Source organism: Nuphar pumila, chromosome 6 (genome assembly GCF_984573655.1).
Source record: "Nuphar pumila chromosome 6, dmNupPumi1.hap1.1, whole genome shotgun sequence".
Lineage (NCBI taxonomy): Eukaryota > Viridiplantae > Streptophyta > Magnoliopsida > Nymphaeales > Nymphaeaceae > Nuphar > Nuphar pumila.
In genome coordinates, this window is record NC_143254.1 from 95,351,453 (window position 1) to 95,423,541 (window position 72,089).

The 72,089-nt window shown below is 36.5% G+C and overlaps 1 protein-coding gene and 1 pseudogene across 1 annotated transcript; one reads left to right on the plus strand and one right to left on the minus strand.

Moving 5' to 3' along the window:
• Nucleotides 1-18,141: 18,141 nt before the first annotated feature.
• LOC149835262 (uncharacterized) lies at nucleotides 18,142-23,444 on the plus strand (annotated as a pseudogene).
• Nucleotides 23,445-35,979: 12,535 nt separating this feature from the next.
• Nucleotides 35,980-40,315, minus strand: LOC149835263 (ADP-ribosylation factor-like protein 8b). Its single transcript, XM_090010472.1, has 6 exons — nucleotides 40,178-40,315; nucleotides 39,454-39,535; nucleotides 39,205-39,237; nucleotides 38,893-39,014; nucleotides 37,362-37,523; nucleotides 35,980-36,393 (listed from the first exon to the last, which is right to left on the minus strand). The coding sequence occupies exons 1-6, from the start codon at nucleotides 40,213-40,215 to the stop codon at nucleotides 36,276-36,278; spliced, it is 555 nt and encodes a 184-aa protein (XP_089866598.1). The 5' UTR covers nucleotides 40,216-40,315; the 3' UTR covers nucleotides 35,980-36,275.
• Nucleotides 40,316-72,089: the final 31,774 nt, after the last annotated feature.

Below are 72,089 nucleotides of genomic sequence, written 5' to 3' on the forward strand. Positions count from 1 at the left end.
GTTTTTAAAATTGAGGCATTACATTGAGTTTTGTAGTTTCTTTTAGATATCGAAAAATCATTTTCACTACTTTTCAATGAGGGAGCCTAAGATTACTTTGTTATGTACTCATTGGGCTTACAACAAAGCTTAAATCAGGTCTAGTTCAAAACACTACATACACTAAACTACCAATTACCTGAGTATAGTGAACATTCAACTTTATTTGTTCATCTTTTGGACAATCATTCTTACTTAGTTTTAGGCCTTTTACTACAAAAGTACCCTTTGCCATAACACTTTCATTCTAAATCTCTTTAAAATGTGGTCGAAATATTTCACTTGACTTAAACATAGAAATCTTGTTTTTTTATTTCTTTGTATTTTAATTTCAAGAATATATGAGGCTTCACCTATATCCTTTATTTTAAATCAAAAACTTAAACATGACTTAGTCTCATTTATCATGCCCATATCATTTTCTACAATTAATATGCCATCAATATAAATGAATAATATAGTAAACTTAATCTCACTATTCTTGGCATATACATAGTGGCTCAGATTATTTGCCTCATAACTCAACTTTGTTACAACATTATGAAATGTCAAGTATCATTGTCTTGACGATTACTTAAGTTTATACAAGGATTTATTCAACTTGTATACTTTATCCTCTTGACTTTCAATTTCAAAACTTTCTGATTGCTGCATGAAAATAATTTTATTTAATTCATCATTCAAGAAGGTTATTTTCACATTCATTTGATATAGGTTAATATCAAAATAAGCTACAAATGCCAAAATAATATGAATAAAGGCCAATTTGGCCACATGAGTTTTCTTATAATCGATCACTTTTCATTGAGAATAGCCTTTTGCAACTAATCTTGCTTTGAACTTATCAATAGTTCTATCTACCTTGAGTTTTTTCTTGAGAACTCACTTACTATCAATTGCCCTACATCTGTTAGGCAAAGTGGTTAGTTCTCAAATTCTATTTTTATTTTTTTTATGAAATCTAACACATCTTTCATTGCTTACAACCAATGTTCAAATTCATTAGAAGCAACTACATCATCAAAACTCGAGTTATCAAGAGTTTTATTCAAGTCCATAAAATAACATAATTCTTCACTCAAGAACGTATAACAATCATTTAAATAAGAAGTTTTTGTTCTTTTCTGTCTGGTTACTAATTATGAAGTTTGTCTATCATTCATAATTGGATCATTATGCTCTAACTCTTGAATATGTACCCTAGAATTATTTATGATATCGAGAAGGATGCCATCTTCATGATCAAAATTACTTTCTTTGGTTTTTAAGAATTTCACTTCCCTGGTTTCTATAAATTCTTTCTCAAAATTATATAGTCTATATCCCTTTGATCCTTTTAGATACCCCATAAAGATGCACTTAATAGTTTTTCTATTCAACTTGTCCCTCATCTGATTAGGAATCAACACATGAATAAGTAACCCCTACTTTCGCATATAACTCAAGTCCAACTTTTTGTCAGTCTACAACTCATGAGGTATAAGCTTTACAACTTTAGAATGAACCTTATTTAAAATATATATGACAATGCTTATTGCTTCAACCTAGAGTTTTTTAAGAAGAATTACATGTGCCATCATAGATCTTATCATATCCATTAAGGTTTTATTCTTTTTTTTGTTATACCATTTCGTTGATGTTTATATGATATAGTTGTATGAGGAGTTATATTATTATCACTGCAAAAGGTCTCAAACTCATCGAAGTTATATTCATCTTTTCTATCATATCTAATAACTTGATTTTTTCTTCCTAATAATCCTTCAAGTTCATATTTATATGCTTTAAAATTTTCTAAAGCTTCAGATTTTTTAGAAATTAGGTAGATGTATCGATACCTGGAATATTCATCCATGATTGTGATGTGATATGATTTTTTTTGTGTTTCTATTATTAAGGGTCTACATATATTTGTATGTACTAGAATTAGTAAGTTGTATGCCTGCTACCCTTAGAAAATGATTGTTTAGTCATTTTTTCTGATATGCATGATTTATATTTTTTAAAATTTATATTTTTAAGTAAATATAACAATCTCATGCAAATTATTCTTTTCATTTTGTTAACATTCACATGTCCTAACCTTAAGTGCCATAAATTTGCATACACATTAAATATACAATCAATATAACCAGAAACATTCATTATATTGTTTATAGAATTAGTTATATTCAAATGAAAGAGACCATGGTCAGGATCATAACGACCCCTGAGCTTGACTTTTTCATCTTTTTCAATAGTAACCTTGTCACCTCAAAAATAGATTTCGAAGCTTTTCTTAGCAAAGTCTACTACTGCTAAAAGATTTGATCTCATAAAAGGTATATAAAGTACAATTGTTTGCAGTAAGTGATCCCTTCTATTTGGAGCTTGTATGTTCCTGTTCCGACCACATTACTGTAGGTTTTATTTCTCATATATACTTTGTGATCTCCTAGCTTCAACTCCTTCATTTTCATAAGTCATTCATTTGTCTTGACCATATATCATGTCACCCTTGAGTCAATCTACTAACTTGGGAGATCTTCATCTGTGATAAGTGACTCAGTAACTATGCAAACTACCTAATGCTCTTCAAATACTTGTTTCTCTAAATTATCTTTCTTGAATCTATATCCTTCTTGAAATGCATAACTTTTGTATAAGAAAAAACATGCACCCTTGGTTGCAGTCTTAGGGTTCTTAGTTTGCACTAGAAGCCTTTTGTGGTACTTATTCTTCTTAAATCTCTTAAATAATGGGATTTTAGGCTTGAGCCTAGGAGAGGTTGCTAGGAAGGACTCTTGAGTGTTTATAATTTCTCTCTTCTTGTCTTTGTTCATATGTTATTGTTCAAGATCTAGTTGTAGAGGGAGCTTTGTTAGGTTATAAAACTTTTCTAGTTCAGTTTCATGGGAACTAACATCATTTTTTAAGATGAAAGAAGGCTGTTTAGTATGATGAAGATTTGCATTTGCTCAAGAATATCATTTTCAACTATGGCTAAGTCCTTAGCCATTACCAACATATGATTCACATGGTCGACTACGTTGTCTCACTCCTTTATCTTGCATGAATTGTACTATTCGAGGAGAAGCTGAATATGAGTTTCTAAAGTCATATCATACTTCTTTTTAATTGCTTCCATCATCTTCTTGATGGTGTCATAGTCTTCGAATACCCATATGAGATCATCTTGCATGAATGTGAGGAAAGTAGCTCAAGCAAGTTGATCATCCTCTACAAACTTATTACATGTTTTCTTTTATTCTTTACTAGATTTATCAGTTAGTGAAGGTTTTCCTTTGATTAACACATGCATGGACTTATCATACATTCTAAAATTTGTTTTGACAAGTAGAGACATTCTTTCTGAAAAACCAATGTCTAAAAGAAAATAACATGAAATATGGGAATCTCATTATAATAATTAAAATATTAAAACTTTAAAGAATAAAACCTAATGAAGAGAGAGAAGGTTCTCAACCCTTCTCTCCCAAACCTTAACTCTATTAACCTCTACTCGCTTCTTCTTTTCTCTATGATTCGACTGCCCCACCGTCTCCAGTGATGGAGTTCTACCACCGATAGTCGGTGGATCCAATGAAGAAAATGATTCGAGGACCTTATTGTTCCCTCCATCTTCTCCATCGATCAATTATGTCGTTCCCTAATTCTTTTCCTCCAATCGACTGCCTCACCGCCTCTAGTGGTAGGGCTTCACAGTCAATGGTTGGGGATTTAAGGATTCATGGGCTCAATGGTGCCACTGCAAGGGCATTCACTTCTTCGAACAACCCAGAACAAACTAGGTGTTCAGAGGGGGTTCAGGCGAGCAGGGGGTTTATTGTGTGCAGAGTGGGGTAGGCAAATGCCGATCCCACTGGGTTTGTTGGGTGTGGATCCTATTTTCTGGTAGAGGTAGTCAAAGGGTTTGACCACCTTCAACTTGTTGGAGATGACAATGATACTGTCGTTGAAAACTGCTTGACACCGGTTCCTACCACCAATAACCCCTTGAGCGGGGTTGCTTTCTGACAACTTTTCTAATGTCAGTTTACAACAATTCTAGAGTCTATACTGAGTTCGCTTCCTCCAATTTCTTTGTAATTTTGTTGTTGTTTTTTATTTACAGAAAATTGGGCTTGATGAATTCTGTTAGAACGATTACACTCCTTTTTCGAGAACTATCTCAAGTCAACAGAGAAAACAAACACGGGTACATAAAAAATTTTATGTACCCAAAATTTGGGTTTTCTGCAATCTATATTTTGTTTCACCGATTGCCCTATGTATGAACAAAAAACACTGTACTAACCTTAAATGCTATTTTCTTGGTCTTATTTTTTTTCTTTCGGCGATGCAGGAGATATTGACTCGTGCACACGATCACCGACAAGGGTGGATCTTCTGTGCTTTGATACCAATGTTGGAACTTGTTTATGCGAAAGTGCGGATTTAGAGGGTTGAAGCATGCACAATTATGCTCAGAATCACTAAGGTTGGTCAAGCTTTCCCAGCCCTTTTACATTGTGCAGTAATTTCATGTAAACCCAAACAATTCAATATCTTTGCACTATATTGTTTTATGTATGATTATCTCATACAATCTTGGTTCTAGGGAGCTTTTTTTGTAAACATGTAATGTGGTGATTTTTGGACACATTCATAGGAGAAATTCCTTTAGCCCAAGAGATACATCTATTGATATTGATACATGTAATTGTACCTTATGTGAATTAATTATCTAATTAATTTAATTTAACTACATTTATCATTAACTGTTATATATACAAATAGTTACAACCTTACGGGAGAGAGAGAGTGACCATTGAGGTGGCCTCTCAACGGTCCTTTTATAGCCACTACCTTACATGAGTGCTATCGGGGTTTGGGTTTTTCTTGTATAATAAATTGATAAAAAAAAACATCCATTTGAAATCTGTCAAAGATATGGATATCTACTAACTCCCCATAAATAATGTAAGAATGGTGGAGTAGTTATACATGACGTTTCATCGTTTATCCATAAAGAGAATATGTGGAGCACCTTGTTTAAAAGAAAGGAAACCATGAGGCATATAGTACAAAGAAAGGAGACAAAGGCTTGGTTGGTTTCCTTTTCAATAACTCTCACATATATTATTTGTGACAAAGAAGACCCACATCTTATTGTGGTTGGCTGGCAACAAAACTTAAGAAAACAATGGGAAAAATGCATCCCCAGCTTACCAACACATTTTTGAGTGACTTTAATTTCTAAGCAACACAATATAAATTTAAAAGCCAAAAGAATGAAAAAAAAGTAGAGGGAGAGAAAAGGCAGAAGGAAGTGTATAGGTGCAAACAAGGCTTTCGAACCAGTATCATCTCCAAGCCCTTAGATTGCTTGTACTTTTTAGTCTTTTTCTCTCTAGAGTTGTGGTAATTTACATATAGGTGCTTAGCGAATGAAAGATTTACGTTTAGTCACTCGAAGTATTAAATATTTAAGATAAATACTTAAGTTTTTTAAGAAACTTGCCTCAGTAGTAATTTATCAGAGTTGCTGCCAGGAACTCTACCTGTATATGGGAAACACATTCCTCGTGCAGCCAGTTTTAAAATGTGAAATACCATGATTTTCTAAATTTGTGAGATTAGTTATTATGTGAAACCTATTTACTTCACATGGGAAACTGATATCTTTTATTTGAGTTCATGTTTCACATGCATTTTCTGTTTTCTTTACACTTTTTTGTTGTTGTTTATAAAACAAAAATTGAGCTAAATATGCTAGTTAAACTTTTTAGTTGCTTATTTTTGGTAACATTTTTGTGCTTTTTTACTTTTAAGTTTTAACCCATGTGGAATATAAAATGTGATATTTTGAATCTATTAAATCTAAATCCTAAAGCCCTGCAAACTTTATTATGATATTTATTCTTCTAGTAAAAGTAGCACAATTGTACACTGGTCCACATGAAGTATTCACAACTTATGCATTGTTTGACAGTTGTAACCAACCTATTTATTATCTTATAAAAAAAATTAAACATGTAAATTTTTACTATTTATCACGATGTTGGTAATTTAAGTAAGGATGAATAAATAATTTTATAAAATAAAAGTAAAACATGCATGTTTCTGAACAATTCCTGAAAAAGCAAACCCCTTTCTCTAAATAGTTAAAATTTCACAAGATTAAAGGTCAAACTCAACATAGAACCCTAAAATTATTACCCTTCTTCTAGAAGCATGCAAGAGGGTTGCATTGTAATACTCGATATTTTTTCAAAAATTCTGACCAATTATAAATGTGTATGGAAATTTTTATGACCTATGTTGTGATTTTTTAATACATAGTTATGACTACATTGAAATTTTGAAAACAACGAAAGTGATTTCATCAAAATCCGAGTTTGTACGAGTTTAAGGCATGCCCAATAACACTAAGGGTAAAATCATAATTTTGAAGATCTATTTTATGAGTTTTTAACCCATGATGACATTTGTATCAAAATTCTAAAAAGAACAATATTGATTTCATCAAAACAAGAGTTGAAATTCATTTGAAACATGCTCGGCAAATTCCATGAGCAAAATGGTAATTTTAAGTAGATTTCAGGATTTGTAGCAACCTTAGGGTCATATTCATCCATACCTTTGTTGACCAAGCTCAATCAACTGTATATAAACAATTATATTAAATCATATTTTTTTAAAGTATTATTTTTAAGTTTTGGTGTTTAAAGAAATTAAGGAAAAAATATAAGAATCTAAATAGTAAAAGTTAGAACACAACCAAACTAAAATTCAACTAAAAACCAACCATATTAGAACTGATTAGATCATATAGGCTAGATCTGGATCTTGCCCAAGATCCAAATCCATCTTTTCCTCTTCCAGAAGTCGTACATGGATTGATTCTCATTGTTTTGCATGAAACTTTAACAAATGTTAAAATTCATGCCTCTATGCATATAACCATGTATAGCAATACATGGCGCCCTTCCCTCCTCTATATAAAGGGAGACCTCTCTTTTGAAATGCGTACAAGCTCGATCTTTTTCACTTCTTCTCTCTCTCTCTCTCCTCTCTTCCATTAGCCCCTCTAACACCACCATTTTTGGTGGTGCTCTCTAATTAGCTCAGCTGATTCTCCCCTTTTGACCTGGTTCTGCCCCCTATAGTGACTCAATTTGGTCCACTATAGTGAATCAATTCTTCCCTTTATTTTGAGACCCGGTTCTCCGGTTCTATCCTTCACTTGGATCACCTCGAAACCCATTTCTGAGCTAACCCACATTGTCCCCTCGCACCAACTCGGTTTTCATAAGCCGACTCCCCCCATCACGGTTCGATTCAATTCGACTACGCTCGTCAGAGATAGGTTTTGGAGGAAAATTCTTTCAAGATATTTTGGGCATTTTCAGTCTCTTGTATACGCTCTACAGAGTCAGTTCCTATACCCAATTGCCGTTCGATGTTAAAATTCATATTCTTGTTACACTTGCGTATAATTTGTTTATATTTCGATAACCTCATGTGTGTTTGATATGCTATATAAAATAATATATATTTCTGCATATAAAATACATGAATATATATGAATATATATATATATATATATATATATATATATATATATATATATATATATATATATATATATATATATATATATATATATGGATTTTATTAGAAAATACCTCGTATGTTTGTATTTCTCAAGAAAATATGTTATCATTCGCTTCTGGAGAAATATATTGGACGTGTATTTGTGTTTTTTCGCTAAACATAAAATAATAAGTTTATTTGCGTGCCTTGGTTTACTAACACATATTACGAGCTTCTGACTTGTATTATAGGCTTGTAAACTCTATTACAAGCCTTCAAATTGTATTACAGGCTTTTAACCTATATGACCAACTTTCAAACAATATTATAGGCTTTCAAACTGTATTATGTGCTTTCAACTTGTATTATAGGCTTTCAACCTATATTATGAAATTTTAATCAGTATTATGAACTTTTAACCTTTATTATGAGCTTTCAATCTGCATTATAAGCTTTGAACCTGTATTACGGGCTTTTAACCTTTATTATGAGCTTTCAGGTTGTATTATAAGCTTTTAACTAATATTATGAATTTTTAACATATATTATGAGATTTTAAACTGTATTACAAACTTTTAACCTGTATTATGAGATTTCAACCCATATTATGAGCTTTTAACCAATACTACAAGCTTTTAACTTGTATTACAAGCTTTCAACCTATATTACGAGCTTTCAACTTGTATTATAGGATTTTAACTTGTATTATAGGCTTTTAAACTACGATACAGGCTTTTTAACCTGTATTATGGGCTTCCAACATGTATTAAAAGATTTCAACCTGCATTATAAACTTTTAATATATATTATGAGCTTTCAACATATATTACGAGCTCTTGACATGTATTACAAACTTTCAATATATATTATGAGTTTTTGACATGTATTATGAGCTTTTAGTCGTGTATACAAGTTTTTACGTATGCTTATGAGTTTTCTGACAAAAACATATATAAATTACTCCAAATGCATAGGAATTATGAAATCTCAAGATTTATATGCTTTATATTTTAGAACATGTACATTTTGAATTATGTGATAATTTTAGCTTTTTGTTAAAATGCTGCATCATATAACTGATACATGCAATGAATAATTTTGCTTAATAAAGTGATGGGTCACGACACCCTATTGACTGTGTTAGCATGTTGAAATGTCATAACATGCATGCATAAATTGATATGACTCATGTAAGAGCCTTGGGGTTCAAAGAACCTTGATGGTGCCATTGGGCCCATTTGTGTGTTTGACATTTGAATGAATGATATTGTACTGTAAGACATCGATACATGCTGGTACAATGAGTGGGGGTTCGATGGAAACCCATGAGGTGCAAACACACATCACGTTATGAAAAACACATACATAATAAATGAGTGGTTATTCACCTTCGCTGGCAAGTCGCTCAAATAAGCTAAAGACACCTAAGCAATACCGAATGGGTTGCGTACATATGAGTGAAACAAAATTTAGTGGTTATCCTGAATGAGCACTGGTGTGAGTTTTATGAAAACAAATTTTAAAACAATATTTTTAATGAAACAAGTGTAAAAGTCAAACACCAAATAATAAAAACCGGCTCGCACGTATGGTGGAGTTCGGGTCGATCTCAGGGAACGAGAAATACTTATATTCAAACACACAAGCTAAACTACTCTTTATTGCCAAAATAAAATGAATTTATTCAATAATTAACTAACTAAGGGAGTACGACCCTACACAGAGGGCTTAAACAAACTAAATAAATGTTTTTATTATAGACCCAATTAATAAATAAAAGAAATCCTAATCTAAAAAGAAAAGAAACGACTTCAGTGCTTCGAGTCTTAGTAGTCCCCTTGTATTGCTTTGCTTCCCTTTAACCTTTCCTCTGTATACCCTTTAGGTATTTAGGTTGAACACTTTTGTATAGTTTACTAAAAGGCTCCTTGAGGGCACTTTTGAGAGTTTGAGGGGATCATAGAGGGTACTTTGAGGGCACAAAAAGGACTCTACCGCATGTTCCAACGCTTCCTGCAAAAATAAAAAACACAAAACAAAGCAGTACAAATAGAACTAAACTAAATCTAAGACTGAATTCAAGAAAAAATCAGCAAAAAAAAATAATTATAATAAAAACTAAACAACTAACTAAAACAATAAAGACAAAATAGTAAAACTAACTATGTAACAATTTCAGAACTATCTAACAACTAGATTAACAATCTGACTAATGAAACAAGGAATTAGACTAAACACAAATCACGATCTTAACTAACTATTTGACTATCAAACAAATACTAATTCCGGAAATCTAATTAACTAAACAAAAGATGCTCTGATTGACTAAACCAAAGCATTCATGAATTAGAAACTATGGCTAACGTAACTACTAACTAATGGGCTGGAACTAACAGAAATCATGAACGTTAACCAGTTAATTACTAAGAAATTGTAGCACCAACGATTCTAAATAACTAACTAATAAAGTTAATTAACAATTTAACACTGAACTATGAATGAATCTATGAACACCCTAACCTGCTACACATCAATAACAGAATACCGCATTTAACTAATGCATCTTAATGATCTAATTAACTTTGACTAATAAAGAAATAAACTAAACCAATGCCAGTTAAAAGAGCACGGTAATTTGTAACTAATTCAACCTACTGTTACTATTTTATACTAACTCTGTATTTTCTAACTTATCATGAACAAACTAAACAAAATGATTAATTAAAAATCAAAGGCAACAAACACATCACTTATTAAAATAACTTAACTAATATATGCTGCAAAGTGATGATGGACGATACCTTATTAAACTTTGAAACAATGCATAAACTAACAAATTGCTGAATTAGGCTAAAGAGTATAACGTCAATATGTTGAGCTATTAATTTACTAAGTAATGAATGAATAATAATCTATTGTATACTCTATTATAGTTAACCTAGCAGAATGTAAGACCAAAAAAAGTAAGCAACCTAATCTATGATAACCAAGACATTTAACTAATGTTGCTACTATATACGCAACCTAAGGTTTAGGTACACAGGTTGTGAACAACCAGAGTCAATCAATGCGTTATTGACGATGGTTGTTAAACACAATATCAGATCTGCAGTTCACGCACAGCAGAACAACACCGAGAAATGACTTCTAGGACTGATTTTTTGACAGAATCGAACATAAAATGATAAAGAAATTCTGTCATTCACTGTCTAATCATCCGATCATGCCAGATCCTTGGGCGTTTACGAATTCACACAACCCTGCGTGAATACACCACTCACGCAGGTTTGTTTACAGATCATTTGATAGAAATATGTTGCCTTCTCTACAAAACAAAAACAGATTATGCTAAATGAATTAATGAAGCAAGAAAACAAAGAAAATATTAATCTACGATGCATGCGATGATCTTACCAGCTACAAAGATGGGGGAGAAGAGGCTCACCTATGGCTTACCTCCGATGGACTGGTTGAGAAAAGAAAGTGGTTGATTCCAGCTGTATACACATGCCTTCCCAACAAAAAAGAAGAAGTTGCCGATGATGAAAGGGTTCGAAGCTTGAAGAAAAAGAGGAAGAAAAAGAAGAAGAGGAGAACAATGAGAGAAAAAAATCGATAAAAAAGAGAGGAAAAGAAGGGAGAGAGAGAAGAGGGAGGCAAGAAAGAGGGGAAGCAAGAGGGATGCCGAAAAAAACATGGAGGTGTGTTAGAAAAGTTTTATTTATAGACAAAAATTAGGTTAAAATACGGTTTCTATGGAAGTCTGAAATATTTTCAAAAAATCCAAAGAGGGCCTTCTTCAAAAATGTGTTTTCTAAAAGGGGGTTTTCCTAAAACTAATTAAAAATAATTAATTAAATCCTAATTTAACTATACTATAATTAAGATAATTCTAAAATTAATAAAAACACTAAAAATGCAGGATCAACTTTTAAGATTGTGATTTTTTCTAAAAATTCGATTTCAAAGTAAATTATCGAAAATAACGATAAAGATGAGTTTATAATGCGATTTTATCATGGATCATGCATAAATAAAGATGAATAACATGTGAAATGTATGCATGATCAAGCACTTGGGTTACTGAACCTTGATATCTGCCTATTGTTTTGAGACACAAGAAATGATGAATCTCGTTAAAAAGACAACCCTATATACCCAATTAGAGTGGGCCTACCTTAAAGAGGTAGGTGGTACAAACCTCGAGTGATTTTGATATATTTTTTAGAGTAAGGCATCTCAATAGTCTCCATTCACTTATAGGTTATGAAAGCTGAGGCTATCAACATATCCTATGTCATATATCCCCAACTGCTGCAGTAGTTTCAGATGCATGTATATTGAGTGGGAGTAGCTTTTGAAGAATTCTCTCTCGGTTACAAATTGTTTCTCTTAGAATCCGTTCAACTAGTTATTCAAGATAATTGAAAATACATGGCATGATAAAGCCCTGAATGGTCTCGGCTGATACGACAATGAGTGGCTCTGCGAGCACCCATATTAAGAATAAATTTTGAAACAAAAACCTTTGAATCACCCATTTTGAGATAAAAATATGTTTGATAATGCAATCAATTAAATATGCACTTTTCTATATTTATCACAGTGATTATTGTAAAGCATGCACTTTCTTGTGAAATAAATCTATGCAAAAACTATTAATCAACTATGACATCTGAGTTATACAGATAGATATAAATTGTGGGACTTGAATATGCTTTTAATATCTTGAGTTACTTGAAATTGGTATATACCTACTAGACTGTCACAAATCTAACACTTTTTATGGGTAGATTATTAAAGGTAAAGGCTATGATGCAAAGCAGATGCAGGATGCTACGACATTGTCGACTGAGTCAATCATTTTTCTTTTTCGAGCAGTAAATTCATACACCTAACATTGTATTGGTTTTGTAATATTTTAAATGATACATCATTCTTTTGAATAAAAGTATTTTATTTGTATCGTGTTATCATCTTTTGAATTTAGTATAATCATTTTTGTGTGCAACGTATTCCATTGAGGTTTTGAACACCTATTCAAAAATGTTTATGTTGACGATTTTAATAAAGAAAGAAAAAGTTTTAAATTTTCATGATTTTTTAAGGGTTGAAAATCTTGAGGGCGTTACAGGTGGTATCAAAGCAGGATGAAAATATTGACTTAAGACATGTCCAACAACCATTATCGCTTTATATGTATTTTTCTGCATAAATTAGTATTGATGGAATATCTATAACAACATAAGATTCAGGTAAACTTAGTATAACCTAAAAGAATTTAGTATCAATATGATTCGTTGATAATAAAGGATGACTTGTCACACAAGAAGGAATTTGGACACACCTCACGAGTAGGATGATCAGAGAAGGATTTTCATGCGGCCCTCAATAATCTGGATACTGTAATTAGAGACCAGACATAGGCCAAGCAAGTGCCAACAATTTCTGCAAAGGTGGGTTGTAACCCTTGAGGGACCACATATGGGAATTTTTTAAAGCTAGATTTCCAACTTTCAGGAGAAAGACAGATCTCGAGGCTGGTGAAACCTGGATTTAGAAAATGAAAAAGATCTTTTGCGTACTGGTCATCCCCGAGGGTAGAAAGGTAGATTTTGGGGCCTATCATTTGCATGACGATGCCAAATGTTAGTGGGCAACCACCTTAGAGGTCAAGTTTCATAGCAGACCAATATTGTGGGACCAATTCATCACAATATTTTATGCAGTTTACTTTCCAAAGCACGAGAAGAGTCATAAGATGTGGGAGTTCCTCTAGTTGCAACAATGAGGACTAATCCTGTCAAAATACATAACAAGGTTTAGAAACCTTGAGAAGTATTGCCCCCATGTTTTTACTACCAAAGAGGATAAGGCAATAAAATTTGCCCGAGGTTTGAAACCAATCCTCAAAACCAAAGTTCTCACCCATGAGTCAGAAACACTAGACAAGGCCGTTGAAGTAGCCACTATACTTCAAGATGATTGGAAAGAATCACAGAAACACCAGTTGAACAAATCAGTACCACCATCTAGGGCTCACAAGAGTTGACCTAAGAGAAAGAGATTTGAAGAAGAGAAGCGACTCGCAAGCCAAGTAGGCAAAGCAACCGAAAGAAACCCAGCCCCAACAACCAAGCACGAGATGCTCAAAGTGCAACTAATATCATCCAGGACAACCATGCCCTCAAGACACTAGAGGATGCCTTTATTGAGCCAAGATGGGCCATTATGCCCAGAATTGTCCCAAAAAAGTGGTAGACTGGCAGATGCAGAATGCTAGAGGATCTCAACAACAACAATAGCTCAAGGAGGAGGCAGACCATGTTAATGCCACCACAGCAGAACCAACATATGATAGCGAGTAGGTATAGAATACCTAGCTAGTCATAGGTTAAGCCTTCTGGAACACAGTGTAACCTGATCGCATAGAATTGTGATATTTTTTGTTTGACCAAAAATAAATCAATGGAATCACATATAAGATTTTGCCTAACATCTAGGACTTATTGTGAGTTATCCTGATCATTATTTAGAGTTCACACATATAGATTGATACTTGTTGGGTAAGCACTTCCTTGTTGACCCCGAGTAGCTCATAACTCAATTTATTCAAACAACTCTTAAGAATGATCAAATTTTGAGGATGATTTTTTTCTTTAGAGAGATAAGATGTAATACCTGATATTTTTTTGAAAATTTTGACCAATTATAAATATCTCAAGTGATGGATGCGATTTTCGAATGCATAGTTACGACCACATCAAAATTTTGAAAACAACGAAAGTGATTTCATTAAAATTCGAGTTCGTATGAGCTCAAGGTATGCCCAATAATATTAAGGGAAAAATCATAATTTTGAATGTCTATTTTATGAGTTTTAAACTCATGACAATATCAAAATTACAAGAAGAACGATATTGATTTCATCAAAATCAGAGTTTAAATTCAATCAAAACATGCTTGACAAGTGCTATGGGTATAATGGTAATTTTAAGTAGATTTTGGGGTTTGTAGCGACCTTAGGGTTATATTCATCCATACCCACATTGACCAAGCTCAGTCAACTGTATATAAACAATTATATCAAATCATATTTTTTTAAAGTATTATTTTTAGGTTTTGGTGTTTAAAAGAATTAAGAAAAAAACATAGAAATCTAAATAGTAAAAGTTAGAACATAACCAAACTAAAACCCAACTAGATTAGATATGATTGGATCATATGGGTTGGATCTGGTCAAATCCATCTTTTTCTTTCTAAAAAACAATACATGGTTTGATTCCTATGGTTTTGCATAAACTTTAACAAATGTTAAAATTCACGCCTCCGTGTGTAAACCATGTATGGCAATACAAGGCTCCCTCCCCTCCCCTGTATAAAAGGAGATCTCCCCTTTGAAATGCATACAAGCTCCCACCTTCTCACTTCTTATCTCTCCCTCTCTCTAATTAGCTCAGTCGGTTCTCCCCTTTTGACTTGGTTCTACCCCCTATAGTGACTCGATTTGGTCCCTTATAGTGAACTGGTTCTCACGTTTAGTGAACCACTTTCTCTCCTTATTTTGAAATCCGATCTTGTCCTTCGTCCGGATCACCTCAAAACCTATTTTTGAGCTAATCCGCATTGTCCCCTCACATAGACTTGGTTCACATAAGCCAACTCCCCTCCTCCATCGTGGTTCGCTTCAATTCGACACACTCATCCGAGTTCGGTTTTGGAGAAAAATTTTCCTAAGATATTTTGAGGATTTTTCGTCTCTTGTCGATACACTCTACAGAGTAGGTTCATATACCAAATATTTATAGTTCGATATTAAAATTCATATTCTTGTTACACTTGTACTTGCATATATTTTTTTTTATGTTTCGATAATCACACATGTGTTTGATATGCTATATAAAATAATATATATTTATATATATAAAATACATGAATATATATTTATGAGAATATATATCAAGCATATATATGGATTTCATTAAAAAATATCTCATATGTTTGTTTTTCTCAATAAAATATGCTATCATTCATTTTCAGAGAAATATATTGGACGTGTGTTGGCGTTCTTTCGCTATGCATAAAATAATAAGTTTATTCATATTCCATGGTTTACACCATATTAAAAGCTATTGACCTATATTATAGGCTTTCAAATTGTATTACGAGCTTTCAAACTGTATTATAGGCTTTCAACATGTATTATGAGCTTTTAATTGGTACTATAAACTTTTAACCTGTATTATGGACTTTCAACCTGTATTATGAGCTTTCAACCTATATTATGAGCTTCTAACCTGTATTACAAACTTTTAACCTATATTACGAGCTTCTAACCTCTATTACAAACTTTCAACCCTTATTAAGAGTTTTTAATCAGTATTATAAAGTTTAAACCTATAATACGAGTTTTCTAACTGTATTATGGGCTTTCAATCTGTATTATGAGCTTTCAAATTATATTAGAGACTTTCAACCTGTATTATGAGTTTTTCAACTTATATTATGAGCTTTTAACCCATATTATAAGATTTTAACCAGTATTACAAACTTTTAACTTATATTATGAGCTTTCAACCTGTATTATGAATTTTTAACATGTATTTCGGGCTTTAACCTATATTATAGGCTTTCAAACTGTAATATTGCCTTTTTAACATGTATTATGGGCTTCCAACATGTATTAAAAGCTTTCAACCTGTATTTCAAGCTTTCAATATGTATTATGAGCTTTTAACATATATTACGAGATTTCAATATATATTATCAGTTTTTGATATGTATTATGAGCTTTTACTCATGTATGCTTACGAGCTTTCTGACAATACATATATAAATTACTCTAAATGCATAGGAATCAAGATTTAGATGCTTCACATTTTGGAATATGTATGTTTTGAGTTATGTGATAATTCTACTTTTCTGCTAAAATATTATACACAACACCCTACGTGTTAGAATGTTAAAATGTCATAACATGCATGCATGAATTGGTATGACTTGTAGGAGCCTTGGGGTTCAAAGAACTTCGATGGTGTTATTGGGACCATTTATGTGTATGACATTTGAATGACTGATATTGTACTGAAAGGCATTGAGATATGTTGGTATAATGAGTGAGGGTTCGATGGGAACTCATGAGGTGCGAACACACACTAGGCTATGAAAAACACGTACATAATAAATAAGTGGTATTCGCCTTCATAGGCAAGTTGCTCGAATAGGTTAAAGACACCAGAGCAATACCAAATGGGTTAGATACATATGAGTGAAACAAAATTGAGTGGTTATCCTGAACTGACACTTGGGTTACTGAACCCTGATCTCTGCCTATTGTTTTGAGATACAAGAAATGATGAACTCGTTAAAAGGACAACCCTTATACTCATTCAGAGTAGGTCTACCTTGTAGATGGTAGGTGGTACACGACTCGAGTGATTTTGATATATTTTTTAGAGCAAGGCATCCCAGTAGTCTCCATTCACTCATAGGTTATGGATGTTGAAGTTATCAACGTAACTTACGTGATAGATCCCCAACTACTGCAGTAGTTTGAAATACATGCATATTGAGTAGAAGCGACTTTTAAGAAATTCTCTTTCGGTTACAAACTGTTCTTCTTAAGACCCGTTCAACTAGTCATTCAAAAAAATTGAAATACATGACATAATAAACTCTCGAATGGTCTCGGTTGATACGACGATGAGTCGTTATGCGAGTATATGCAAAAAGAATAAATATCGAAACAAAATCCTTTTGAATCACACATTTTATATCTCAGTTGATCAACTGCGACATTTGAGTTGCACATATAGATATAAATTATGGTACTTGATTATGCTTTTAATATCTTGAGTTAATTGGTATATACCTACTAAACTACACAAGTTTGATCATTTTTATGGACAAATTATTAGATTACGACGTAGAATAGAAGCAGAAAGCTACGACACTGTCGTCTGAGTCGATCATTTTCTTTTTTAGAGCACTGAATTGAGACACTTATTGGTTTTGTAATATTTTAAATGATATATCATTTGTTTGAATAAAAAGTATTTTATTTATGTCTTTTGAATTTAGTATAAACCCTTATTCTAAAATGTTTATGATTTTAATAAAGAAAAAAATTTTAAATTAGCGATTTTTCCATGATCGAGAATATCGAGCGTTGCACGCATAGTCTTCCCATTTATGTGTAAAAAAAAACTTAAATGGCCTTTTTTTCATCATCTTACTTTTTTCTGTTAAAATAGAAAAGAAAGCAAGCACCCTATGAAACCATCTGATGAGAGATGGTTTGATCGTGCAGCATAAAAAATGCAAGAAGTTGATTGATTAAAATTTTTATACCAAATGCCATTTTTGATACACCCACAGAGAGGGAAGATATTCTACATGAAGCGTCGCCTACCAACTTCCTTCCTCCGCTTCCTCTCTTCGTTGTCAACGATAACAATCGTATGAGCAGAACCGATCATCTATATTTATAAACATCTCTCTCTCTCTCTCTAAGGAGGGGGGAATATGGTGGGTTCTTTGAAAACCCAATGTGTGTTGGTGCTTCGCTTCCTGTTGTTGCTCGTCGTCCCCGCGCTCTCCTTCAATGTCAAGAAATTCTCTTTACCAGGTAGGCCCTTCACCCATATCACCAAAACGTGGGTAGCGCCTTTTGTTTCTTCTTCTTTCCATTTTTCTGCAGAGAAGGATTTTGTGCGTTTCAGAGGACGCGAGTGAGAGCTTCGATCTTCCACACAGAAGGGTTGTGGCTGAGATTGCGCCTTCCCCGGCGGGGGCCGTGAAGGAGAACAGTTCCTTCGTCCTAGCGGCGAGCCTGACCTACAGGAAGAACCCTTTGAACGGCATCCAACGGTACACTGGCGGATGGAACATCACCAACGTCGACTATTGGGCCGTCGGTTCTCTCTCTCTCTCTCTCTGTAATTCGGCATCCCCATTTGGTTATTTGATTCAGATATGCCTGAAAATCCTTGCAGTCGGTTGGTTTCACGGCGGCACCGCTCTTCGCAATCGCCGGAATATGGTTTCTGCTCTTCGGCCTGACGCTCTTCCTCCTCTGTTGCTGCTATTGCTGCTTCCCGCACCGGAGGGGCGGGTACCCTTATTCCATGGTGGCCTATGCTCTCTCCCTCATCTTCCTCATCCTTTTCACCATTGCTGCCATGTATTGAATTGTCTCTTACTCCCCAATTTTTTCCCTTTTGATTTCGTGGTAGCTTTGAATTGATCTTCTTGTTGGCTATCATTGTTAATTTTCTTGTTGGTAAGTGTGGGTTGTGTGGTGTTGTACAACGGCCAAGGGAAATTCCATGACAGCACTACCAGTACTTTGCATTATGTCGTGGGTCAGGCCGATCTTACAGTCAGCAACCTGAAAAACTTTTCCAATTACTTGGCTGCTGCCAAGAGCATCGGAGTCGACCAGATCTTTCTTCCTGCGGATGACCGGGCGAAGATTGATACTATGCAGACGAAGCTTAGTGTCACGGCTGATAATCTTGGCAGCCAGACAGCGAAGAATTCTGATGATATGCAGAAACTGCTCGACTCTGTGTAATTATGAAAATTTCATCTTTCAAGATACTGTTCCTCTGTTTCCTTGAATTATATGTATGTCAACTGGTTTGGTTATTGTGATTCTGTCATTTGTTTTGCAATGTAGGCGGCTCGATTTAATCATTGTTGCTGCCGTGATGCTCTTTTTGGCGTTTCTAGGATTTAGTAATGATTTTTCTCATCATTATAATTTAAAATGTTGTGCTTCTTGTATATACCGATTTGCTAACGCATTGTTTTTTTTCTTCTTCTTTTGATTGCAGTATTGTCTATATTCGGGTTGCAAGTGCTCGTCTATATGTGAGTGGTCGTTTTTGATTGAATTCTTTTGTTTTTTTTTTTCGAATGTCTATTGTTGTGACTCCTTGAGTTCTTGAATCGTGGTCACTGGCACATTTATCCTATGTGGTATATTTCTTCTTCTCAACAAGTAAGGTTTTACATGCCAATTTTGCATAACCTGTTGTTTGTTTCAGAGGTTAAATTGATTGACTATGGCTAAACATATAGCTCTCTGTTCTTACATGATATAAATTTGAATTTTTTCATAAGCCTTATGATGATGATGATGATGATGATGTCAAAGGAGGCCTTCTAATAGTTATGAATGCTAAGCTCTGCTATTTGAAAAATTATTTATGTTTTGATGATAAGCCTGCTTCGCATTGAATGAAATTAGCTCTTTATGTTCATACACTTGCTTAATATACTATTTAGTGCACTAAGGAAATCAAGTTTTCTGCATTAATTAAGCATTGATAACACACATTTTATATGACAAGAAAACCTTGCACTGAGGTATTCCATTTCCATGACTAATGAATTATGATATGACATTGAGAAAAAACTAATGCTCTGTTCGAGTACAAGGCATCAAACGTTGTTGTGGAGTTGGAGAATTGAATATATCCAATCCTTGGAATTGGTAAATACCCCATTCGACAAGAGTTATTTGCCATTTCGTTTTACAAAGGTTTAAAAAGTTGAACTACCTCTCAGCTCACCAGTTTTTTCATCAACTACTTTCTTCCAAACTGCTATTTGCAGGAGCAGTTTGACCTAACTTCATCCCAAACCCTCAACTCCTACCACAAATATGGGCTCCGTAACAAAATAACTATCCTCAGTTGGAATTCATATATGCGTTGTTTGAACTTTGGTTCATAATTGGTTACTGATTTTCTTCGGCCTCTTGTTTGCTGTCACTGGGAAAGATGACATTGATCCACTATTTTGGTCTATCTAGATAGAAACCATGAAGTTTCAGTCATGAAAGCCGTTACATGTATCTTGACAGAAACCCACTGTTCTAGTTGCTAGGACCACCAATTTCTTGTGGTTTGGTTGATTAAAAATGATTAATGGAATAGATTTTTTATGCAAATAATACATAATTTCCCAGTGATTACTATTGAAGCAAAATAAGCATTGAAAAATTAGTGGTATTTACCCAAAAAAAAAGTCGTCAGACCAAACTTAGAAAGCATAAGTACATAATATGATATCTAAAAATTAGATATTGCATATTTCATGTATCTTAAATTCCTAGAAAATCAGCTGATGAATCTTTAATAACTTGACTCGACAACCTGTGTTTGTAGCTCAAATGACTAATATACGAAATGTGGAACTTTTATACAACACTGGGTGCTCTATCTTGAACCCATTGATATGGATGGGCTGCCTATTTAGTTGTATTATCTGGATTTGGTGTGATAAATGTCCTGTGGATGGTTGCGATGTTATTCCTAGAAAACTGTGATCAGATAAATTGTGAGGAAGTTGTCCATTATGAACTACAATCTTTTGAAAGCATGATAAAGAAACTGGATAGCTTCGAGAGTTGATGATTCTATGAAATTCAACAGCAGCGGTTTCTAAACTTAACCAAAGTTAATGTAATGGTGCACATATCCTAGTAGAGATTAATATCATTGCCACTGTTTTTTAGAATGAAAGCAGAAGCTTTTCATCAGAGTTTTGTCAAAGCCATGGCCTTAGAGGTTCAGGAAGTTGAGGCCCAAGTAGGAAAGCTTCATTCAGTTAAGGAACCAAGGGTTTCACCACTGATCAATGAGCTAAATTTTTGGGAAGCAAGTAATGATTACAGATAGTTACTGTGATGAACTATTATCTATTTAGTGAGTGAAGGTGTAGAGGGAACTCGAGGATTTTTGAAATTTCATGCTTTGGCAAGTATGTTTAGGTAATTTGCATGAAACTCTGGTTTACAGAACAAGAAATGCTGAACATTAGTACTTAAGGTCTCAGGTTATTTCATGTTACATGAATTCCTGCAGCATGCCAACAATAACTTGACAGAATCATGTTTCTTACAACATAGGAGAGGATACACAGTTATTTGAAACGTAGTAATTCTAAGCTGCTTGCAAATTTACATATGGAAGCTGTTAATGTTTCATTCTTTTGACTTCAGATCATGCATGTGCAATTTAATGAACCATAAATGATAGAGACCAATTCCCCCTTCTCAGTGGTTTCTACCTTCTTTTCATATAGTTCTGATATCAATTTTTTATAGTTTTCATTTAATTTATTTCTGTTTCTTTTTAGCAGAAAATGTGCCATGGTGTAATGATATTGTTTTGATTGATGAGTCTAGATCTGGGGTTAATGCTAAGTTAGAATTATGAAGACAGACATTGGAAGCAAGAGGTTTTAAATTGAGTAAGAGTAAGACAGAATACATGGAATGTCGATTTAGTAAGCAACGAAGTAGTGATGGGAGTGTAGTGAAGCTTGGTGAGCAAGAAATACCGGTGGATGATTCTTTCAAATATTTGGGATCTATCATTCAAAAGTATGGAGAAATTGATGGAGATGTAAATCATAGAATAAAGGTTGGGTGAATGAAATGGAAGAGTACAACTGGAGTGTTGTGCGATCGTATAATGCCATTGCGGTTGAAGGGAAAGTTTTATAGGAAGACTATTAGGCCCACTTTACTATATAGTACGGAATGTTGGGCTGCCAAGAGACATCATATTCAAAAAATGAGTGTAGCTGAGATGGATGTGTGGAAATACAATAAAAAATAAGATTCGGAACGAGGAGATACGTAAGAAGGTAGGCGTTGCACCCATTGAAAATAAGATGAGAGAGAATCGTTTACGGTGGTTTGGACATATTCGACGAAGGCCTAATGATGCTCCAGTTAGAAGGGTGGAGAAATGTGAAAATATATTAGTTAAAAGAGGTCGGGGTAGGCCTAGGAAGACATGGATGAAGGTGATAGGAAAGGATATGAATGCTTTGAACCTCACCGAGGACATGGCATTGGATAGAAATGAATGGAGGAGAAGGATTCATGTGGAAGACCCAGAATGATTTTCTTTGTTGGTTCATATCGCCGACCCCAATTGTTTTGGGATGAAGGCGTAGTTGTTGTTGTTGTTGTATAGGATGTACAAATCCTATATTTTTTTCAACATTATGATGAGATCTTATTGGAAGCTTTCTGTCAATTATGCTAGTGTTGTCTGAGATACTTGTGTTGCAATGGATGAGTGGGTCCAACACCCCACTGCAAAGACCGCACTGGATCACGTACTTCCCTGTGTGGATGTTGCAACTGCTAACGAATCATTATATCAAGGCAAGAAAATCACCTATCAAATTGTTAATGTTGTAAATCAGGTCATTTTGAACATTAGCAATCAGATTTTTCCACCTGCTCTTGCACCATTATATTACAACCAATCTGGACCGTTGATGCCCCCTCTCTGCAATCCTTTTGCTTCCGACCTGTCCCACCGACAATGTCAAGCTGGTGAGGTGAACTTCAACAATGCAACACAGGGAAATTGACCTTTATAATAGCTGCTCTAAGAAATGACACTAGATCATACCCCACTGTGGTTTCATCCATTTCTGGAGGCATTTCATTCACTACTGGCAGCATTGTCTAGGTTTGGCGAGGTTACATGTGTGAGGTTTCATCGTCAGGAATATGCGCTACAGTTGGTCGGGTTACGCCATCGAGTTACAACCAGATGACAGCAGCAGTCAACGTGAGCTTGGGTCTGTACCTCTATGTTCCATTCCTGGTGCAGCTAGAGGATTGTTCGTTTGTGCGAGATACATTTTCTATGATTAGCAACACCGAGTGCCCTGGCCTGTGCAGATACAGCAAATGGGTATATATTGGTTTGGTCATGGTCTCAGCAGCTGTTATGCCCGAGAAAGGCGGCATCAGAAGTACAGTAAAATGCATTACTAAATGGCACTACTGACTGGCACAGAACAAAGCTCCATAGAGGGAACTTGAAAAACTTTGCAGTTGAAACAGATCCTTGGATTGGAGATGAGGTTGACGGGATGAGATGTACATACACGCTTCAATGTGCTTCCCACGAGGTTGATGTAAACAGAAGCTCTGTATTTTATTAGTCAGATTTTCGTTTGTATTTTATTAGTCAGATTTTTGTTTGTGCTGTTGTATACTTTGATAGCTTTGTGGGAACAGCCATGTTGATTTATTTCAAACATTCAGATTCAGTTTTGTCTTTCTGTTGCAAACTATGTCACTCGGTTACTCCATTTTGGCTCGAGTTTCGTATTCCCTTACATAATAGTCATATTGGAAACTTTGTAAAAATAATGGTCTCTAGACCCAGCATAGGTTGCAAAATATAGAGGAAACAGCATATGATGCAAATCCTAAGATAATAAAATGATTGAAAGAAGCTTATTCAAATCAAAACTCTGGCCCTGTTTAGAAACCATCGGTCCAAGGCAGCCGGAATGGAAATCGAGAATACCCAGTGCCAAAGTCGTTGAGATGGATGCAGTTGTAGGAAACAATGGAAGTGGAGTGAGTGATATTTGACAGCTCCAGTTCTGCGTTTAACTTTTCGCCTGGACGACGTAGTAGTTACCAAGTACTACTACACTTTTCACACCGGTGAACATTCAGATTGCTCCGACAACCTTCACGACACTTTTAGTTTTAATTTCAGTTTTTCAACCGCATTCCAAACAGCAGCACAAGTTGAAGTAGTAAATCCTCAGTTGAACCGTTCCAGTTATCCTGAAAAAACATGTGGATTTGTTAAAACCACAAATTTTGGGGATTCTGTACTTGCACCCCTATCTGCCACCGACGGGCAGTTTCCAAACAGGGTATGTCAGTTTGCTAACCTATCAAATTAATGTCTGCCAAACTTCCTTGGACAACTGTATGAAAGAATTTTTTTTAGTGCATATGCAACTGCAACTGTGGCCCTTGAAAGGCTCTTTATGGGTTCAAAACAAACTCTTAACAGGGTCGTCAACAGGTTGGATCTGAAGTTTATGTGTGTCTAAACTTTGTTGGCTTACTAGTAGTTTGACCCTTTCAACTTTTATTGGTATCAGATTCAGGACATTAGGGCTTGTTCCTAATTACAAAATTTCCTCCAACAAGCTGTCAATAAGCCACTTTTCAGAAAGACGACAGATTTCTGATAGGTAGATAGTATGCAGTGCATTTTAGGTGCTGCTAATTAACTTTTTGTTTTTCTAACATTACCCCAAAAAGGAAAGGAAGCAAAACTCACTCTCTCTCTCTCTCTTGGTTTTCAATTGAAATTTGCTTTCCAACTAATGGATATCCCAAATCCATGATTTAGGAAGCCTTGATTTCTAGGTAAGCGGTACCCTACTTGGCTATGGGGATCATGGTTTTTAAAGGGAAGGAGCATGATTTCCCAGCACTCCTATCCTGTTGGGAAACACATCATCTTCTGTGTTCTAGTACTCATAGGAGTGCACTTTTATGGGGACGAATCTTTTACAACTTTGAATGTGCCTCATTATTCTGATTGTGCCTTTTGAGAATATGCTTTTCTAAGTTAACAATAAAAAAATGGAAGGATACTTCAACATAAGTGTGGAAAATTACTAGAGAAAAGCTTATCACATAAGAATCAAGATCCTATATTCCTTTAATAATTAAAAAACCGATTCAGTCACAAATTACAATAATTAGACTGATTTATTGAAGTTTAGTGTTGAATAGGTCCTTGATTAGTTTTTTTTCTCAAGTTTTGTTTCTGCCTAGTATGAGTAGTTGTGATACTTACTTTGTTAATGATATTTAAGTTATTATAGGAGTCTAGTTTTAGTACCCTTTTAAAAAACTTGCCATGTAGGATTCTTATTAAGCCATATAAGTCTCTCCTCATTGGAGAAGGACATGTCAATTGTTTTCTATAGTGTAAGAAGTTTTAACTATAAATAGGAGTCATATGTAAAGTATTCAGATGTGTTTATGCAATATGTGTGTTTGCGGTATCCCTCTTTATGAATTAATGAAAGTTGGAAGTTTTCTCTTAAGGTGGCCTCCTCTTTCCCTTATCTCTTATATTTTCTCTCATATCCCTTTTACTTTGCATAATTACATGAGTAGTTTGAAGGCTTGAGAAAACATCAACATGGTATCAAAGTGTTATTATTAGAGCCAAGTAATTAAGACATCAAGATTAAGTTGAAAGAGTGCTTCATTGTTTTGAGGTGTGTGCTTTATTGGTTCACGTTTCTATTGTTCAAAAGCTACAATCGTGTTATGATTTTACGGATGTTGGTGGTTTGAGTAGAGGCTAGTGGCGCCCTCCATGAAATGGTGACAATCGGTGTTAGAATTTTCATGGTATTGATTCAAGATTTTGAATCGTATCAAAAACTCAAATTATTTTGTATTAGTAATATGGGGAATATTAAATAGCATGATTCTTGAAATTGAAAAGTTTAATAGAAAAAAATACTCGTATTGAAAATCTTGTCAACACTAAACTTCAATACTCCCCTTTAGTATTGACTCTAGGCTCACCACACGATTTTTCAAACTGACACATTGTCAACGACTTCATCAAAATATTAGAGCTTGATTAGCTAAGGCAGTCAACACTAAGCTTAGGCACTTTAGCACTTTTCACACAATCCATCATCTGATATCAATATGATCATTTTTCTGGCATCTTCTACCTCTTAGGCTCCCTCACTACGTTCCAACAATGAGTCATGATCCATTCTCTTGCACATCGTGCGCTGAACACAATCTAGGGATGGTGAACTTTTCATCACACCCCCGCAAACTGAGAAGATCTTTCATACTCGCAATCAACACAACATATAAGGCATGCCATGACTGTCACATGCCACTATATGAACCAACCTCAAAGTATCTTCATCAGCATTCCTCGCTGCATTAAGCCCCACCTCTCCTGAGTGCCATCCATTGGGCTCAAACAATGAGACAAGGGCATCCCTTGTTCCAACACGAGTATAATGTCCTTTCTCAGCAAACATAGCATACTAGGAAACCTTTATGCCCATTTTCACACGAGCAAAAACATCATTCACCTGTCAATCTTTCTACTTGAAATCATTTTTGTTATGCTCATTTTACCTAAACGGATCTTAGATACACACACAAAGGTACTTTGGTCGATAATTATTCTTAAAATTCAAAAATTAATCATAAACTGTATCTAGATCAATTTTTTATCTAGATTAATTTTTTATCTAGATTCAAAACTGCCCTGACTCATTTCTGATCTAGATCCAGAACTGGTTCATCTAGTTATGAGTTGGATCCCGATCCAGCTCTGATATAAATTCAGAACTGTCAGACTGGATCCAGCTAGTTCTGATTTGGATCTAGTATTGATCTGAATCAGATCCAGTTCTATTATAGATCCAGATCAGTCAAATAAGATTCAAATCCAGTTCTATCTAGATTCAGTTCTATTTGGATCGGTTCAGACTGACTAAATTCAGATTTAATCTGATCCAAATTAAACTGAATCCAAACTAAGAACCGAAACTCAATCAAACCCGACTCAGTCTGGTTCAAACTTAGATCAGTTTGGTTTGATTGAGTCAATCACCCGGTCTGCCCCTTCCATCTTCTCAAATGCAGAGGGCCTGGCCCTGAGCCGGCCCTCTCTCTTTCTCTCTATGATAGAGGGGCCGACCACCGGCACCGGGCAACCGACCCTCTCTCTCTCTCTCACGGTTTCCCCTTCCTTTTTTTTTCTACCCATGTAACCCGCCGGCTGCCAGCCTTTTGTTTGATCGAAAAAAGAAAGAAGGGAAAGAACCTTACCTTGCTGCGCCGACCGAATTTCTGGTAAGCTCCTCTTCCTGCACATTTTCTTTTTTTATTTTCCTCTTACTCGATCAGTGGTGAGGGAGGCACACCGTGAGGGTTTTTATAGCCCTCCAAAACCTCACCCCCATAGATCATGGGCCACTTTCTTTTGAATTAACCCCCCCCCCCCCCCCCCCCCCCCCCGGTCGGGGGTAGTTTTACACTTGACCATCTCCATCTTTTGTTATCTGGGTTGTTCCCAAGGACCAAAAAAAGCAACAATGACAAGGAAAAAATTTCTAAAGTCAATACCAACAACACCAATCATTAGAAAAGAGAAAAATAAACACAAAACAAGAAAACCAAGGTGGGTGGCCAAAAATATTGCTAAGCAAAAATGGGTAAGTCACCTTACCTTCAAGTTGGGGAGGTAGTGGTGTTGGTGTGGAGACATTCTGAACAGAAGTTGATATTTGGGCAAGCAGGAAGAGATGCTTTGATGCTGGGTCTTTGATCTTTTGATTGAGATGTGAGGCAGAGTGGCGCCGAATCAGTTTGGTGAGTGAAGCCATCGCCTAAGCATGGAGTGAGATTGTGAGTAGTCTGGCTGGTCTAATCGGATCTCAATTGGAATCTGGCAAACAGAACTAGTTAGTTTGAGTCAGAACTTTGAGTCGTTTATATTTTACTGATGAAAATCAAGATATCCACACAAACACACACACACACACACACACACACACACATACACACACACACACACACATATATATATATATATATAACCTGTTTCCAATAGATCCGATAACCACAAGCCAAGTCATAATTGGATCTAAAATTTTAATGTGGGTTTTGAGTTGGATCTAGATCCAGAATAGGACTACTCTTCAAACTTCAGATTTGTTTTCAGGTCAAGCTCAACATTGCCCATATTTGACCAGTTTTCAACCTTGGTGTGTGTGAGAGAGAGAGAGAACCGAAAACAAGCATCAACATTAAAGATAAAGGGTCAACATAGTTGAGCCCAGGAACACAGAAGAACAGGCCCGAAAGCCAAAGAAACAAAACCAAACCAAAGATGCAAAGCAAAAAGCACTGGCTGATCAACCCGGTTCAGGAGGCAACCGAGTCGTCAGAAAACGCTGAAGGTCAGGAATCGAGTGCTTTCCACCCAGACAAATCCCGAATAACAGAAAAAATCTCAGATTCAGCGAAAGAGGCCTGAAGGGATCTGAAAATAGTGCCACTCATGGATCGAACCAAGGGACTGCCGATAGAACCACCTGCGGATGGGTTATGGGAATAGAGATCCTTGAAGTAGCTAGTAATAGCAGGAAGGACATGCTCGGCTGAGTAGGAAACCCCTTCAATGGAGATGGAAGGGATGACGTGCCTCCGATGGCGATGCGAGGCGAAAGAGTGAAAGAAACGGGTATTCTCGTCACCCGCTTGAAGCCAAAGCACCCTGGACCTTTGCTTCTACCGGATCTCATCTTTAAGCCTCCAAGAATGCAATAGAAGAGACAACTCAATCGATCTTGCTTTCAAGCCCTCAATACTGGAATCCGAGGGAGCTTCATTAAGAGACAACGTTTGGTGGATAGCCGACAACTCTGTTTCCCATTCACCCAGATGCTTGAATTTGTTAATCCTATTTAAAGAAAGCCACTTACGGATGTCGCGAGATAGGCAAGATAGCTTCACCATGCAACGCGTCGCAGCCCTAGTCGTGGAGCACAGTTTTGACCAAGATTAAAGGACAACCGAAGAAAAATCTGGTTCCTTAAGCCACCATTACTCAAAACAGAAATTTTGAGAAACGAATGAACCGTTTTCCCAGCAAGTAACTGCTTGGCTATAGTCAGAGATGGATTGAGGAAGCAGCCGGCAGGAGATGTCCATAATAGAAGCCAGAAGATCAGTTGATACCAGCATGCGGTCGAGAAGCTGATAGCACATACGGGATCTGCGGTTGGACTAGGAGAAGACCTCCCCCACTGGCGGAACCGGGTAAAGTTGGTGCAGTTGGTTGAATGCTTGAAAATCGTGCATAGAGGCAAGATTGGAGTCTGACATGGTGAAGTCGTTGATGGACAACAAGCAGTTGAAGCCCCCCATAAAAATGTGCATGTTCCCAAAAGAATGATAAACCCTAGACAGGTCAGACCAAAAGGTCGCCCTTAGGTGTTGATGGTTCAGGCCGTAGACGATGGTAACCACAGCCGCAACCGAGGTATACCTGACATGAAAAGGCAAAGAGATCGAGATGGAGAAAAGGCCGATGTCAACTTGAGAGATGCCGATAGAGGACTTGCCAATAATCAGGATACCTCCGACAAAATGAATAGCTGGCTTAAAAACGAAGTCAGCACCTCTCCAAATCTCAGAAACAACAGAGCGCGACATCTCGGCCATCTTGGTTTCGCAAATGGCGACGATGTCCAGCTTTTCTTTACGGATCCAGTTCGCCAGGAAGAGGCGCTTAGAGGGGCAGTTAAGACCCCTAATATTCCAGCAAAGGAGCTTTATAACTGAAACCCAGGAAAACACCTCATGGTTCGTGAACGCGCTGACTGTCTCAAAGAGAAATCGGCTGCGGGCACCGTTAGTTGATACCGACGACGACGGCTCCCTCGACAGGAACCACTCAATGCAGTATAGGAAGCTGACCTCGCGAAGCTTGATCTTGCTCTGAAGAAACTGACGAAGCCACTAGGTCAGCGCAAGAGCTGATGGAATCTAGCATGGCATCTTTGGTGAATTGAAGCTGCTCTTGAGAAATAGTGACGCTAAGAATCTGAGTTGTTTCACCGACACTGATACTCATTGACGAGGAAATGAGACTAAGCGGCATCAAAAGTGGATGGTGGGATATGATAGTTGAAGTCTGTTTCAACACTCGGATCCTGGTAGGCAGCTGAACCAGATGGTGGATAAGATGACCAAGAAATTACAGGATATGGAGGTGGCGAGCCTAGCATGGGAGAGACGATGCAGATCGCAGAATAATTGCAATGAACGAGGATAGCCATTACCGTAGATGAACATCCAAAATGGCTAGTGCATGGGGAAAGAAGAACCTTCGAGACCCCACTACTCAAGGAATTAAAGTCTCATGCAAAGGAGGAGTAAGCTGGAAAGCCAAGCGATGTGGTAGAGCCTGTCCTCAATGATGAGCCAAAATTTTGAAAATAGGGTAGAAGACAGACATGAGTCTTTGAATAGGCGCTTGGAGCCAATAGATAGAGTTGGGAAACTGAGCCATTGTAGAGATATCCCAGGACCTCGGTCGAGCGCCCCGCCAATGAGGATTGCGGCGAGGGGACACGAGAAACGAGAAGCCGCCTCTGAGACAATGAAGTCCCACCTGCATGAAAGGAATGCCAAACGAAGGCGTGCCGCTGCCTGGGCCGAATGTCATTAAATGAGGCGCAGATACCCGATGCCGAAACTTGGAGAATTGAAGCACGGTTCGATGATTCAACTTTTGCAAGAGAGCACTCCACAACAGAAGGCGGCGGCAAGCACATGGGAGATACGAGGGGCCACCTTGGCCAACATAAGGGCAAAATTCGAGGCAAGCACTCGATCAAACTGCAGTCATCAACCAACACGCCTTGGGAAGGAGTGCTAGAGGTAGAAATCTGATATGGCGGTGGATTACTTGAGGCAGAAAGCAACCCTCGTGCAGAGGCGGCCACGGAAAGGGGAAGAAACACCGCCCCATGACAGCCATGATTGGAGGAAGGTAATCCAAGCGAAGGCAATTCAATAGATTTGGCTGACACAGATCTCTGAGGAAGATCCGACTTAGAGGAGCAAAGATTGCCGCGTGAAGCGCCGGAGGCACTGGTTGCAGATCTGCCGGCCTGAAGGAAGAAGGATTTCCCGGCAAAAGAAAGACATGGGCGTAGAGGGCGACAAAGAGGTCGGCACCCAGCAAGATCCGATCTTAATACCGAAAAACGAGGATGAGAGGTCATGCAGGTTAGCCACCTGCACCGAAGCCGAGAAGGAATCCCTGCACTTAGAAAAACTAGGATGATTATGCTCCTGGATGATGGAGGGCGTTGGGCGCTGCGCTAAGTGGCTAAAACGGTGGAGCAGAGGTGCTAGCTTTCGCTTACAGACATGATATCGCCTGGGAAGGAATGAGGAGGCACAACGATGGCAAACCCTGCGCTTCCTAAAATTCAGAGAAAGACATACATAACACCACCAATCGCCGGGCTTAGCATGAGAAAGCACGAACCGAGCTAAGCGGCTGCTCAAAGAATGCTGCCAAGACATCTTGACGATTTGCCAAGTGCGGGAGCTATCCAGGGTCGAAAGAAGACGAAAGAAGAAGGGGGCGCGCGACGTAGCACTCATGAAGCAAGCCACGAGAGGTTCTGACCTAACAGAACGAATGAAGAGCCAGATATCCCGGTGCTGAAGTGAGCCGGCGGCCAGACAAGAGTCAAGAACCTCAGATAGGGAAGAGAACTTCTTGAAATAAAGGCGAAAAGGAAGGGCAACGACAATGCCATGCTGGCGCAGAGAGAAAGCCAAGCTCCAGTCGTTCAAAGTGTCTTGGATGAAGAGAAGTGTCTGCTGGTTGACATGAAGAGAGTTGGTGTGGAAAAGACCCCAGAAATAGCATAGAGAATAGGACATGATGATAGTAGAGGAAAAGATCCACCGGGCAGAAGCAAGAAGAAGAAACTGACACGGAGCTAGGACAACTGCGGATGCTTCTTGCGCTCATCGTTGGCGGCCTTCATCTTCTCCATGTGTTTCTCACGTGCTACCTTGGACTTTTGGCCGTTGCCTCCCCCCATGGGGGTTGTTTCTTTTCGATTCCAAACTGAGAGAGAGAGAGAAGGAGATTGTTCCTCACATCATGAACAATGGGAGAGAAGCTGAGAGGACACCGATCGCTCCCATATATATATATATATATATATATATATATATATATATATATATATATATATATACACACACACAAGTTTGCGAAGGCACCACAAAAGGGGATTAGGGTTTTGGGAGGAACGGCGGAGGAGCAATCGATGAGCAGTAGAAGCCGGTGGGAGGCACGGCAAAAGGGGGTTAGGGTTTTCTGGTGGAGCCCGGCAAGTTCACGAAGGCACCGCAAAAGGGGATTAGGGTTTTGGGAGGACAGAAGAACCACTCTCAGATTCACCGATTATGCAGGCCAGCCGATTAGAGAGAGAGAGAGTTTTTCCAATTTCAAGTAGTAACCTGTTCGGGTTAGGGCCAGATGTTTGATTGGATCCGAGTTAGTTTAATCAGATTGTGCAACCAAAATCAGATTCAAGTAGGATTTGGTTGCCCAGTTCTCACATCCAAGTCCAAATTTGAACCCATATCAGACGAGATCTGACCCAATAATATGCATATGCTGGATCTCTAGGAGGCGTTTGATTGCAGGGACAGAAGTATGTAGAACATGTCTGTCCTGAACAAGTCAAGTTTTTGTCACAGGTATTTTACTCCCTTTTCTTTTTTGGTTTTTGTCCCAAGTGTCCGAACACAACACAGGGGCAGAGCTAGGAATTTAAGCCAGGGTAGGCACAAATGCACTGTAAAAAGAAAAATTAATTTCTATGACAATAAACTATAATAGCGAGTGCAAAAAAATTGAAGAACTACATAGTGTCATTAAAAAAAAGTGAATAAGAACTGAATTAATTAAAACAAATACATTTTAATCAAAAAAAAAATGCTAATTAAAAAAAAACCTAAAATTCTCATCTATAATTGAAACAAAAAAAACCTAAATCCAACTTTCTACGCCAAAGGCATATGGACATCAAATAATTTCATTACATCTTAATTGGTCTCTAAGTGTGGTGATCATCAATGATGAATTGTGGCATAAAGCTATCTTATCGGCCTGGATTTTGAATGTTCTTCATAATCACATCAAATGCATGTGTTCTCTTTTACTATCATGCTTTAATTTTCTAAATATTCTACAACAGTAAATAAATCCAACTTTCTACACCCCCTTTAACCAAATTTAGATCTAGTGGATGGATTTAACGGGTAAATTGCTTGGACTGCTGTTATTTGAAACTAAAACTAAGATAATCTTGTTTTTCCTTCTAACTGCAAGAGGCAAATGAGTAGAAATCAAAGTTGCATATGCTCAATTTAGGTCGAACTTGACTAAACATCATTTAACAAGTTCTATACATAAAAATAAACGTTAAGCAGGCTTTACTCTGAGACCAATCACATTCAACTAAGGAATCCGTCGTCTCAAGATATGAAGGAATGACATGAGCCTTGAGCCCAAACAATATTTTACATGGACATTCGTTTTGAAATAACTTATATATACACACATAATAAAAGCACAAACCAATGCGACTCTCATAAATACCGCCTCCTCTCCTGCTCCATCCATAAAAAATAAAGATCAAAAGGAAGAGAATCAATCTTGTAGCCATAAAAACAGGACCATCAAACATCCAAGTGATGCAAGCAGCAACTTAATCTTCTTTATATGGTGGCATTTTGGTTCCCCTCAACATCCTTAAAGCTGCAAGCAGCAAGCTTATAGCTACCATATACATCAAAATGGTCCACAACAAGCAGTGACCCCGAACAGCAGTCAATCGGCAAAGGAGAGCAACGAAAGGAATGAAAGACCACTATGAACACAATCAGGCAAACAAGATCTTCATTGGGGAGCCTCAAATGCAACACATATGCTACGTGTGAATCAAATAACACACACACAAAGCAAAATGGAGGATGAAAAAATGAGAAAAAAGCGAAGATCGATTCATACCAGGAAAGAACAACAGGCACTGCAAACGCCACACAGATTGATAAGACCCCACAAAGATTCAAAGGAAAAAAAGACTTCATCACCAACATTCTACTTTGGTAACAATGGAGAGAATCACAGCTCGCTCAAATAGAGAGAGTTAGGGATTTAGCCATTTAGGGTATAGCGGGGGTAGGGATGGCAGTGGACCGGGGGAAAACGGGGCCCCGCCCTGTTTGGACCGAGGATGGAGGACATGAAACTGGGATGGAGGCGTTGATGAAGGTTAAAATCAAAACCCGTGCAGGGGCGGGGATGAACTTACGCTTTCCCCCACCCAGCCCCGTCCCCTATCCCCGTTAATAAAATAACTAAAATGCCTTTAGCGATGGCAGTGGAACGGAAAGAAACGGGCCCATACCACCAGTGGCTCCACCCTTGTCCGAACACCACTCATCCAAGGGAAGGAGTGGAACACCACAGGGCACCTAAAAGGTATCTCGTTGGATGAATAAGACAGTGTTTCAAGCGTCCCACATCTTCACTGTTTGTGGGGCACAGACAGTAGTGATCCATGTATGCTGCTGTCTGCACAATCAAACACTCCCTTAGGACACATGCCCTAATCGGATGTGGGTTCAGTATAGGCTCTACAAATCCGAGTTTGGATACCACTCGAATCTGATTGTCTTACACCCAACAAGATCCAACCCGTTTACATCGCCACTAGTCTTCAGAAGGGTCTCTTCTTGCCATTCATCTAAAAAAACACTCTGAGCAGGTTCATGGGGTTCTTATTGATCCTAAGGTCAGCTGATTGGTGCGGGTAGGAGACCCTGTAAGGTCCAGGTCCGATTTTAACTGGCATGATAATACCAGTCCAAGTCAAGCAGAGTCTACTTGATGGGATTAACATTCAATTAAATATGGTTTTAGCCAAGTTAATTTGCTTGGGCCAAAGCATAAGTTTGTAATTGCTGAACCTGGATCAAGTTAGAAAAAGCATGAACCATTTGTGTTTAGCTTGGTCTTGTGGCGAGGCGAGATATTTAGCTAAGTCGTGCTTGGACTGGAAAGTGGAAAGTGATGGTAGAAGCATTAAGCTGGGTTCTGAAAGATCTGACCCGAGTTCAAGTTGAACCTCTCCCACTAAATATTGGAAAATCTTGCTGGTTTCATTTCCAGGAGAATCTGAGAGAACAATATAAGGTAGATGAGCGTTCCAACCTACGACACAATGATAGCATGGCTTATTGGATATAGCTTACGAGTACTCATTCCAAGAAGGTAAGCATCTCTCTCTCTCTCTCGCTCTGGAAAGACGATGCCCTCTGGCTCTCTACCATTGACTGGCCTGGATGAAACCAGCCACGTCCATTTGCTACTCCAGGATCCGTTTATTCAGGACAATGTAACTGATGCAAACCCGAAACCGGATTTGCAGGAAAAAATCTACCCAAACTAAGAATTAACTAAAAAAGCAGGAAATTGCAAGAAAACAATTACAAATTAAAGAAATAACAAGAAATTAAAGGGAAACTGGAAAGTAATCAATTTCAATGTTTCATCTGAACTCCCTTTGACTCCTACCTCTCTCGTCTTTTCATAGATGAGCAATTCTAATTTTAACAAATACAAACTACTTCATTTGACCATCTATGGATAAGTTTCTAATCTGGTAATCTTCCTAAATAGATATGGATCTAATATGGATTCGATACCTAAATATATGCTATGAACCAAAAAAAAAAAATCAAAGTATCAAATTGGATCCGTTTGGATCTTGCAGGCCCTGGTCATGACTGGCTGTGCCCTGCATCAGTAATCCACAAAAACTACATAAAAAAGGAAACATGGAAACATAAACAGAGAAAAGGCACTGATTGGTGATAAAACTGAGCTTCTTCACAAATCAGAAATCATTGACCCCATTGTTATTCACAATTTCAACATTAACAATATGACAAACAAAATCAGGTCCACAGCCCTATTGGAGAGCTCAACGTTAAGATACATTATCCATAATCGCAGCAGTGAACAGTCCCAAAGATCCTCCAATAGGAAAGAAAATGGAAAACTTGTTTCATGCAAACAGGAGACAGGTCAGACATTCGTAAGACTGGTTAGCCAAGAATCCACACCATCCATGAAGAAAGCAAACCACCTAAGGCACATGCACAGTCGAAACTATGAACACAGGAAACTCCCCTTTCAGTTCTTCGTCCTTGAATGTTTCACAAGCCAATCGATAACAGAGTCAATGTTGGTTGAATTCTTGCATGAGATCATGAAGCAGCAAACTTCCCTGTTCGTAATAGACTTGAGCCCCCTGTATCACAAGCCACATTCTAGGTAACAGAAACAAATGGAAGAAGCTACAGACCCTAGTCATTTCATAAATAACAAAGTGAGTGTAACTAGTAGTGGTAAAATAGCAAAGCGATGCAACCTTTCAGTAGATTATTGTGGACATGTCTAAGGCTGTCTTCAACTAGCATACATCATCTCAGTGGCCCTTTGGTTGGTTTATAAATTGATAAGCTAGAATATTACCACCATCACCATGGTAATACCACGAGAATACATTGTCACTAGTGCCAGGAGGCCCAGGGCGACTACATGAAAGGTAGAACTTATTTGGCAGATATAAGTGGCAAAACTAGTAAAAAATGAGCAACAAGTGTGATCATAATTAACAGATTTATACCTTTAAATATATTCATAATACATTGGTGGGTGTTATATTGGCTCAACCACAGCAGGATGTTGATGAATGCTTCTTGTTAAATTCGACCAACTGATCCCTAACTTGAATCAAAATATCTGTATGTGGTTCTCTTTAGCATAGGATTTAGTGTCATGTTAAGCAAACATGTCAAACAAGTGGCATCACAGAGTAATCTTTCACGAGATCCCATAGGCCTCTCACCTTCAATTGTCAACGAGAAATGCGTGGATTAAAATGCACGGTTTCCAGAGCCAGAGGGTCAATAATTAAACTATCAATAATCTGTAACCCTTCTGCATGCATAACATCCAAGGAAAGATAGGCAGAAAGAGAGTCCTTGAAAGATTGCTAAGGGTAAATTCAAGCAAGAAATATATTTTTCCCTGATTTTACTCTGTTCACTCATTTTTTATGTGAAAAATGCATTATGGTGAAACCTAAATATTCACATAACTGAGTGAGCATGATTGTCTACATCTGTTGGTATGAATATGTGCTTCCATACTGATTTTCTTAGATAGTGACATCCTGAGTTTTCATAAAAGCAACAAAGATGAACAGTCACTTACATTGAATCTGTCAATCCCTGCTTCGAAAGCGCTTCTGGCTTGTCAATTTTGTTACCAAGCACAAGCAATGGAATCCCATTTAATGAAGGCTTGCTTAATAGATCATGAAGCTCATTTCTTGAAGTGGTCAAGTTATCACAGTCAGCCGCATCAACCACATATCTGCATAATGGAGAAAATCAGAGGCCAAAGTTCCACTCCATCAGTTAAATGCTTTCATCCTCTAGTGAAATTATGTATTTTAGATACTTATCATATTAGTTAAGGACAAGAAAAACTAGTAAATTTGTAAAATCATAGTTATATAATGCAGCCAATTTCTGAATTTGCATATTTTAAAGATAGCAACTTTTTAGTTTCCATATTTTATGGAAAATAAGGACTAAAAAGAAACAATCTATTTTAAGATCTAAAATTTTGTGGCGAGTGGGGACAAAGGCAACCCTGATCACAAATAAGTTTGCCAACATTTGAACTAGGAGGTAGGGCTGGTAAACAAACCGAACAAGCAAACTTGCCTTGTTCTAATCAACAAGTTCAAGCTCAGTGTTTTCCCTTTCATGAGCCTAAGCCAAATTGGAGCAAACCCACCACAAGCATGAGCCAAGCCCGAGATGGCTCTTTTGACACACACACACACACACACACATATAAACATGGATGAACAGAAAAAATGAATTTGAAGACTTGTTTACATAGTTTTCTGTTTTCCAAAGAATGATAGTGAAGCTTCCTACCTCTTATATCTAAATTTTAAAGTCAAGCCTAACAACCAGTTCATTTACACATTATTATATCATCTATATTTTATAAAATATCCATATGTTATCTTTACAAACCCTACCCAAGCCAAACAGTCCTTGGTTGAACTCAGTTCATCTAACATAACAACACCATAATATAGTGCTGAATATGACCTAGCCTGAACAAGCTCATTACAGAGCTGAGTTATGAGCAGCTTGGTACATTTATCAACCCTACCAGGGGTGGGGGTGGAGGGGCAGATGTGGATAGAAGAAAGACCAGTATCTGGTCTTAAGGATACACATCTGATATTGTTTAGCTTGTCAGGAGTATTGTTTAGTTTCCTAGTTTCAACCCGCATACTCCTAGGCCCTAAATGCCTAACTTTTGTCATCTCATTTGATTGTAAGACAGCAAGAGCATACAAAATCAGCCCAAGGTGCAAAATATATGTTAACCCACATAAATGTCTTCTGAGCTACATCCTAGGGTTGCATCTAAACAAAACCTCACTCATTCATCTGTAGACAATGAAAACTGACTATTTCTTGCACTACCATAAGCATGAACATATAGGGTCGTTTGAAGAGTGGAGATGCTAACCTGATAGATATAGAAATAAATTTAATCAGTCCAAACGATAGAATAGTTCATTTTAACAATTAATATCACACATATTGGGGCATTTAAAATAAAGTCATATGGATAATGGCAAAAATACATTCACGATGAAGATAACTCTGAACTGAATGAAAAGAAATAAAATGACACAAAGGGAGATACATACACAATTGCAGACACAGAACGGCAGTACCGCTCCCACATGCTGCGAAACCTGGGCTGACCTCCAAGGTCCCACAACTTAATTGTAACATTTCCCTTAGTTACCTTTCGCATGTTGAATCCCACCTGCAGGTTAATGTAACAACTTTCATCTTCAATACAGAGGCTAACAACTCGAATCAAGTAGATAACCACTTACAGAGGAGAATGGTAGCCATGCATAAAAATCATTAGGAGGCCTTTACAATAAGTCTTAGGGCATAAATAGAATACTGAAAACCAACAATGGATTTTCATGAATATGGAGATCACTTACGGTTGGAATCATGTCTTCGCTGTATCCACCCGTCTACCGAAAAGAAGAACCGAGTCAAGCACTCACCAAATTCAGTTACCAAAAATGGAAAACAGTAAAAGGAAGAACCAACTCAATCAACACCACAAAAATTCAGTTACTAAAAACAGAAAAAAACAAAAATCACAGAAAACTACAAAGAAGAAGACAATGCAGCATTATGATCACTTTAAGCAGACAAAAATAAATTCAACAGAAACGAACTCATACTGCAATGACATTCACGAGCGACGTCTTCCCTGCATTCTGCAGTCCTATAAGGGACAGCTCCATCTCTTGCTTAAAGAATAGGCTGCACCCACCCAACAAAAATTTGAAAAACAAGAATAATAAGATTAAACTTTGAATGCAAATTCACGCAATCGACAACCACCACACGCCCGCCCGCCCGCCCGCCCGCCCGCATCCTCCCGTCACGAAAAAAAAAACAGAATATGATTCACAATTTCAAAAGGCAAAGTAGAAATACAGCCCTTAAAACTAAGAAATTTTACATAACCCATAACTGGTGCAATAAAAAACTAATTTTTTCCGAACAAATAATAACGTAGAATCGATCCAATGCCAAAAACTGAATCCCATATAGCAATGTCGATGAAAAACACAGGAAAAATATCCGATTTTTCGTCAAGTTCTGAATCAACCGAGGAATTGAAACAATGAGTAGACTTATAAACTCGAAATTAGCTCCAAAGAAACCTAGCCAAAGCATCATGTGAATATTTCAAGAAAAAGGAAAATTTTTATCAAAATCTGAAGATCACCAGACAAAAATCACCTCAATACAGGATTTTACAAAATTTACGATCGATTGATTAACCATCAACCGTCTAAAAACACCAAAAGAGCGATCTTTTTCACAACGAGCATAAAGAGGAAAAAAAAGACAAATTTCTCTCAAAAAAGAGAGAAGGGAAAGCCGGAAAGGGAGTACCTTCGGAGCCAATTGAGGAAAGCTTCCCAGAGCCCCATCGCCGGTATGCCGGAAAACCAGAAATCGGGCGCCGGGAAACCGGAAGAGGAGGTTGGGAGCGATTAGGGCTTGTAGTGTAGATCTGAACGAACGGTGATCCTTTTTTTTTTTACACCTTTATATTAACAATTTAACATAAATAAACGTTAAATAGAATTTGATTCATACCCTCTCGAGCAGCTTCTCCTTCCTTTTTTTTCCCTCTCTTAACGGAAAAAACTGTATTTACTAGATTGAAGAAGATAAAAACACAATAAAATAACGTCTCGGACAACCGAGTCGTCCAATCAATGATTAGATTTGAGAGAGAGAGAGAGAGAGAGAGAGAGAGATTGCCATTCGTCCTGACCGAGGAGAAATGGGCCCCACATCCACGGATGGGTCAGATACGAGTCGGATCATGTTAGTCCAAACCCAGTCCATAATTCAAAAAGGTAAGTTCGAATCCAGACCCGAAGTGCATCCGGCCAAGGACCAATACTCTCAAAGACAAACTGAATCGGCCAAATCGAATCGAATCGGCACTTCACCGATTTCTTGAAATTCAGTCTGAATCGTTTTTTTCTTTGTTAATATTTTGTGCTGATTATGGTATTTGTTCGTTATTGTATGTTTAAGTATTTAAATGTGCATTTAAAGATTTGATTGAACCCCTGACTCATTATTTACTTCGTTTTTTGTATTTTTCTTCTCATATAAATTTTCTTACAATTTTTAATTGTTATGATTTTGAAAAATTTTGAACATTAAACTTTAAATATACCGATTCAAAACGGTTTTGATCCAATTTGATTCATGCTGGTGTTGTGAATCATCTTGAAAAACGATTTGGTTCAGAAGCCGATTCTCTGACAAATTTGCCAGGGGTGAAAATGAATCAGATATAGTTGGATCAAGATAGGTCCAAGACCAAATTTGAATATCAGTAACCAGGTGCGAGAATTCGGAACTAGATATGATGTAGGGGAGTTGATCCGGATACGAAAATTGGATGGCAACACAATCCGACAAGAAGAAAGGTTGAAAGAAGGGTTTTTACGTGTAAAACAAGAAAGAAAGGATCGGATTTGACCCGAATCCGAATGCAGATATGGCAGTAAATATGCCGCAAATCTCGTAACGAGGAAAGTCTTCAATGAGGCAAAATCTCGCAAAATATATCAAACACAACTAAAAAATTTTAGGGAAATTTCCATTTAGGAGAGAACTTTTTTCTCCCTAATTTCAAATATGGGTCTCACATTTCTGAAATTTAAAATATAAGCCAATTTTTTTCTTGAAAACTGTCAAATAAGGACATCAGGTAGTTTAAACTCTTAGGGAATGTTTGATGGCTCGTCCCGTGCGTCGCACGGACGAAAAAGACGACCATAACGGTAGTTCTTATAAAACCAAGCATGTACATTACATCCATGTGGTTACATTCAAGAATAAAAATTAAAAATCTATGAAAATCGCAATTCACATGGTAGTTCTCATATTCTTATATGAGTTAAAGTTTATATTTTTGTGCAATCTCCTGCATGTACAAATGACTTTGCAAACTTTATTTATTTATTTTAGAATTGATTCCATGGATGTGATTTACAACCGTTTTTTTTTAATAAAAACTGACTTTTGAAAATGAGTACAATTTTTTCTGACAATGAACCATCAATGGCTATAGTAATGTTGATTTTTCCGTTTCATAAAACATATTTTTCATAAAAAAACATGATCTAAAGGTCTATTTCCCACTAAATCATCTGTGCATCTACCAGGCAAAACAACTTGGATCATGCTACTCTAATTACATTTTAAGTACAATAAATTATATTAAATATAATTTGTTTTAACATTAAAAAAAACTTTATAATTGTTAGGGTTGGAGAAAGAAGCAGTGGAAGCCTCCTTAATCTAATACACCTGTCACTAGTACTTTGGGTAAAGGTTGTTGGTACTTGGTTCTAGTAGGTGGCACAATTTTTTATAGAAGTATAATATCTCAACCACATCCACATGAACTTCAGTTCAATTGGTCAACATCAAAATGGGTTCCAAAAGCGATCAGGCACACAAACTTCTTTGCTCCTTCTAAGCCCAACGAGTCAGATCAATTATTAATGTTTTCTTGTCATCCATTGCTTAGTCTACCCAGACTATCCATGAGACCCAGGAGAGTTTTAACGAGCAATCTATTTAGTTGTGAGTGGAGGACCTTTTTTGTCTGTTCATAAGTCCTTTCAATTTTATACTACATAGGCAAGAACGAAGAAATAAGGCTGTAAAACCAGACTCCACAGTGGGTACCTGTTGTGTGGGTCAGCCTGGTCTGTCTTGGGCTTCCTTAAGATGGGCTTCTTAAGAGTAAACGGCATTATTTTATAGTACAGTTTTCAGAGAGAGAGAGAGAGAGAGAGAGAGAGAGAGAGTCCTTAATTTCGGATGGTGTTGTGTGTTTCCCCCAACACGAATTTGCGTGTTCTGGCGGAAGAATATCTTGGGACCCGCAATAATTCATATGCCAATGTTGCCCACAATGACTTTATAATAAAATAATATATAAAAAAGGTAGATATGCTTTTGACTGAAATGTCCTCCCGTAAGATAGATATGCATTGGACGAAAATGTCCTCCCGCTCCCCGTAAATAGATTTGCATATTTCGCCTTTGTTTTTAGCTTGTGTTACAACACATGGCCGCCTTCTCGTTCCTGCCTTGTGTTAGATAGAAAACTTTTTTGGGTTTGTTCCTACCTCATGGAGATAACTATAAATCGAACGACTGGTTCGATCATTGGTGGGCATCATAAGGAGATTTGTCGCGCCATCTCTTTTTATAATCTTCTCTTCTTCTTCATTTTTGTTAGGCAGTATGAAAAAAAACAATGATGCACAAACATTTCAACAAGTGCCATTAAAGCGTGGTGAGTACCTTTCCATGTCACCATGCTATTGTTGAACAACATATGTCATCGTGAGTGTCATTAAGGCATTGTTTTGTTATTGCAGGTAGATTTTATCGTTTCGATGATTGGAAACTTGAAGATATTTGTAAGGCAGTGGGATCTGTTGACAAGAATGCTTGGTTACAGATGCGAGCAAGAGCCTCTACTCCATCTAGTATCGTCTATTCACTCAGTATATGCAATGTAACACAAATCACGGTTGTAGTGACATGTATATCGATTTGTGAGATATTGTTTTGTTTGTTAATATCGATTTATAATATATTATGTTGAATTGTTGTATATCAATTTGCAAGATATTATGTGCTTTCTAGTGTCGATTTGTGAGATATTGTTTTGTTTATTAATATCGATTTGTAATATATTATGCTGAATTGTCGTATATCGATTTGTAAGATATTATGTGTTTTCTAGTATCGATTTGTTAGATATTGTTTTGTTTGTTAATATCAATTTGTAATATATTATGCTGAATTGCCGTATATCGATTTGTAAGATATTATGTATTTTTTAGTGTCGATTTATGGGATATTGTTTTGTTTGTTAATATCGATTTGTAATATATTATGCTGAATTGTCGTATATCGATTTGTAAGATATTATGTATTTTCTAGTGTCGATTTGTGAGATATTATTTTGGTTGTTAATATCGATTTGTAATATATTATGCTGAATTATCGTATATCGATTTGTAATATATTATGCTCAATTGTCATATACTGATTTGTAATATATTATGCTGAATTGTCGTATATCGATTTGTAAGATATTATGTGTTTTCTAATATTGATTTGTGAGACATGATTCTGTTTGTTATTATCGATTTATAAGCTATTATGTTGTAGCTTTGATATTGTGATTCATTCAATCGTTTCTTTGACTTGCTTAACTAATCGATAGCGGTTGTTATATGCATCTTGAATAAATTGTAGTAAACGTATGCGCTGACTAACGCAAATTAATATTTTGCTTATAACAGTGTTGAGCATATCGACTAGTTGTAGTGAAGATGATGTATCTCAATCATTGAAAAGTCATAGAGCAACGAACATCCGTACTATCGACGCACCTGAAGAGGTGAATATGTGCACTAATGATACACATGATAAGAATGGTGCAGGCATTGGATTCACTCTTGACTTGAATATTCCAGCAGACGAAATGCAATTCGATAATGAGGTAGACGATCATGACAATATACTTGACAAAGGTGCAGGCACCTCAAGTCTACATGATAGTATACTTGACTTTGTTCCCGTAGAGGGAATGCAGTTTAATAATGAGGAAGCTACATACAAATTTTACAATGATTATGCCTTAAAACTTGGCTTCAGTGTTAGAAGATATTCTTAGGCAAAAAATGCATAGGGTGTCATGGTGAGAAAGGCATATATTTGTTCTAAGCAAGGTTGGAAGAAGTCAAGTGAAAATCCAACAAAGAGTAAGCCAGATTCAAGATGTGGCTGTCTAGCGAGAATGGTGTTAAGAAGACTTCTGAATAAAAAATATGTAGTTCATACTTTAATCAATGATCATAACCATGAATTAGCCGCTTCATTTATGACTCCTATATTAAGGTCACATCGTAAAGTAACTAAAGCGCATGCTGTAATTGCTAAAATAACTGATATCACTGACATTGCACCAAAGAAAACATATAATTTATGCACACACGTAGATGGTGGTCGCGAGAATGTACCATTCACACTTATGGATCTAAGAAACCACTTGAGAAGAAAGAGGTCAGACAACATGAAAAATGGAGGAATATGTTCTTTGGTTGATTACCTACAGAAGCATTCAAGCAATGACCCTGGTTTCTTTAGTGCAATGCAACTGGATGAAGATGAGTATGCTGTGAATATGTTTTGGTCATATTCAAAGTCAAGAGTAGATTATGAATGCTTCAATGATATGCTTGTTTTTTATACGACAATGAAGATTAATACGAAACAGTGACCATTTATGCAGTTTGTCAGAGTGAACCATCACTCACGGAGTTGCATATTAGGCGGCATTTTTTTGTATGATCAGACCAAGGAAACCTTTGAGTGATTGTTTAGAGTATTTACACAGGTAATGAATGGGAAGCACCCTGGAGCTGTACTTATAGATGATGATCATGCAATTACGACTGTAGTGTCTCATGTATGTCCATATGCACATCATCGTCTATGTTTGTGGCATATCTTTCAAAATGCAGCAAAGAACATAGGACATATTTTTAATCAGAAGACAGAGTTTGATAAAAAGTTTAGAAAGTGTGTACTTGAGAGCATATACGAGATCACTTTTATGTCTGATTGAGAGCAAATGATTCAGATGTACGACCTTAAAGATTGTGTGTAGTTACAACATTTATATGCAGACAAAGAGAAGTGGGCATTGTCATATGAAAGACAATACTTTTGTGCATGTATGATAAGCACACAAAGAGCTGAATCTATGCATGCCACATTAAAAAAAATCTTGTATTCATGTTTAACAATGTTTCGTTTCATGGAACAGTATGAATTATTTGTAGACGGTCTTAGACAGAATGAGCTTGAACAAGATATGAAATGCTTCAACACCCGCCCTGTAACTTTGGGCATGAAAATATTAATGCGACTTGCAGATTTGTATACACTAACTGTATTTGAATGGACTAAGAAGGAGGTTATACAGATCATGAATTGCAACATAGAAGGACGTATGCAATATGAGAATATTTACAAATATCATGTTGTATGGGAGGGCGAAGAGCATCCAAAAAGGAAAAAAGCACATGCTACGTGCAATGTTGACAACAGAACAGTTGAATGTACGTGCAAAATGTTTGAATTCAAAGGTATTTTATGTCGTCATGCATTAAAGGCACTTAATCAAGAGAAGATACAAGAAATACCTGAGTCATATATAATGCGAAGATAGACGAGACAAGCAAAGATTGAACTGCTGGATACAAATAATGTCAGTCCATCTAGTGTTGATGAGAAGTACCACATAGCTTCCTGTTACCAACAACTATGTAGGTCACTTATACATGTTGTAGATTTGGCATCGAAAAACGAAGAAACCTATGTATGTATGAGAAAAGTGTCAAGAAAATTACTTAAAAAAGTGCAATTAATTCACCATGAGTCTGTTGCAGCTCGTGAAGACCAATATAAGAAAACAGGATCGAACAACATAGGTGAAAATCATGCTTCCCCTGACCCTTATGAGAAGTTACATCGAAGCGTAAACATCATCTTCAATAAGTTAGGAGTAAACGTTGTAGATCATGATGGAAATATTCACCTAGCGAAGGGTATCAAAAGGAAACCTGCCTCTGATTGCAGTCGTCAGAGGACAAAGGGTGCACTGGAATTGGTTGACAAGAAAATGTCCAAGAAACAATCAACCCCTAAGCAACTAAGCCCTTCGCATGAACATGTATGTAATACAGTATATTGCTTCTCATGTAAATTGTATTACGTGCAACTTATCAAATATCTAACTTGTGTAATTTCCAACATGCAGCAATACCCTACAAACGTGCACTATAACATTGAAACCTTCAATCCTCTCGACCTGTTTGAGTGAAACGATGACATGAGTTTGACAAGTCTTTTGGTATGTAACAATTTTGGGAGGATGTTTGCATTTCTTGTTGAACTTAATGTAGTGTCCGATATTGTTCTGTTTCATGACCGGCTCAGTTCAATTCAAAAGTGAGCAACACAACACATGAATCACGTGTGAATTCTTCAGCTACAAAATAGTTATAGCATTTAACTTTCATTAGTGTAAATCATTGTAATGTTTAGCATTCTATAATTCTTTGTTGTAATTCTATTATTCTTTGTTATAAATCGATAATTCTTTGTTGTAATTCTATAATTCTTTGTTGTAAATTGATAATTCTTTGTTGTAATGTTATAATTCTTTGTTGTAATTCTATAATAGAAATCATACTACAAATATCATAAAAATAGACACTAGAAAACACATAATATCTTACAAATCGATATATAACAATTGAGCATAATATATTACAAATCGATACGAAAATTCAATATAATAGCTTACAAATCGATATTAACAAACAAAACCATATCTTACAAATCGACACTAGAAAATATATAATATCTTACAAATCGATATACGATAATTCAGCATAATATATTACAAATCGGTATATGACAATTCAATATAACACTACAACAAACCAGTGGATTAGCGACGACCTAAATCCGTCTCTAATCTGCGGCTAATCCATCGCTAACCAGATTAGCGACGGTTTAGCATCGGAGTAACGACGGATATCTTCCATCGCAAATTTTCGACGCTAATTAGCGACGATATATATCCGTCACCCGTTCCGTCGCTACGTAGCAACATATTGTATCTGTCGCCAGTTCCGTCGCTAAGTTGCGACGGAATAACGAATGGCAACTTCCGTCGTAAGGTCGTCGTTACTAAACGGTGACTTCGGTTTGGCGACAGATTTACTGTCGTCGCTAATTCGTCGCTAACTTTAACGGTAATAATAAATAGCGACAGATATATCCATTGCTAATCCGTCGCAAACAAGGAAAAAAATTTTAAAAAAAAATATTTGAAAATTAAATATCGAGAAAAACATTCTCATGCTACAATTTATATTTCCTGTACAATTTATATTTCTTGTGAATAAAAAACAAAGTACACATAAAAATACATATAAAAGGAAACTAAAACAATTAATCGTTCCACTTTAAAATTCGCAAGTTTTAATTATTTATAATTCAATATTTACATTTTCGAAACAAAAAAAAAGTAGAACAAATTCAACACATTAATCTAATCATCGCCAAGATTTTGTGTGTCTTCTTGTTCATTGCCTTGATCTGTCCCTTCAGCTCCACTACGCTGATTATCACCAGCAACCTACACAAGAAAAAAAAGGTCAATATTGATAAACAAAATATATTGAAATAAATTATACACTATATGTGATTCTATCATGAATGATATGTGTTCTAAGGCAGTAAAAAAACTCTATATGTGATTATATCATGCTCATATGTGTTCTAAAGCAGTAAAAAAAACTCTATATGTGATTCTACCATGCTCATATGTGCTCTAAGGCAGGCAAAAAACTGTATATGTGATTTTATCATGCTCATAAGTATTTTAAGGCAATTAAAAAACTGAATATGTGATTATAGCATGCTCATATGTGTTCTAAGGCAGTCAAAAAAGCTTTATATGTGATTCTATCATGCTCATATGTGCTCTAAGGCAGGCAAAAAACTTTATATGTGATTCTATCATGTTCATATGTGTTCTAAGGCAGTAAAAAACTCTATATGTGATTATATCATGCTCATATGTGTTCTAAGGAAGTCAGAAAAACTATATATGTGATTCTACCATGCTCATATGTACTCTAAGGCAGGAAAAAGCTGTATATGTGATTCTGTCATGCTCATATGTGTTCTAAGGCAGTCAAAAAACTGAATATGTGATTATATCATGCTCATATGTGTTTGAAGGCAGTCAAAAAACTGTATATGTGATTCTATCATGCTCATATGTGCTCTAAGGCAGACAAAAACTTTATATGTGATTCTATCATGCTCATATGTGTTCTAAGGCAGGCAAAAAACTGTATATGTGATTATATCATGCTCATATTTGTTCTAAAGCAGTCAAAAAAACTTTATATGTGATTCTACTATGCTCATATGTGCTCTAAGGCAGGCAAAAAGCTGTATATGTGATTCTATCATGCTCATATGTGTTCTAAGGCAGTCAAAAAACTGAATATGTGACTATAGCATGCTCATATGTGTTCTAAGGCAGTAAAAAAAAATTATATGTGATTCTATCATGCTCATATGTGCTCTAAGGCAGACAAAAAAGTTTATATGTGATTCTATCATGCTCATATGTGTTCTAAGGCAGTAAAAAACTCTATATGTGATTATATCATGCTCATATATGTTCTAAGGCAGTCAGAAAAACTCTATATGTGATTCTACTATGTTCATATGTGCTCTAAGGCGGGAAAAGCTGTATATGTGATTCTGTCATACTCATATGTGTTTTAAGGCAATCAAAAAACTGAATATGTGATTATATCATGCTCATATGTGTTCTAAGGCAGTCAAAAAAACAGTTTATGTGATTCTATCATGCTCATATGTGCTCTAAGGCAGGCAAAAACTTTATATGTGATTCTATCATGCTCATATGTGTTCTAAGGCAGGCAAAAAATTATATATGTGATTATATCATGCTCATATGTGTTCTAAAGCAGTAAAAAAAACTCTATATGTGATTCTACCATGCTCATATGTGCTCTAAGGCAGACAAAAAAGTTTATATGTGATTCTATCATGCTCATATGTGTTCTAAGGCAGTAAAAAACTCTATATGTGATTATATCATGCTCATATATGTTCTAAGGCAGTCAGAAAAACTCTATATGTGATTCTACTATGTTCATATGTGCTCTAAGGCGGGAAAAGCTGTATATGTGATTCTGTCATACTCATATGTGTTTTAAGGCAATCAAAAAACTGAATATGTGATTATATCATGCTCATATGTGTTCTAAGGCAGTCAGAAAAACTCTATATGTGATTCTACCATGCTCATATGTGCTCTAAGGCTGAAAAAAGCTGTATATGTGATTCTGTCATGCTCATATGTGTTCTAAGGCAGTCAAAAAACTGAATATGTGATTATATCATGCTCATATGTGTTCTAAGGCAGTTAAAAAAACTGTATATGTGATTCTATCATGCTTATATGTGCTCTAAGGCAGGCAAAAACTTTATATGTGATTCTATCATGCTCATATGTGTTCTAAGGCAGGCAAAAAACTATATATGTGATTATATCATGCTCATATGTGTTCTAAAGCAGTAAAAAAAACTCTATATGTGATTCTACCATGCTCATATGTGCTCTAAGGCAGGCAAAAAACTGTATATGTGATTTTATCATGCTCATAAGTGTTTTAAGGAATCAAAAAACTGAATATGTGATTATAGCATGCTCATATGTGTTCTAATGCAGTCAAAAAAACTTTATATGTGATTCTATCATGCTCATATGTGGTCTAAGGCAGGCAAAAAACTTTATATGTGATTCTATCATGCTTATATGTGTTCTAAGGCAGTAAAAAAACTCTATATATGATTATATCATGCTCATATGTGTTCTAAGGCAGTCAGAAAAACTCTATATGTGATTCTACCATGCTCATATGTGCTCTAAGGCAGGAAAAAGCTATATATATAATTCTGTCATGCTCATATGTGTTCTAAGGCAGTCAAGAAACTGAATATGTGATTATATCATGCTCATATGTGTTCTAAGGCAGTCAAAAAAACTGTATATGTGATTTTATCATGCTCATATGTGCTCTAAGGCAGGCAAAAACTTTATATATGATTTTATCATGCTCATATGTGTTCTAAGGCAGGCAAAAAACTCTATATGTGATTATATCATGCTCATATGTGTTCTAAAGCAGTAAAAAAAACTCTATATGTGATTCTACCATGCTCATATGTGCTCTAAGGCAGTAAAAAGCTGTATATGTGATTCTACCATGCTTGTGCTGTATATGTGTTCAAAGGCAGTAAAAATATTATACTGAAATAAATTATATTCAATGCTCCTAAGTTAAGGCAATCAAAGTTATATGAAATCTAGCAATATGGAATATATCGCATGAAACTTTCATACCCGAAAGGCACCTGCAATCGAAGTTCTCTTGTTCAACAAAAAACTGTTGAACTCAGCTCGGAGAACGTCGGCGATGGTTTCATGGAAGTAGTCACATATTGTGTGGTTAACGATCTGACGTACATCATCACTAGAAAAAATATGATGCTTGAAGCTTATATCGACGGAAGAAGTCTGTGAGCCGTGACTGGAGGAAGCAACGATAGGTGAGGTGTTCATATTACTCTCAAACCCGAACACATGACCCTTTTTGGGTTCACCTGGTGCAGTCACCCATACTGCAGGATCAAATGATGGATGCTGAGTAGAGTCATCGCCATATCGCTCTACCATCTGTTGCTCATATGTCTCCTAGAAAATAATGTTTACAGTATGCATTAATAATTAAGAATTACAATGTTTATGATAACTTGCATATTATAATGATTATTAATAAAATAAATACATACCATTGTCGTTCTCGCCTTCTCTGATACGAAGTCTCCCGTGGTCTTCCATTTATGTGTTTCAATAAACACATCCTCATATGGTACAATGCCTCATTTTACTGCTTTCTGCGAAGTTAAATGATAAAAGATTTAGTTAAAAGGTTTGCAACAATACTTATAAAATTGATAATATATATATTGATGAGTTACCATTTTCTTCAGGTGGCTCCCAAAAGTCTTAGATCCACCTGTGTATAGATGGGCTTCAGGCATTTTCGCTCGATTTTGTGCAGCCTTCGCAGAGCGATTTCGAAATGCATCCCCCACCCACTTGTCGCACATTCCCTCCTAATAATCTCTCCTGATAGTAATAGGGCCATGGCCCTTCCACTGTAGTGGATCATCTATTCTGCTAGATGCTTTTTTTTTCTGCAGTCTTCGTATTGTGCAACATGTCTGCAAATCGATTGGCAACCACCCTCTGCCACACCTTTCTTGCATCATGTTCCTCCATCGTAGTCGCGAAGCGATTCGAAGCCTATATTTATTTTCAGAAAGTTAGTAGACATGACTATAAAAAATAAATAAATATGAAACACATTAACTATGATAAACAACTGTATACCGTGAATGCGAACCATAATCTGTCTATCACCTCTTTTGGATACTCTTTCCATTGAGCGACTGATCCTGGTAGATGTTGAAGAAGTGAATTCCTAATCTCATGTACTACATCTTGTGGCTCAAACCTCGTGCTGCACATGAATTGGTACACAATAAATATCAATATAAAATAACAAATGAGGCAGGGGTCGCCTCCCTGCCAAAAAAAAAGAGGCACGGGGGCGACCCTCTGCTCGAATAAAAAAATGAGGCAGAGGGGTGACCCCCTATCGAAAAAAAAATGAGGCACGGGGGCGACCCTCTGCCTGAATAAAAAAATGAGGCAGGGGGTCGCCCCCCCTGCCGAAAAAAAAGTGGCAGGAGGGCGACCCCCTGCCGAAAAAGCAGAGGGCGACCCCCTGCCCGAATAAAACAACGAGGCAGGGGGGTCGACCCCTACACGAATAAAACAACGAGGCAGGGGGTCCACACCCCCTGCTGAAAAAAAACAAAATGCGACAGGGGTCGCCCCTCTGCCAAAAAAAAAACAAACGAGGCAGGAGGGTCGACCCCCTGCCGGAAAAAACAAAATGCGACAGGGGGTGACCCCCTGCCAGAAAAATAGAACGCGGTAGAGGGTCGCCCCCCTGCCGGAAAAAACCAAATGCGGCAAGGGGTGACCCCCTGCCGAAAAAAATAAAACGAACGCGGCAAGGGGCGATCCCCTGCCGAAAAAAATAGAACGCGACAGGGGGCGACCCCCTTGCCAAAAAAAAAATAGAAGGGGCAGGCGGGGGGCGACCCCCCTGCTGGAAAAAAAAATTACCTGCGGCGGGCGGGGTGTGACGGGCGGGGTGCGATGAGCGGCGGAACGGGGGGTGACGGGCGGCGGACCGGGGAGCGGCGGGCGGCGGGTCGGGGAGTGCGTCGGTCGGCAGGGCGATGGGCTGGGCGGAACGAGGGGAGACGGGCCAGGGATTGCGCCAGGCGGCGAAGAAAGGCGTCGGGCGGTGGGGCGACGTGTCGGGCGATGGAGGAAGGCATCAAGCGGCATCGAGAGGGCGGGAGAGAGGAAACAGGAAAAGGGCTTTAGTTAGGGATTTACGCAAAAAATAGTAACGACTTTGGTGACAGAATTATTCCATCGCCAAGCCATCGTAAATTTACAGGAGCCTTTAGCGACAGAATATTTCTGTCGCTGACGTCGTCACTAGGTAGCGACAGAAATCTTTCGTCGCCAAATCCATCGCTAATCGTCGTGTGTCTTGTGACAAAAATGTGTCGTCGCTAATCCGTCTCTACGTAGCGACAAATTTAGCGACAAAAGGTTTTTGGTCGCTACATCTGTCAATATTACAAATCTTAGCGACAGATTAGATTCTCTTGCTAATCCGACGCAAAGTTGCGACGGAAAAAATCCATCGCTATATCGCATTTTTCTTGTAGTGTATCTTACAAATTTATATACGACAATTCAAAATAATATATTATAAATTGATATTAACAACCAAAACAATATCTCACAAATCAACACTAGAAAACACATAATATCTTACAAATCGATATACGGCAATTCAACATAATATATTATAAATCGATATTAACAAACAAAATAATATCTCACAAAAATTGATATAATATCCTATAAATTTATAATAGACATCGTATTAGGAAGCAATATCTGCAAATCAATAATAAAATATCGTAAAAATCGAGAGAGAAATTCCTATTAATAGCTTAGAAATCAATATTAAGAATAAGCATACAAATTGATATATAATATATTATGTAATATTATATCGATTTATAAGATGTGTCGATTTGCAAGATATTTGTATTATGATTTTAAAATGTGTGCCTGCGGAATTTACATTGTTGCGATTTGTGCGCTTGAGGTGGTGATTTGTGTATTTAAAACATGTGTGCCAAGTGTGTAATTTTGGTTTATAGATCAATGTGAATTTTGTACAGTCTTACAAAATTTGTATACACAGTCTACAAAATCTGTTACAAATGTCTGTACACAACAAATTTGTCATGTTCGGGAAATTGAATGTTGAACCAAAAATTGCTTTCTCTCTCAGCAGTAGAACGTAACCCTCTTCACGTTATCCTTGAGAACAGGTAGACGTTTAAAACAACTTTCTCTTATTCCTGGTGGCCTCACGTCCTTCGTTGCTTTCTAGGTACAATCCTACAAAATTTGTATACACAGTCTACAAAATCTGTTACAAATGTCTATACAGAAAAAAATTGTCATGTTCATGAAATTGAATGTTGAACCAAAAATGCAATCTCTCTCTCAGCAGTAGAACGTAACCCTCTTCACGTTATCCTTTAGAATAGGTAGACATTTAAAATGACTTCCTCTTATTCATGGGGGCCTCACGTTCTTCGTTGCTTTCTAGGTAATCTTGCAGGCTGGGTTTTTGTATCTTCTGCAATTAGAAAATTCATCAATTTTTCACATAGTTCTGCGCAAAATCCAGGTATATCATCCTGAAAAAAAAAACCCGAAAGTCAGACCAATATAGAAATGTAGTCACCAATAATATAAGATAATAAAACATGTTTAAGTGTACAACATACAGCGGTGAATTCTGGTTCTTGTCCATAGTATATTGCTTCAATATACTTCATTACAAAGATGCCATAATCGACGCCATTATTTTGTAAAGGAGCATCCTCTGCGACGTGAAGCCTCTACGAGCCAATGACGACACCCAACATGTCTCTGAAAAATCCAACCGTGGTTTATCCCAAAGCAAGTAAATTTTGGGCCACGGTACAAGATACAGTAATCTTATAGATATAAACTTACCAAATGCACATTGTCACTGCCTACACCAATGTTAAAGTCCAAGGAGTTGTATAACCATATTTTTTATTTTTGTACATCCAACACGTATAAGACCCAATGCTTTTCCGATTGCCATAATATAGGAATCAATATTTGCAAATCGATTATAAAATATCTTACAAATTCGATATGAAAATACATATTGATAGCATAAAAATCGTTGTTAAGAATCAGCATATAAATCAATATTAAGAATCAAAACAGTATCTTAAATCGATATTAGGAATTAACATAGAAATCACTATTAAGAATCATAACAATATCTTAAATCGATATGAAAATTCCTATTGATATCTTAAAAATAGATATTAAGAATCAACATAGAAATTGATATTAAGAGTCAAAACAATATCTTAAATTGATATTAAGAATTAACATAGAAATCAATATTAAGATTCAGAACAATATCTTAAATCAATTTGGAAATTCGTATTGATATCTTAAAAATTGATATTTAGAATCAAAACAATATCTTAAATCGATATTAAGAATCAAAACAGTAATCTTAAATCGATATTAAGAATCAACATTGAAATCGATATTAAGAATCAAAACAATATCTTAAATCGATTTGAAAATTCCTATTGATATTTTAAAAATTGATATTTAGAATCAACATAGAAATCAATATTAAGAATCAAAACAATATCTTAAATCAATATGAAAATTCCTATTAATAGCTTAAAAATCGATATTAAGAATCAAAACAAGATCTTAAATAGATTTAACATCTTACAAATCGATATGGTCACAAACCTTTTCACTTGACAAAAAGTCTTCTATTTGGTCATCGTTACCCCAGTATTGTAGTCCATCTAGAAATTCATCCGCGTATGGCATTCGACGAACGATACAATAATAATAGTAAGTTTAAAACACGAAGGTACATTAGTAAAAAAAAAAAAACATATAAGATAACCGATATACCATAAAATAAGGGGTGACGACGCAGACCGACATGGTTATTTTCTTGCTTTGAATATACATGACGAAATCGTGTATAGTCTGTTTATAATAAATATGCACTTTGGTGTGAGTTTTATGAAAATATTTTTTTAAAACAATATTTTTGATAAAAACTAGTGTGAAAGCTAGATATAAAAAAAAAATGGCTCGCACGAGTGGTGGAGTCCGGGTCGATCTCAGAGAACGAGAAATACTTGTATTCAAATACACAAGCTAAACTACTCTTTATTGCCAAACTAAAAAGAATTAATTCAATAATTAACTAACTACAGGAGTACGGCCCTACGTAGAGGGCTTAAACAAAATAAATAAATGGTTTTATTACAAACCCAATTAATAAAATAAAATAAAACCCTAATCTAAAAAGAAAAGAAAAGGCTTCAGTGCTTCGAGTCTTCTTGTCCCTTCTTGAGGTAATGTATGTTTTCTTGAACTTTTGCTTTTTTGAGGGCTCTCTGAGGGGTCTTTCTGAGGGGACCTTTTAGGGACCTCAGAGGACTCTTTTAGGGTACAAAAAGGGCTCTACTGCACGTTCCAACGCTTCCCTGCAAAACACAAAACAAGCAGTACACAAACAACTAACACAATTTTATGAACTAATGATAAAAAGAATTTAGCAAAAACAAGAGTTGAATTGACTAAACTAACTAAACATGAACTAAACTATTTCAAGAAATCAACTTGTAATAATCTACACTAAAAGACAAAATAGCAAAACTACCTAACTACAAGGATTCAAGAACTAACTTTCTAACAAACTAATCAATACCTAACTAATTCAAGAAAGCAAGATTTCAAGAAGCAAAAGTAAACTAAAGATCAAGAAAGCACTCAGTTGAACACGACAAACTACTTAATTAAACTAATATTAACAAGTTAATAACATGAACAAGAACTAAAAAAAAAAGAATCGGCTAATAGTAACTATGCTAATCGGCTAATCTGAATCACACTACATCTAATGTTACTTGCAGATAAAAAAAATAAAACTAACTTGAATTACTTAACGTGAGTCAAACAGAACCTGCTGGACCTAGTGCCCACTAAATTACAGAATTATGTAATGAAATAATCTAACCTATGCGTGATAAAACACAAATTATTAAAAACAAAAGGCAATCGGCTATTGGTGATTAACTACCTATGCATACTAAATAATATTTATAACTCTAAAATCACTAACATGAACCCAACATACTTTAAACTAACTAAAACAATTAAAAATTGTCCTAAGCTACAACCACACGTACTGCATAAAATAAAAACATTATTCAAAGTTAAGCCAAACCGCAAGTTGCACAAATCATGGAAATCTACTAGCTACTTTAATAAAATATTAAAATAAGCACTAACATCTAATGCTATCAGACCTACTGAAATAACAACTACTGCTGGGCTGAACCACTATCTAACGAATTCAATGGATAACTACTGCCTAGCTAATAAAAACAAATGACAAAAAAAACAAATTAAAATCAAAACCGTGTACCCTAGGCAAGCCGACTAAAGAAAAACAATGAATAAAAGACAAATAACTTAGAACACTATATGCAGAACACACAACGAAAAAAAATGCTGAAACTAAACAAGACGCTAACTTGATAAAATAATGGCACACAGATTTAACATAGGTTGTATAAAATAAAAGCACTGAGACTGATAAATAAAAGAAAACACAGATTCAATACCGCTTGAAAAAAAATAGCATATTGCTTGTCATCAAAACCGGATTTCACAAAACACAACGATAAACACAATACTTGGCTAAAAAATAAAAAAAAAGAAAACAAACTATTACTAATAAACTCCATTGCTAAAGATAACCAAATTATATCTAACTACAATGCTTATGCATAAGTTAACGCCTATTACTCTCTATATGCTATATAGATGCAAGAATCAAATATGCAAACGACATGATATATTACAATGATTCTCCCCTTAATCTGAATGCAAACACAATGCAGGAAAGGAACAAATCCAATGATAAAACTAGCTATGGAGAGAAAACTTAAGGAGAAGAGGGAAGACAAAGAAGGTTACTGAGTGATTCGGCTGGACTGGTTGAGAAAAGAGCGGCCTCTCCATGATCTATGCCCATCACGCTGCACCCTTTGATGAAGGAAGACGAAACCGCCGGCGAGAAGAAAGGGAAAAAGAGAAAAAGAAGTAGGAGAGAAAAGGAGAAGGGACCGGCTGGCTGGTAGAGAGAGAGAGAGAGAGAGAGAGAGAGAGAGAGAGAGAGAGAGAGAGAGAGAGAGAGACATGAGCTTCAAAGTGGGAGGCGTGAATTCCAAAGAGAGATGCCCTTTTCTTTTCTCAAACATCCAATTTATAATGTTTTAATTAGGTTTTGGATTTTTTTTCAAAAAGAGTGTATATTTTTCAAATATTTCAAACAACTCTATTTTTTGAAAGAATTTTCCAAAAACTTAATTAATTTCTCAAAAAGGCTCAGAAAGGGTTCACATTGCTCAATTTAATATTTGATAAAAACTTTGAAAACCTTCGCAAACAAGCATTTTTAAGCAATTATTGACATGATCATGCATGAAAAATATATAAATTTATGTATAAAAATTATGCATGATCACACTTGTTAATATACATACCCATGACATACGTAAATGTATAACTGATAGCGGTTTAATACGTACAAAATTACTGATAGTGTTTCATTTTGTAAATTCATTTGCATATCACAATAAATCATGGTTGATTGGAGCAATTTGCGTATCAAATCACTTTTAACAAACACCATTTCATTTGATCATATCATCGCTATACGATTTAACAAACTTAAGTACAAATCGTGGTAACCTCATAATCGCTATCATAGTAATCGATGTCATAGTAATCGCTATCAGAGTAATCACTATACATAGTAATCACTATATATATATTAATTGCTATATAAAGTAATCATTATCGCAATAATCGCTATACAAAGTAATTGCTATACATAGTAATCACTATCACAATAATCGTTATATATAGTAATTGCTATACATAATAATACCTGCAACAGTACATCGCGATATACAGTAGCGATTAACATACCTTGGTTACACTTTTCTCCTCTTTATCCCCTCCCTTTCTCTGCTTTTGTACTTTTTCCTTCCTTCGCTCGTTCGCGTCCATCCTTTGCTTTTTCCTTTGCCTTTCCCTTTCTTTCTCTTCCTCCTGCTTCTTTTTTTCTTTTTCCTTCTCTTCCTTCTGCTTCTTCTTTTCTTTTTCCTTCTCTTCATCATCCTCCTTCTCCTTCCTTTGTCTTTCATTCTCTTCCTCGTCCTCCGACTCCTTCCTTTGCCTTTCCTTCTCTTCCTCGCCCTCCTTCTCCTTCCTATGTCTTTCCTTCTCTTCCTCATCCTCCTTCTCCTTCTCCTTCCTTTGTCTTTCCTTCTTTTTTTCGTCCTCCTTCTTTTTTTGCCTTTCCTTCTCTTCCTCATCCTGAATCAACTTTCTTTGCCTTTCCTCTTCCTTCTTCTTCAATTGTCTTTGCTTCTCTTTCTCCTCCTCCTTCTTTTTCAACTGTCTTTGCTTCTCTTCCTCCTCCTTCTTCTTCAATTGCCTTCGCTTCTCTTCCTCCTTCTCCTTATTCTTCCTTTGTTTTCCCCTCTCCTCCTCCTTCTTTTGCCTTCGCTTCTCTTCCTCCTTCTCCTTATTCTTCCTTTGTTTTTTCTTCTCCTTTTGCCTTCGCTTCTCTTCCTCCTTCTCCTTATTCTTCCTTTGCTTTTCCCTATCCTCCTCCTCCTTTTTTTGCCTTGATTTTCTTTGTTGTTTTTCATTATCCTCCTCCTTCCTTTGCTTTTGCTTCTCTTCGTCATCCTTCTTCTTTTTTTTCATCTTTACTTCTTCCTCATCATTCTTCGTTGGATTATCATCTTTAATATTTGATGGATTAGGCTCTGCTCTATACTTTACCAGCAATTACTCCTTTTCTTTATCATTCTCAAGTGCCATTATTCTGTAGTACGCTTCAAATTGCTCATACAAAGCATATTGTTCGACGATTTTGTCAAGAGTCATCCCCTCTAACGCCGAAGTGTTTCTTTTCTTACGAATGTAAGCCATTGGTAACCTGCACAACACAAAAACATCGTTGTAAGATTTAGCAAACCTAAGTACAAATCATGATAACTTCATAAATCATAAAAACACATGGTTACACAAAACTCACCCAGACGGCAAAGGGTGCTCCGGCGAAAGCAGATGACGATAAATATTTTTTGTGGAACGTTTAAGGGGAAATATTATGAGGAGCTCCTTTTATAGCAGAGGAGTTTAATGCTTATGGGACCCACCAAAGATTTTATAATAAAATAACATATGCCTTTAAGCGGTTTACGTTTTAGGCAGTTTACGCAATGACGTCTTTGTCGGCCACAACGATTTACCTTTGTTACAAAAATATTATCATAGTATAACACAAATCGATATGAAATATCATACAAATCGATATGAAATTCTTGTTGATAGCTTATAAATCAATATACATAATCAGTATACAAATCGAGGGTTTAAGGTTTAGGGTTTATAGTTGAGGTTTAGGGTTTATAGTTGAGGTTTAGGGTTTAGGGCTTAGGGTTAGGGTTTTAGGGTTTGGGGTTTAGGGTTAGGGTGATGGTTTAGGTTTATGGTTTAGGGTTTAGAGTTTAGGGTTTAGGGTTAAGGTTAGGGTTTAAGGATTAGGGTTTAGTAAGATATTATGGGTTTAGGGTTTAGTAAGATATTACGGGTTTAGGATATAGGTTTAGGTATAGTAATATATTATGCGATATTTGTACCGATTTGTAAAATATTAAGTGCTTTCTAGTATTGATTTGTTAGATATTTGTAGTATGTAATTGAAACCTGTGCGCGAAGAATTTACATTATAGCGACATGAGAAGGCCATTTGCGTGTTCAAATCATTGCTCATTTAATAATTTCTATGGAAATCACTTCAAAGCATCGTACATGTAATTAAATAGCTGTTGCATGAATCGCTATTATCAACAAGTATAAATCGCTATTGCATCAAACATATAAATCACTCTTGCTTTAAACGTATAAATCACTGCTTCAAACGTACAAATCGATGTAGAAATCACACCCTTTATAAGTACATATCATTGTAATGTTTAGGATTCAACAGTAAACATCGTGGTACGATTTAATAAACTTGAGTACAAATCTTGGTAACTTTATAAATCATAAATCGCTACTGCATTAAATGTATAAATCATTGCTTCTTTAAATGTATAAATCATAAATCGCCTCAACGATTTGCCTTTGTTACGAAAATATGTGTCATTCATTTATAAAAGAAACATCATTTCACATCTCACTCGTTGTCAAAAATCGATATGCCTTGTGAGACCTGAATTCCGGTTGACAATTTATGCGATTTACGCAATGATGTCTATGTCGGCCACAACGATTTTCCTTTGTATAGAAAATATTAGAATAGTATAATGCAAATCACGGTTGTAGTAACATACTATCGATTTGTGAGATATTGTTTTGTTTGTTAATATTGATTTGTAAGCTATTATGCTAAATTTTCATATCGATTTGTAATATATTATACGATATGTATATCGATTTATAACATATTATATGTTTGCTAGTGTTGATTTGTAAGATATTTGTATTATGATATTGAAATGTGTGTGTGTAGCATTTACATTGTTGCGTGATTGCGGTGGCAATTTGCATATTCAAATCGCTGTTCATTTAGCGATTAAAATTGAAACCGCTTCACAACGTCGTAGCTATCATTAAATCGCTGTCACGTGAATCACTATCATCAACACACATATACGATAAGTCGTTTCTTTAATTGGCATGATAAATAATAACTCAATTCATAGTATAGTGTGATGCAATTGATGATCATTACAGATAACATGAAGAATGATGTGCATGTAGATTTAATTTTGCATGGTCGGCAGAAAGAAATCCTTTTGCCTCATAAGTGCACGTAGTTTTCATTCTCCTCTTCCTTTCTTTGCTTTTCCTTCTCTTCGTCATCCTTTTTCTTCTTCTTCTTCATCTTTAGTTCTTCCTCATCTTTCTTTGTTTGCTTTTCATCTTCAATATCTGATGGATTAGGCTCTGCATAATAAATATCTAACAATTTGTTTCTGTCTTTTTCATTCTCAATATTCATTATATTTTGGTACTTTACATAACCCTCATATATATCAGATTGGCGGATGATTTCTCCAAGAGTCATCCCCTTCAACGGCGAAGGCTTTCTTGTCTTACGAATTATAGTCATTACTAACCTGCACAACACATAAATTTAACCGCATCATTACATGTTACAACTGCCTCCCCAAGTATATATTATTACAAATTATCACATTCGTTACACAATCACCAACATTACAAGTTGTCGCAATATTTGGCTTCATAAGTAAACATTGTAGTACGATTTAGCAAAATTAAGTATAAATTGAGGTAACTTCATAATTACACATCTCTACTGCATCAAACGTAAAAATCATTGTACAAATCGCACCCTTCATAAGTACATATCGTTGTAAATCGTAAATATATAAATCATGAATCATAAATCGCTACTACTTCAAACGTATAAATTGTTGCTGCATCGAACAAATCACTACTGCATTAAATATATAAATCATTGTTAAATTCAAACTTACAAATCATTATAGAAATTTAGCCTTCATAAGTACATATCGTTGTAATGTTTGGCCTTCATGAGAACAAATCGTGCTAATTGTTTTTCGACGCTCAGAAGGTGGATAGGTACAAATTGATTTATTTCAGTATAAAAATAGGTGTTATTTAGCATGAATAGTACAACCAGTTGTAAGATTTAGCATTCAGATTTACAAACCGATTTGTTTACATAATGAATCCTTACACAAAACTCACCGAAAGAACACAAGTTTTGCTAATCCGACAGTGGAGGAGAAACACTTAGAAGGTAGATGCAGTCGATGGTGGCAACAGTGCTCCGACTACGCTTCGACGACAATAGATGACAAAAAGGGGTGCTCCGGCGGCAGCAAACGATGACAAAGGGGTGCTCCAGTAGCAACAGATGACGGTAAAGGGTGCTCCCACGGTAGCAGACGACGTCAAAGGCTGCATCGTCAAAGGGAGCTCCTGTTACAACAGATGATGCATCATCAAAGGGTGATCCAGAACATTTAGGAAGACATATTGCGTGAAGCTCCTATTAAAGTAGAGGAGTTTACTTCTTAGGGCGAAAACAATGATGATTTTAACCCTTTTTGACGAGAGGACATTTTTGTCCTTTACTCAAAACATCATTTTATGGTGCTAATGGCGGGAAAGGTACTTAAGTCTTTACAAACACACCAAACTCCAATGCTAAGTGGTGCCGACACACACGGGAAAATGAGCCCCACGTGCTTACATACGTGGCGCTCATTCCGATCCGAGAACACGCACTTGCATGTTTCAGGTGGAACATATAACCTGCTTCATCGGATGTGTGTGTGTGTGTGTGAGAGAGAGAGAGAGAGAGAGAGAGAGAGAGAGAGAGAGAGAGAGAGAGAGAGAGAGAGAGAGCATTAGATTCAGTGAAGCACCAGGAGTTCCTCTAATGTCAGTCCAAGTAGGGTTGGGCTTTGGATTTGGTGGGAAATTGAGAGATTGAGAGAGGCCTCCTACGGTAACAATCTCCTCGCAAGGGAGAGACCTGCTTTTCTTTGTACCCACTTGTGATTCCGGATCACACCTTTTGAATTGGATGCTGCTGCACAAGATCTCACTCTAAGCCCTTCCTCCATCTCTCTCTCTCTCCCACCCTCCATTGGTGGAGAGAGCAGCCACACCCATCCCCGCCAATGCTTCTTTCATTGCTAGGGTCATCCCAGGCAAGACATCTCTTTTCTTTATCTCCATCAACCTTCCTTACCATCATTCATTTTCTTTCGTTTCCCATCTAGCTTATATATATATATATTCTTCTATTATTCACCGTCTCCTGAAATGGAAATTGCTTTTCTTTATGTATTGCTATCAATTATAGCTAATTTCATAATCTGGAATATGAAATAGGAAACTGGAGTGGAATCCCTTCATCCATTGATTATTTGCCTACTTTTTTATGTTTATGATTCTCTTGTATTGAACTTTTATAGTTTTGATCCTCATCTTGTTGATATGTAATCTTTATTGGTAATTCTGTTTTTGATTTGCAATGTGCCATTATTTGTGGGTTTTTATACAACTTGGCAAAATGAGGCATGAATGGTACTTGAATCTTAGCCTTTGGATTGGACTTATATAGGCTATCATTTTTTTTCAATGCAACTTTGTGTTGGAGATAAAAAAAGAGTTGGGCCAAGGTGAAGACGACGAGGAACTAACACAAGAAATCAAATTCTTTACATTGCAATGCAGGAAGCAGATGCTATTTGTCTGTTGCAGTGTGGAGCTTAGTCGAGTGCATTCTTTTGATCCACTTTTGCTCGCCATTTTACCAAAAGGATTGATGGAGAGAGCTTCAGGCCCATTTGAATCTCATTTCAGTGAAGAAGGAGCTTGAGATTTTGAAGAGGAGACCTTCTAGTTTCCGCTGCGAAGAAGGTAGCAAGCACATTTGGGGAAGCAGAGAGGAAGACATACATCGATTTTAGATTAGTTAATGGATAAGACTTCAAAAATAAGGCAGTTGTTATTTCCAGGTCGAGCCACTGCTACAAACCCATTGAATGTATCGCCTAATGATGTCTTGTACTTTTACCCAGGTAGAATATGGTTGGACACTGATGGAAATCCGATCCAAGCACATGGAGGAGGGATTCTATATGTCAAAAGCTCTGGAACATTTTACTGGTACAGAGAAAATAAAGATGGTGATACCTACCATGCCCACAAAAGAGGAACTGCACGAGTTAGTTTTGAGTTAAGAAATTTTTAATTCTATGACTTCACTATTTTCTACTTTATTGTGCCATTGTATCAAGAAAAGCATATAGATGCATGAAAGGTTCTTTTTTTTCGGGTGCATATTGGAAGTTTTTATTTTCTTATTCGAAGTATTCTGCAAGTAACTCTGAGGTGCTCAAAGCATTGTGTTTGCCTTGTGTTAGTGCTTATCATGCCTATGGTTATGTTGCAATTATTTTTTTGAGTTATTTGTGAGGCATCATTTTGTTCATACTTTTGTTAATTGGACAAGTATCTTTATTAGATGAATATCAACCTTTATTACTGAAGCCAAACATTCACCATATCTTATCGTGTTGTATTAAGGTTGATAGTAAAGATATCATATATGCTATGGCACATTGTACTTTATTTCTACTTGGCTGTTCATCGCAGATACTTGATTATGTGGATACATGCTGTGGTGGACAAAGGCAGTGAATGTTTTTTATGAAACTGCGTGCCTAATTATTCCATATTTGTTAGACTGATGGGCATGACTTAAATAATATGCTGCTATTTGAAATTGATCTTGTGAATATTTTTGTGTAAGTTTTTGGTTAAAAATTTGCCTTACAGACAAGTATGAAAACTATTCGAATGTTCTTCCATGCTTGTGATGCGGTTTCAACATCATTTTGTGGAGTTGGGCCTGTTGAAATTTATAATATTTTATCAGGTAACACAAATGTTGAAAATCTGCATGCTGGTACATATGGTTGGAACACACTGCAAGAACCTTTGAGATTTGAAGCTGCTCATCTATTCTTAGCATGCATCTCTCAATGTGTTATTTGTTACGCCCCAGATTTCCAAAACAAAGCTAAGTTAAAATTTTCATGATTTTTTTTTCTTTGCAGCGGAACTTAGAAAAGATTTTAGCAGCGGAATCAGACAATAATGAGTCGTCAGTTTTAGAAAACTTTGAGCACGTTGCAGGTATGTGGCCAAGCAACTCATTGACCATCGAAGGGTTCCATTTTATCGAAAACCACATGTTTATTACAACATCACCGCTTGAAAAAACAATATAGGTTCAATAAAAGGAAGTAGTACAACTCTGTCTAGAGAAACCCTGGAACTTGATGCCACCTTGCTCCACATATCGCAACGCAGATCCAACACCTGAAATTCCCATTAAACGGGGCCAGAACCACTGATGGTCTGGTAAGCAAGCAAATATGCGTCCATTCAACTCAAGCACATATGATGACCACTCAGGGTCGCAGTTCGTAATAACGACGCTCAAGCCTTCAAGACTTAGCATATATCGCAAGAGCCTCCTCAGGGCTATGAGTTGAACATTCGCTCAAGTCTTCACGACTTAGCCTTGACCTCTTCCGGGTATCAAAGTGATGCCTAGCTCAAGTCTTCATACTTGGCACATCCGTATCCCACGCATCTAAGGACAGCTCCTCGAGCTTCGCTTAGTCGTGCAGATACAACACGGGTCTTTGCCCAGTCGGTCCAGTAGTATACCGAACATGACACCTTCACAAAGGTTATGCAGGACTGACTCAACAACGGCCATCCACACATACATTCAAGCATCGCTGAACCTAAGCTAATGCATTGTTTCAATATTTAACCTCTTCCACCCTTGGTACGCGGACGAAGCATTGTCCGGGCATCAACGCGACATTCTGAAGGTTGATTATTCTATGTATTTTAGATACCCCAGAGGCCTGTTGACCCTATCCATAGTAGGGCAGTGTGTTTCAACTGGGAGAACCCTACTAGGCCCATATTCGGATGCATCCTCTACTTGCAGTAGTTGGGTTCAATCCTTAGATCTTAAGGATAACCACGACCCCAAAACCCATGAGTGACTGAGGCCATCGTGGACTCTATCAGGTCCAAAGTAAAAAAATACGTGTCACTCAAGGTTGTACCATCACTGTCATTCCACAGTGAGCATAATTCCTGAAGGGGCCTGCCAGTCTTACAATTACTTGGACAGAATCTGCATGCCATTTAGGCAGCCCGTGCCTTAGCACTACGGGAGTATGTACCCAACTCCATTCAGTTCGCCCCAACACAGTCATTACTGAGGGGGTACCCCTAACACGATTTTCAACCGCGGGGCATGTGCGACCTTAAGTCTTATTCATATGCATGCAGAACACCGCTCTTGGCACTTCGGCCACCACGAGCATCACACCTCTTTGGGTGGAAACAACACACTCTAGCTCTTCGGCCCTTACGAGTCTGGTTGCGTAACCGTTCTCAATGAGCATGCATATGACTCGATCTAAATAGATCGGCTACTCGGCGTATTTTTACGCAACAAGTCCAAACCTATTCAAGGCGCAACCTCTACTTCGGCTCAGCGGCCCTTACGAGCAAGGTGCCCTTGTAGGCACAAGGATATGAGCCGATCTGGCATCGTTCCATCAACGAACATCATTATGCCGTTCAACTGGTTCTGGCAGCTCTTTTGTCAACCATTTCGTCAGCACCTCCCCTGCTCTATCGGCAGCGGTGCGACAAACCCTTCTACGTTGTAGAAGGCATACCATGAACTGGGTAGCACTCTGCTATATGTCAGAGTATCCTGCTACGTTCTTTCTGAGCTATCAATAGCTTCTTCAAAAATTTCAGCAGCACTTCCTCTCTTTTATGGAGAAAGCGTGCGTTTCTTTTATCCATTTCAGCAGCATCTCCCCTCTTTGGCGGGAAATCGCTACGCTTAATTCGGAAAATGGATGCGCACCGTTATGCGTACTTTGCATCCATCAAGGTTGCAGGAACCCTGGGCCATAGCCAGGCCATACGTAATTGACTTAGTCTTTACGTAAAGAGCATTTTGCCAAAAACCGAAGCCTTTCCAATAGGAGCTTCATTCGTCAAGCAGAATCTTGAACGAGGAGCGGTAAGAGAATCACATTGGCGATCTGGAGTTTGATCTCCATTTGAACGCTTATTTACACGTCATATATGTAGTATAAGCAGAAGCCTATGCTTTATACAACGGCGACGTAAAGAAATGCATATACTATTGTTCAGGGTGTGTAACTGAACGAAATATTCTACATATATAACAAAACAGGAGCCTTGGCATCGTTCGACGCAATGGCGTAAGTAAATACATTGCAGAAAGCAGGAGCCTTGGCATCGTTCGACGCGACGGCGTAAGTAAATGCATAATCGGAAGTGCAGAAAACAGGGAGCCTTGGCATCATACGACGCGACGGCAAAGGTAAATTACATAGCCTGTGCGATATAGGACGCGTCGGCAGAATCATCAGATATATACCTGTGATCATCGCAAAATTTTTTCTCTCTCTGGTGATTTCTCTCTCTTCCTTCTCTTTTCCTTTTCTAACGTCTATTTTCTTCCTTTTTGAAGGGAGTGAAATAAAAGAAAGAAAAGAAAGAGAGAAGAGAAAAGAAAGAAAGAGAGAGAGAATAGGAACTATTTTGCGCGGTCTCACTTGACCTTGATTTGAAAAGTTTTAAAAGATTACTCACCTCCTTTTTTGAAATATTTGCGGGAAAACTGGGAGACGGGATCCGCTCGTCGGTACGGGGTTCGACCGTTCCTGGCGCCTTTACCAGGGGTAATCGAACCAAGGATCGAATCTATGCTTTTTGCTTTGCCTAAATATTATCTAAGGATTTATTCTAAATCTAAATGTATAAAGAGTCATGTTTGTGCAATGCAAGGATGTATGCTCTTTTTGAAAGATGTTTTTGAAAATCTCCAAGTATTTTGAGATGAACTTTGATAAGGGAGTGAAGAAATGTTTGATTTTAACTTAGAACTTGAGATAGATCAGAGGAGTTCTAAGTCTTTGAAGTTGGGAAAATGTATTTTTGATTTTGAGAATGACTTGAAGCTTTTGAAGATAAAAGGAAATGAAATTTCAAAGTTGGAAAATGGACTTTTGAATTTGAATTTTGAATTTTAAGAAGGGAAAATGAATACTTGGAATGGAATTGAATTTGGATTTAAGTTCGGAATAGATCTGGGATAATCAAATGGTATTTAAGAATAGAAATGGATTTAAGAGATTCGGATTAGATCCGAGAATTTGAAATCTAAAATTGGAATTGGATTTCGGATCCTAAACAGAGTGGGATCCGAGATTTGGATCTAAAGTCTAAGATCCAAAATGAATTGGGTTCTGGATCCTAGAATGGATTTGCATCTGAAGTCTGAGATCCAAGGTGAAATTGGTTCTGGATCCTACAAGGAAATTGGATCTAAAGTCTGAGATCCAATGTAGAGTTGGATTCTGGATCCTAACATGGATTTGGATCTGTGTTCTGAGATCCAAAGTGAATTTGAAGTTTGGATCCTAAAAGAGAATTGGGTCTGAGGTCCAATATGAGTGTTGAATCCTGGATCCTAAAATGGATTTGGAGTTAAATTCAGAAGATGAATCAAGAACTTCCAAGTTTAATTTGAATTTGAAAAATGAATTTTAGAAATTGAATCTTTGAATATACAAATGATTTTCAAAGTCAAATTAGACCTTGGATTTGAAATTTAGAAGATGAATCAAGAATCTCAAAGTTAAATTGAACTTGGAGATTGGATTGGAGTTTTGAATGAATTTTGGAATGTCAAAGTCAAATTTGATTTTTTTGAAATCTGATTTGAACCTGAATATGAAATGAATTTGAAATCTCGAAGTCAAATTGAACTTTGAGATTGAAAAATAAAATAGAATTTGGAAAAATGAAAGGATGAATCAGATTTGATAATGATTGAAGATAGATTGAGGAAGATATTTACATTTACTTGGAGTTTTTGAAAAAGGAATTTTGAAGACATGATGCAGTTTTATCCTAAATGATGAATGAATTTGAAGAATTTTGAAATTGGATTTGAAAAGCTATTTCATTCTTTGGATGAATTAAAATAAGATTGAAGATATAATACATCCTTGACTATGGTCATTGGATGTATTATATAATAATCTATATTTAGATTCAAGTGAAGAATGAAACACATTTGGTGCTTTTATAGAATTTAAGATGAAATTAATTCTCAATATACCCTGACTATGGCCATTGGTATATATTTTGAATTAATTTTAAGTTAAATTCAGATAAAAGAAGAAAATATTTAAGGAAAATATGATGAATTTTGAAAACGGATCCAGTGTTATTTCGTAAAAGACAAAAATACTAAGTTTTGTCCACATCCTGACTATGGCCATTGATGTGGATCATCAACTTTGCATCAATTACCTCTTACGAAATGGTGCACGTGTCATTCGTGTTCCACCATTGTGAGAATTTTGAGGAATAAAGGAAGAAATGCATGAATACAAGTAGTTCAATGCTTTTTACGATGCTCATTCATTCTATCTAAGACTGCAAATGTAGAGTCTTCATCATCTTATTTATTTACAACAATTGGATCAAAAAAATATTTTAATCCTACCCTTCCTTATATTCCTGCCAGATAGATTTTGCACAAAAGGAGATGAAAAATATGAGTGTAAGTGACTATCCAAAATCTTACACAGATGCTTGATTTATATATGGTCTACCCTGTATTTATGAGAAAACATATATATGTAGGAATGTATGTACGTACGAAGAGAGAAGGAATTTACAGTGGTTCCTGTGAACCACTTGTAAAAGAATGATAAAAATATGATGATTATGATAGTTCAAGAATGAACTATCATAAAGATAAGAGAAGAATTTGCAGTGATTCCTGTGAACCACTTGTAAAAGATTGATAAAAATGTGATGATTATGATAGTTCAAGAATGAACTATCATAAAAAGAAGAGAAGAATTTACAGTGGTTCCTATGAACCACTTGTAAAAGAATGATAAAAATATGATGATTATGATAGTTCAAGAATGAACTATCATAAAGAGAAGAGAAGAACTTACAATGGTTCTTGTGAACCACTTGTAAAAGAATGATAAAATATGATGATTATGATAGTTCAAGAATGAACTATCATAAAGAGGAGAAGAATCTACAGTGGTTCCTGTGAACCACTTGTAAAAAAATGATAAAATATGATGATTATGATAATTCAAGAATTGAACTATCATAAAGAGAGGAGAAGAATCTACAGTGGTTCCTGTGAACCACTTATAAAAAAATGATAAAATATGATGATTATGATAGTTCAAGAATGAACTATCATAAAGAGAGGAGAAGAATCTGCAGTGGTTCCTTGTGAACCACTGTGAAGACACGATAGCTATGGTAGTTCATTATTGAACTACCATAGAGTAAAGGAAGGCATAATGGTTCACTGTGAACCACCATGAAGATGGTGCAGCTTGTGGTAGTTTGTTGTTGAACTACCACAGGAAGAGAAAAGAGAAGTGTGAGGGTGGCACAGTAGTGACGGTGGGAAGGCTGGTAAGGATGAAAGATGAAAATGCTAGGTGTGGATGGTGATGTGGTGTAGGTGATCATCTAATATCAAAACAACTACATCAGCTAACTTATAAAGGAACTAATTCTCACTGTAAAGCAACCAAATACTCTAATTATGAAACAATTAATAACTAGCTTAATTATCAACCAACTAATGAACTAACTAATCGACTAACAACTCTCTTAACTAATAGCTAACAGTTTTACATAACTAACAACTAATGGTATCTATTTAACTAACAGTGAGGGTTATATTGAAGATTAAAAAAAAAAAAGGTAGAAATCATGATGAAAGTTGATTAACAATCAGTAAGTAAAAAGAAATCCTGTCAAATTCAGCAGTAACCAGTAGTGACAAACCCGATTAGCAAGATTCAGTTAATGACGCTCAGCTGAGCTTTTAAACAATGAAAATCGCAGTATATTTTAAACATTCGAGACCTACAGCAATAACAGAGATTAAATTGATTCCAAAGATGAACAAAAAATCGTAACAACGATCAGCAAATTGATTTCAAAGACCATAAACAAAATGGTGAAATACATTTCACGTTGGATTAAGAATGAAATCACCAGATTCTTACCGATAGACGTGAATATATTCTGGCTTAGGCAGGGGATTCCAGATGGCTTGCCTGATGCGAGATTGCTGGGTGATCTCAGTGAAGATGTGGCAGCAATCGTCTTACCAAAAAGCTACTGTTGTATTCACGGGGATTGCTGCTGATGGAAGAGCCTACAACTTGGGCACTGAAGAGGTAGCAGGAGGGATAGAGCTTGTGGTTGAGACTGAGCAGGCGAATGGTAGCATACAGCTATTGGGAGTTGTGTATGTGCTGGCCCTGATGCTTTACAACCTTGAGTATAGATACAACCAAAACCCAACTATTTGGCAGTAAATTGAATGCTCTGCTAGACAAATCAAAGTAACTGAATCATACAAGTAATCTGCTTTTCAAATAAAAAAAAAACGAAAAATTTTGAAGGTATCTTCTAAAGGGGAAAGAAAAGAAACATGATAGATCAAAATATATTACCAAATCAGAAAAAGAGAAAAAAAAATTTGTTTACAGAGACAAGAAAAGA

Excerpts from the sequence above, each read along its gene's own strand:
- LOC149835263 (XM_090010472.1), bottom strand. The coding sequence starts at position 40,215 with ATGGGGCTCTGGGAAGCTTTCCTCAATTGGCTCCGAAG. Across the intron at positions 39,536-40,177 it reads TTCCTCAATTGGCTCCGAAG|CCTATTCTTTAAGCAAGAGA; the intron begins GTACTCCCTTTC and ends GGGTGGGTGCAG. Across the intron at positions 36,394-37,361 it reads CAGGGATTGACAGATTCAAT|GGGGCTCAAGTCTATTACGA; the intron begins GTAAGTGACTGT and ends CTTGTGATACAG.